This window comes from Pinus tabuliformis, chromosome X, assembly GCF_031772625.1.
Source record: "Pinus tabuliformis cultivar Carrire ecotype Pingquan chromosome X, CPIR1, whole genome shotgun sequence".
Classification (NCBI taxonomy): domain Eukaryota; kingdom Viridiplantae; phylum Streptophyta; class Pinopsida; order Pinales; family Pinaceae; genus Pinus; species Pinus tabuliformis.
In genome coordinates, this window is record NC_142308.1 from 984,565,737 (window position 1) to 984,637,825 (window position 72,089).

Sequence of the window (72,089 nt, forward strand, 5' to 3'; positions counted from 1 at the left end):
CCGTTGATACCTCATCCAAGAAATATCAAAGAACTTCAAGCTTTCTTAGGAAAGGTAATTTTTTTGAGAAGATTCATATCTAATTTAGCCGAACTAATTAGATTGCTTAATGATATGTTAAAAAAGGATTCAAGTATTAAATGGACAGTAGAAGCCAAACAAGCATTTAAAGAAATTAAAATGGCTTTAACTAGAACACCGGTTTTAACCACTCCACAATTTGATAGAGACTTCATAATATTTCATTCGCATCAAAACACACTATAGCAGCTATTTTATTACAAAAACATGATCAATGATGTGACAAACCCATAGCCTTTTTTAGTAAAGCACTTATGGATGCATCATTAAAATACAAAATCATGGAAAAACAAGCTTTTGCACTTGTAAAAGCCATTAAAGACTTCAGAGTCTATATATTATACTCTCATGTGATAGCTTATGTACCAAATGTTGTTGTCAGAGACATATTAACCTAGGATGGAATTGAGGGAAAAAGAGGTAAATGGATTGCTACCATATCAGATTATGATATTGAAATAAAACCTACAAAGCTAATAAAAGGACAGGGATTGGCCAAACTTATGACAGATACAAATTATCAAGCCCTGGACATAAATGAACTGGATAATGAACACAAGATGGCAGCTCCACAAATTAGCCAGGCCTTCTTAGATTCACCTTGGTATGTTGATGTAATTTATGTATTACTAAACCTACAGGCTCCACTAGGGTTATCTAGAACAAAGAAAATGTTTTTAAAGATGAAAGCCTCAAAGTTTTGTATTTTAGATAATCCTCTTTTTTGGAAAACTCGTGAAGGAATTTTATTGAATTGTTTACTAAAAGAAGAAGCTGACAAGGCTCTCCAAGAATTTCATGCAGGAGACTATGGTGGACACCTTTACTAGAAATCAACTGCAGACAAGATCCTAAGGGTTCGATTCTATTGGCCAACCTTGTTCGTTGATGTAAAGAAATTTGTTACTGCTTGCCATAAATGTCAAATTTTTGAAGGCAAGAGAAAACTGTTACCTTTACCCCTTAAACCAATTTCCACTGAAAAACCCTTCCAACAATGGGGCCTCGACTTCATTGGAGAAATCCATCCTCCCTCTTTTGGCCAATACAAATGGATCCTCACCACCACAGACTATTTCACCAAATGGATAGAGGCCATCCCCTCCAGACAAGCCAATAACATAGTTTTTGGGTGTGGAGCTTGATTATCTTCTATATTCAAAGGTATCGCCACATTAGACCCCAGTTCAAAACGTTGCCACCCGTAAAATATTCGCTGCAGCAGGGGTCTAGGGGGGAGCGGCTGCAACCTTTGGGAGCCACCCCTTGGCGGGGGGTTTCGGGGCTAGCGCCCCCGAAGCTAAAAACAGCTATAAAATTGCCTTGTAAAATTATAGTAATTTCTAGTCAATATGAGCCGTTCATTAGGCGGATGATCTGACGGTAGAACTTATTATTAGTTTAGGGTTTTTTGCCCTAGAAGGCAATCCCTCTCTTTGTATGAGGGCATTGTATTTGAGGCTGCGTGATAGATGTGTATTCTATGAGTGGGAAATAGAGAGGTGAGACTATGAGAGGAAACAGAGGATATTACAGCGGATCTGCTGTAGGTTGTGTCTCTTTCATTTTGCTGGATAATAGAAAGGAAGGACTAGCTGTTCGGGGTGGACGTAGCCCAAACTGGATGAACCATGTATATCTGTGTCTCTCTTATTTGATGCGTTTTCTGTGTTTATATTTCTGCAATATTTTATGTGTTCCATTGCTCCATAATATATAATTTCTAACAATAGTGATCACAGGATTCTTAGAAACCAACATATTGCCTAGATTTGGTTGTCCTGATAAAATCATAACTAATAGTGTTGTTGCCTTCAAATCCAAGAAGATGATAATTTTCTGTAACAAGTACCACATCACCTTAGGCCATTCCACAACCTATTACCCTCAAGGGAATGGACTGGCTGAGTCCTCCAATAAGAGCCTCATTAATATTATTAAAAAATTATTGGAGGACAATAAGAAAAATTGGCACAAGAAACTGACAAATGCACTATGGGTAGACAGACTCACCACCAAAAAATCCATTGGTACTAGTCCTTAAGAGTTAGTCTATGGCATAGAGGCTGTATTCCCTACATCGATATGAGTTCCTGTAATGAAATTACTTCAAGAAGCTCAGGTGGAACCTAATGATATTCAAAGGAGGATAAACCAAACCATCAATCTACAGTAGACCAGAGAGGAAGTGTATCAAAGATCCCAAGTGTTGCAGAAAAAGCTTAAGAAGATATTTGATAAAAGGACCAAGATAGATGACTTCTACCTTGGAGACAAAGTGTTAAGATGGGATTCCAGGAGAGGATAATGGGAAACATGGGAAGTTTGACTTCATATGGAAAGGACCTTATATTATATATGCCTTACAAGGAAACAATACATATTATCTAAAAAACTTGGATGGCACAGAAACAGAGGAAGGACTATTTAATGGTCAGATGTTGAAACATTACTACTTTGATCCTACTTATTAATGTATCTTCATTGTTAAGATGTACATACTATATCCTTCATATTGTTACAATTTTGATTGGATATTGACTTATTGGAGTTGAAGCCCGAAGAGAAGGCCCTAAGCTTCAGAAGTGTCACTATCATACATACAATAAAGCAATGAGCAAAAGAAGATTCCATATTTCAGTCAAAGTCATTCGGAGGCCATCTGACCTACTGTTCTTGACTTTCCACGAGGAAAAACCATCCCCAAGTGGAGCCAGTGTTATGCTCCTATACAAATAGGTGTCATATATCATGATTGACTTGATGAGCTATGTAATATGTTCATACCTTTCCTTGTAGCAAAAGTTTTCCATATTTTCAAAAAATCAAAAAATTTAAAAAATGTAAAGAGGGTATACCCTAAAATAAAAATCAAAGGGTGAAAAGAATAAAAGATGGTCAAAAAAGTGAAGGAAAATGAACCCCATCAAAAGAAATACCAAGGAAAGTGTGCAAGTCTAAACACCACTAATTTTTACTCTTATGCAATAAAGAATTGTGTGCAGCTTGTTAACTTATGCCACAATTGATGAACAGTCAAACAACTTAAGCTTGGCTAGTTCATATTTGAATTTCATGTTTTAGAAGTAGAGAATAAAATCTGACCAAACTGTTTAATCTTGGCAGATAAGTAGATAGGTAGAGTGAATAAAAGGAGCTCAACAGTTTAATCTAAGCCCTTGGATGTAATAAGGCTAGATTTAGATAGATATCTCCCTGTAAAAGAAAAGAAAAGTTTGATAAGGGTTTCCCAGTCTAAGTGTGCCCAAATAAAGAAGAAAAAATGTTAAGTGAAAGTAGGTAGGGTAGGTAGATGATGTTGCAGAATCACATGTGATGAATAATGACTCTAAAATGTGTTAATTTTTACTTTCATCACAAGCACAAGGCAGACATTACATTGAAAGCATTTCAAAGCAAAGCAAGGTCAAATACTTAATTTCCCCCCTCATTTTCCCCTAAATTCTCACTAATTTCCCCTAAGTACTAAGGCATTTGCTATCAGATCATTTCTCTGACTTCTAGAGGGACCAGACCCTCAGCCCAATAGTTTATAAAGCCTAAAGTACTTAAAATTATTCATAAAAATCATTCATTCACCTTCATAATTCTTTTCCTAAGTAAAATCCTATTTTACTTAGGAAAATTGCAAAATTTCTCATATAAACCCTTTTCTAAGCCTAAGTTTAACTACACATGTCAAATGTTTTTAGACTTAGCGCTTTCTTTTTATTGTCATATTAACTTTTAACTTAATTATATAAATCCCTTACAATATTTTCCCCTTCTCGTATTATTGAATAGATTAAATATTCCTGAAATATTACATATCCTGCCCCGGTTGAATACAACCATAAACCCGTGTTTAAAACAGGATTAATGAGTGAATCCATAACTCATTAAGAACCTTAAACCCCCGCTTCTCAAAACAGGATTAATTAGCCCTCACGGTTAATTAATAACCTCATTAGCCAATCCAACAACTCCTGATATGATTAAATTAAGTCTTAAATCTATCGAGCCTGCCTTTATTAAAACCCTGCATATCGCTTCTGCGTCAACCCTCTAATCAGGTCCTCAAGATCTTACGGCTAATATTAATATCATGCGACCCTTGTGACCATGCATTAGCACATGATCACAAAGCGGTTTTTTTCACAGTAAGTCGCCACGCATCGAAAAATCTGTGGAATCGCTGGCTCCCAGCTTATTACCACCCATCCCCAAAAGCAGTGCGATATGAAACCACTTACCGCCTTCCTACATACGACAAAACTGTCATGTCACTCCCCGCTGATGTCACCCGCCCCGAAACCAAAAAAAGCCCGCCAATCTTTGACTTTGCAAATAAAACAAACAATGTCATTTTCATTGCCTCGTACTGTAAACCTATGCTCCCATGCAAAAGAACGTCGAAGTCAACAGTTCGAAGTTTTCAGCTGCCAACCTGCTCGAAACTTGCAGCCGATGTAGCCCAGAGCCTGTTAGCCACAACCAGTACCTGAATTTCACTGTTCATCCCCCAAACACAGGTATTTATCCAAATTCCCAATAAAACCCTACAAGTTCTCATTTTCCACTGTAATTTGACAGAAAAGACCCAAATTCATTACAATTCAGTCTTTATTTTCATCATATAAGTTCCCAAATCCTATGTTTTACCCATTTTTTATAGAAGCTCATTGTTTTCGTCTGAATCCACAAGAACCAGACATGGAAACCCCTTTGGCTTTGAATGTTACACCCCTAAATGCCCCCCTCAAATATTTAGACTATCTGCCTTTAGCTGATAGGGACTTCAAGATAAAAGATCTCATCACTGACAAAAATCACCTGAGAGTCTTTTTCCAAAGCAGAGATAACTACCTGAATGGCTCTGATATCCTAGGACTATGGGAATCCAACCTTCCTATGTATTTTCTACCCACAGTTCATGTTTTCCCAGAAATAATTCATCACTGCCATGCCAATTATGACCCTAATCTCTGAGCAGTCACGTCCCCAAGCAAAATAGTCCTTTTTCCAATAACTGTCTAGTCATTTAATGAAATGTTACAATTTCATCCCATTCAAGCCCTAACTCCCCTTTCCATGGGAGATTTACTTGAGAAATCAACTAAATTATCCCAAGAGGAACTCAATCGCCTCTATAAAACTTTCATGTCACTGAAACATCAGCTTGATGGCCCACCTCCTTACATGCAAACCTTCTTTATAGATATGGGACAACTCATAATCGACATGATATCATCAATAATGGGTTTCAATACTAGTGAATTTGTTGATGAGTTATTCCTAGTATTGTTGTCAATTTTTACTCCTGCATAACCCCCTGCTGTCAAATATGACTTTGCCTCTTACATTGCTGACAAGATTCATGACCACTTCATGAGATTAGAAAATGATAGAGTTTTCAAGTATAACACCTTTATATACCATCTTATGCTCTTTTATTAGTCAGACAATTTCCCATTCCCTGTCCTAAAACTTGACACCAAAGGAAATCCAAGGTCTGTAATCGTCTGGTCTGTAGTCTTCCATGATTCCTTTGAAACCCCTTGCTGCTATAATGAATTCATTGACCTATTCATTCATCTAGAAACTACCTTGTTGATAGATATTTTCCCTCCTAGGATCAATGGTGATATTAGAAAGACCCTTCAACTTTCTAAACAGTACAAAGTAGGTGATTGGTATCTATATCATAACTTCACCGAATTCAGAATATATGGTTGTGAGCTTGCCCCCTTCAAATTACCGAAGTATGTTCCAATGCGACTGTTTGCATTCGAATACTATAGGCAGATGTGTAATGTAGATTTGATCCATTTTACCAAAGCCAAAAAGAAAGCACAGCTCAGGATCAAACATAAAATAGGCCCATTCATCTACAACAGTAGAGAAGCTGGGGAAGGAATAGAAATAATTCTAGAAAACTACCTTAGATTACAAAAGAGCTTTGGTTGGGCCCCTTATGACCCTCATGGCTTTATCTGTAATAAAAGAATGAAGAATATGTTGTCTCCCTATATGCATCATAGAATCCCATAAATTGAACAGTTTGCCAACATGGATGAATGGAGAGAGGGGACCTTAGTAGCTGCTCATAGCAAGAAAGTGAATATTGAAAATGTAATGAGAGATCTTGAAAAGACTCTTGACTTAGATTGTCTTGGGCAGGTACATTATGATAGTTCTCAAAGATTAGCATCAAGAATAAGTGCCTTAGCAGTTGGGACCTCTGAAAGGCACTCACAGCAAACCAATACCCCAGCCACAGGGACCTCGAAGGGAAAAGAAACATAGACCAGTACACAGGCTACTGAAAAATATATAATGTCTAAACAGCCTGAAGCACCCAAAGAGTAGGCAAACATCCAGATTCCTCCAACTCAAATCAATGTGATAGAACCACCCATCTTGCAGACTCTTTTGAATGAGGAGAGGACTAAAAAGAGAGACAGGGAATTAGCTAGCCCTGTGAATGGACCCTCTAAATAGCTCGGTTGTAAATGCAACAGGCTAAATCCTCTTTCATAAGAAGAATTCTATGAATAAAATATTGATAGCCAAAGAAAAGAAGGTGTTGATAGTCATCAGACTTTCTGGGTAGGAGAAACACCTTCTGGTTCATAAAGACATGAGTTGGAAAGACAACAGAGTCCAGAGGTGTCATCCTTCAGACCTCCAGGAAATGAAAATCTAGATATTAAGAAGAAGTTCAAAGAAATCAAAGCCAAAAATGAGCCATTAAGGATCCAAGTTTGCAATAAATATTTGAAAATGGCTCCCACAAACCAGAATAGGTTGATGTCAGCCTATGACATCAAAGAAGGGAAAATGATTATGATTTTTTTCAAGCCCAAGGTGCAACAACCTCAAACAGCTGCAGATTACTTCAAAACTAATTTTGAAGTTATGGCAAAAGACATCCATCCCCTAAACCAGATTGAATTGCACAAGCAGACATGGGAGATGGTCTACTCTACACTGAAAATTAAGGCCATGATGGCTCAAAGACTGGAAAATTCTCTAAACAATACAACTGCCCAACTACAACTGGAGAAAGCCTCTTCACAGGCTAAAGCCAATAGGATTAAAACATTATAAGAATTGATCATTGGGTTGGGTCATGATCCTAAAGATGTGAAGGCTACAGAAGCCTAAATTAAAAATATGGATGAAGACATCACTGCTTTGAGAAAGCAACTGAAATTTCCACCTTCATCGAACCCACAAACAACTGAGGTTATACAACAAAGAACTGAAGAAGAACTCATGGATTTAGTTTTGAAACTTAATGAGCAGCTAAAGGAGATTGAACAAGAATTAGAGAAATCACTGAAGGACAAGCAGGGATAGTTGACCTCTCAGCTTCCCAATGTGATTCCAGTAGTTTCCACTGCAGTCCCTTCCACCCTTCGAACAGATCTAGCACCTAATGTTCCAGTGGTCACAGCAGAGGCAATAACAACAACAACAACAATAGCAGGTATAGCACAAGCAGGAGCTTCAGGTCTTAGCCCAGTTGAATTAGTAAAATCAATGGAGGAATTAAAGCTCCAAGTTACAAAGCCGCAAAAGGTAAAAGAACAATTTGCTACCTTGGAGCAAAAGTATGATCTTTCAAAGATAAATGTTGTAGAAAAGACAAGGAAAATTAAAGGATTGGAAAACAGGGTAAAATCATTCGAAAAATATCTTAAATTTGACAAGCCCTTGACAGATATTAAAAAGATTCTTTGGGCCAACATCACTCAGTCAATAAATGATGTTTGGCCATCAATTCAAATAATTTTTGAACAAATTGATGTAGTAAAGGTAGCCCAAGAAGATATTCAAAGGACAAGAGCAGAGTTAGGAAAGATGCTTGAGGAAGCCACCAGGCTCATAAATTTTTTGAATACCAAGAATAAGTAGAAGCTTGAAGAACTCGGCATTGAAGACAGAACAGGGACAATTCTGGAAGTCAAAAGGGTTTTAACTAAAAGGACTCTGATGCAAAATTCAGAAAGAAGATTCCACGACATACAGGAAGAAATTAATGCTTTTATGAAGAAATTTGATATTTTGCAGAGTAAAGGGTTGCCTAGTCCTTTAGTTATTAATGACAAAATAATGAGACATATAGACTATGTGGAGAAATTGAATCAATATGCAGACAACCAGGCAGTTTCATCAACAAGTGCATCAACATCAAAAGCACTTCCTACAAGCAGAGTTCTCTATGATAGTCTAGAGAACCTATTCTATGTCGAACGTGAAGTAAATCACTTGTTTCCAATTCAGCCTACCTTTTTCAGATACACTGAAACTGATGAGACCCTGAGAAAACTTCAAAAAACCAGAATACCACAACCAAAATGGTGGGAAGAAATGTTAGAAATTTTGTAAATTATCCTTGATAAAAGGTAAATTTTGGTTATTTACTATAGTCAGTAATGGTAAAAAGGATAAATAGAAATCAAATAGGTCAAAGAGTATCAGAGCAGGTAAAGAGTATCAGTGAAAACAAGCTAGCCAAAATAGAATTACAAAGAATACAAGAGCATGCCAAATAATAGGGCCTACCTCCAGCACATTCATAAGAATAGGAACAACACAACATCCTTTTGCCTTTTCTTCTATCTACAATACCATCTCTCTCTATTTTTCTTGTAACTTATTGATAGTCATCCTAGAATATATCTCACTTTGTTATGAGATATTTTTATAAGTTTTTTGTATAAATATTCCATTAATTGGAGTATTGAGGGTCAGTTCTTAGACATTGCTGTAAAATTGATTATTTTGGAATAAAGTGTTGTTGGACAAATTTTTGTACGGTTGGCTGGATGAAGAATTAATACAAAGGACTTTTCACAGGATTCATGTGTCAGACACCGGATCAATAAGTATTCTATATCTCATGTTTTAAAGTTTTCTTGTTTATTATATCAACTGTGTTTCATATCTGAATAGTAAAAAGAAAAAGAATAATTCAGAAAGTGCTTGAGTGTAATCTGTTTTCAATCATTTTCATTATTAATGTTTTCCTCTAAACTAGCATAAGCAGCGAATTCTTAATTTTTCATGTTTCCTAGTTTACTCACTTTGATTATTTAGTAAAGAGTTCTTAATTGCTCTTTATTGGTAATCATCCAAGCTCCCTCTCTGAAAGTATGTTGAAGGATTCTTAATTGTCCTTCATCCCTTTTGAGTCCATTCCATCTTTTTAAGTCTCTATTTTCTCCCTGTTTAGCTATCTTGCCGTGTGAAACCATCCCTTGTTGAGAAACCAAATCCAGCTGAGCCATCTTCTTTGACTCCATTAGCCCAATGGCCTGAACTATTCAGTCCTACCCGTCTGCTATTGAATTCCACCACCAAACACAATCAAAACCCCTAAACTTTCATAACTAGCCTAATATCTTTCAAAAAAAAAGCTAAAACTTAAAGAGAGAGCCCTCTATGGGTATAGATTGACTAGATTTTGTACCTAAAAATTGGTTTGTGGCTACCTCGGACCCCTTTCCTCTTCCCGACAACTTCAAGGAAAATCTGAGTGATAACACATTCGAATGGGTGGTGTTGATGTTGTACTGGGAGTCCAATGGCTACAATCCTTGGGTACAATAGCTTTTAATTTTCAAGAACTTTTCATGAAATTTTCTTTGAAAGGAAAGGAAGTTGAATTAAGGGGTATCACAAGGAAAGCGGGAATGATGATCAGCTCTAATGGAATGACAAATCTTCTAAGGAAATTACAATGGGGTGTAATTACACAATTATGTTCGCTAGAGGTTCCCACATCAAAATAATCTATTTCTCCAGATCACCAAAAAGTCTTGGACAATCATTCCAAGGTATTTGAGACTCCCAAAGGTATCCCACCTATTCGTGATTAGGATCATGCTATTCATTTGATTCTAGGAAATGTTCCTTTCAACATCAGGCCTTACAGATATCCCTATGCCCAAGAAAGTGAAATTGAATGTATGGTTGCAGAAATGCTAGAGGTTGGTATAATTCAACCTAGTCAAAGTTCTTTCTCTGCTCGAGTAGTATTGGTGCCCAAGAAGGATGGATCATGGCGCATGTGTCTAAATTATAGGGAGCTCAAAAAACTCACTATTAAAGATAAATTTCCCATTCCTGTCATTGATGAACTATTGCATGAATTACATTGACCGATTTACTTCACCAAGTTGGATCTTCATTCAGGATATCATCAAATCAGAATGAAGACTGAAGACATTCTGAAAACAACATTTAGAACTCATGAGGGTCATTATGAATTTTTGGTCATGCCTTTTGGCCTTACCAATGCACCTTCTACATTTCAAGGTTTGATGAATTCCATTTTCAAACCCACCCTTAGAAAATTTGTGTTAGTATTTTTTGATGATAAACTAATCTATAGCAAGTCCTGGAAGGAACATGTTCAACACGTTGATAGGATGCTCAACCTATTGACGGAGAAACAATTATATGCGAAAAGTTCCAAATGTTTCTTTGGAGTACAAGAGGTGGAATATCTGGGTCATATTGTATCTCATGAAGGTGTTAAGGTAGAACCCAGCAAAATTAAAGCCATTAATGAATGGAAAATCCCCACATCCATAAAACATCTACGAGGATTTCTCGGGTTGACAGGGTATTACCGCAAGTTTGTTAAGAATTATGGGAGAATAGCAGCACCTCTAATAATATTATTGAAGAAAGATTCATTTTTATGGTCTCCAGAAGCAATGAAGGCCTTTGAACATCTTAAAGAGGCAATGTGCCAAGCACCAGTCTTAGCTATGTCAGCCTTCATAAAAACCTTTATTGTGGAATGTGATGCCTTTGGAAATGGAATTGGTGTTGTTTTAATGCAAGAAGAAAAACCCATTGCTTTCGAAAGTCATGAAATCAAACGAAAGTATTTACACAAAGCTATTTACGAGAAGGAAACGTTGGCAATACTACATGCACTTAAGAAATGGTGACCATACCTAATGGGAAGAAACTTCAAGGTAAAAACGGATCATGATAGTCTTAAATACTTTTTAGAGCAAAGATTATCTTCAGAAGAGCAGCAAAAATGGGTCACAAAGATGTTGGGTTGTGACTTTGAAATCATCTACATAAAAGGGAAGCAAAATGTTGTGGCTGATGCACTCTCAAGAAAGGATGAGGATGTGGAAGCATTGCTTTGTGCCATATCTATTATCCAACTAGATTGGATAAACGAGGCAGGGGATGATTGGAAGAATGAAGAAGAAGTGGTGGCACTCATTCAAAAGTTACAACAAGATCCTAGTGCATCTGATACATTTAGCTGGAAACATGATTCATTATGGTACAAATATCATTTATACCTATGTAAGAATTCACAACTCAAACAAAATATTCTTATGGAATTGCATGCCTCTCCCTTAGGAGGGAACTCAAGATTTTTAAAGACTTATCGCAGGGTTAAGAAGGAATTTTTTTGGGATGGCCTTAAATCTAATATTCAAAAGTTTGTGGTGAAATGTTTGGTTTGCCAACAAAATAAAGTTCAAACAATTAATACCCCATGTCTACTATAACCTTTATCCATTCCAAGTCAATGTTGGGAGGAGGTTTCAATTGATTTTATCACAAGTTTACCTAAATCCGAAGGGAAGAGTGTCATCATGGTGGTAGTTGACGGACTTATCAAGTATGCACACTTTTGTGCATTATCTCATCCATTTAAAGCTAGTACAGTCTCTACTGCATTTATGGAAACAATTTAAAAGCTACATAGAAACCCAAAGATTATTGTAAGTAATGGAGATCCCATCTTCACTGGAAATTTTTGGATAGAATTATTTTCTTGTCTTGGCACTCAGTTAGCGCATAGTTCATCTTATCATCCTCAATCTGATGGGAAAACTGAGATAGTAAACAAATGTTTGGAAGGATATCTTAGTTGCTTTGTATCTAATAAACACACACATTGGGTCAAATGGTTGCCTCTCACTGAATGGTGGTATAACACTTCCTTCCATACTTCAACAAAAATAACCCCATTTATGGCACTTTATGGATATCATCCAGCATTCGTCACATCATATTTAAGAGAAAATTCTAAGGTTCAAGTAGTGGAAGATCACATCGAGAATCAACAACAAGTTCGCCAAATCTTAAACGATAAGCTCACCTTGGCACAAAATAGAATGAAATAGCAGGCAGATCAACATCACAATGAAAGAAGTTTTGATGTAGGTGATCAGGTATTCCTACGGCCACAACCATATAAACAAATGTCCCTCAAGCAAGCTAAGAAGGATAATAAATTATAACCAAATTATTATGGTCCATACAAGGTGTTGCAAAATATAGGTATAATGGCATACAAATTGGAGCTTCCTACAACTTCCCGTGTGCACCCAGTTTTCCATGTTTCATGCTTAAAGAAGGTTATAGGTGACAAGCTCCCAGTTCAAACAATATTGCCAAAACTTGACGAGGAAGGAAAGATCATATTGGAACTTGAAGCAGTTAAAGAAAGAAGAAATCGACAGCTACGAAAACGATCAATTTCAGAGTATCTCATCAAGTGGAAGAACTTACCCGTTGAAGAATCCACATGGGATGATTAATTTTTTTTATAGAAGCATCCAAAAGTACTCAAGCGTTGAGGACAACACTTTTTTGAAGGAGAGGGGCATGTTAGGTCCCTATAATACTAGTGATCAACCCATTACTTTTGACATTGTATCCCCTATTCTCATTATTGTGACCCTATTGTCCCCATATTGTTATTATTGTGCACCCAAGAAGCCCACTATTGTTATTTATGTGGCCTTATATTATTATGGTTAGTTCGGCTTGGGTTATATTGTCACCCCTTAGACTCCTATATATGGAAAGGAGGTTTTGTCATTTGTATCATCGAAGAATTTTCCATTTGTGTAATGTAAAGGAGGTTGCCCCCTTGAAGAGGTTGAATTATAAGGCTTTGATCTATCTTTTCTATCTTTTTGCGAGTTGGTTTCATAACAAAAACTCATTCTTTGAATATCCTAAGCTTGTGAATTACATTAGCCTTCTCTTGAATCGAAACATTGCGATATGGTTGACCTTATGAATGTGTTCAAATGAGAAGGATATGAAGGATATTGTATCTATAATCGGGTTAGTGGGGCAATCCATAGTAATCTGCACAATGAATCAATAATTCCTGTGAAACTAGACCCTGTGCATAAAGCTATACCGGGGCAGAGAAGCTAAAGTTCTACTAGTGTGTCTCCAAGTGCTTTCCCTGCGAAAAACACTCTCTAAAATTTGGTTTGCACTTGAATCTTGGAGCCTGTTGTGGATCTTGTGATCATTCGTTCCATAGTCATTTTCTTACCAATTGATGCCTTGTTAATTGTTCTAGTATTCTTATTAGATTGTAAGTGTCGAAGTCACTTTCTCACACATTCTCAGCCCACAACAAGTTCATGAGTGCATTCTTTTATGCAATCATGAACATGCATATCATGAGTCTATCAGGGCGGTTCCTATCCAATGTTCGAGATACATCAATATTCAATGTACACTTTATTGACAGTCTCTTAATTTTGGTTGCATTTGTACTTCTATTTCAGTGGGTTTTTCAAACTATCACTTTTGTGCACCATTGCTTTCATGAGTGTCTCTTTTGTGTTTAAGACTATTTATTTTTCTTGTTTTCACTTTAATAAGTGTCATTTTCATCTTATCTACACACTCGCATGTATAATTTTCAATGTCATTCACATTTTCAAGTGTCATTTTCACTTTTCACTTGCTGTCCCAAGTATTGTCTTTTAGGCATGCAAAGCATCACATATCGCATAAGCAGATATATGGTTCATATCGAGGGGTAAAATTATTACGAATGAGTCATATTTATCATATATACATGTACTAGACCCATTCCCACAGTCTTATGCTCCATCGCACAAGGGTCGTCACCATCGTCGAAAAGTGTATCTTAAGTGTCGCACTTGGAGGACGTTGTTGTATTGTTGTCGTATTGAGGGGATGATGTTTATCTTATATACTAACTGATCAATAATGTGTTTTTTATTGTTCTGATTATGTGATCATGTTCAATTTTTACCCTTGTTCACTTTGACCTCACTCATCCCGTACTTAGTCAAATCCAAAAAGGTTCTTTGCTCGAGAAACTTGACCTCACTCAGCCCTATGGAACTGGGCACTATGTAGCCTCAACCCTCAAGATTAGATATTTCCAATTGGAACTATGCAATGCATAGTTCCTTCCTCCTATAAATACACACTACTCAGTCCTAGTGCTCATCCTCGACCCCTCGAGCTCCAAAATTGTGCATTTCTACCTCCCAGTTAGCTCCTTCTATTTACTGCATAGTGGAAAGCATCAAGCTCTTGGCCTACCTCCTTGAATTGCTCAACTACATAATCCCTAGGCCTCCCTCCCTTCACAACTACACACTAGGAAACTTCAAGTTTGAATATTTCCTCCTTCAGTTCCCCAACTACACGGTCAACTTTCCTAGGCCTCCCTGAACTGCACACTGTGTAGTCTGCAGCCTCAATACTTTCTCCTAGTCCTGGAAACTGTGAACTAAAAAATCCTTTAGCCTCTCCCTCAATAAATACCAAGTTCTAGCTTATTCATCTATTTTCATGAAGAATGTTAAACTTGGAATTATTGGATTGGTGTCATCTCATCATGAGTGGTTTTCATTTGCAAGTATTATATCTTGTCATGAAAATATGATGATGGAGGAGAATAAGAAGGAGACCATGCTAGAAGACACATGTGAAGCATAAAAGATAGGTTGATCATCGAGCGAGAAGATGAATTAACACCATCTTATGACAAAGGACGAAAGATAAAGACTACATGTAGATTCCATATGATTCAACCCTTTGGAGGGTGAATATGAAGAACAAATTAGATATTTCATGAAGATAAAATATTGAACATACCTCATGAATAGTGAAGACAAAGCAGAAAGAGTATCATCTTGGCATTGTCAATTTCATCATGGATCCCATGTCACTAGTAATGGGGGAATCACTAGTATTATAGGGACCTAACATGCCCCTCTCCAACAAAAAATGTTGTCCTAAATGCTTGAGTAGTTCTATATGCTTCTGTATAAAATTCGCATCCTCCCATGTGGAATCTTCAGTGGGTAAGTTATTCCACTTGATGAGATACTCTAAAATTGATCGATTTCATAGCTGTTGATCTCTTGTTTTTGTGACTTCTTCAGGTTTCAATATGATTTCTCCTTCCTTGTCAAGTTCTGGCAATATTGTTTGAACTGGGAGCTTGTCACCTATAACCTTCCTTAAACATGAAACATGGAAAACTGGGTGCACTCGGGAAGTTGTAGGAGTATCCAATTTGTATGCCATAGTACCAATCTTTTGCAACACCTTGTATGGACCATAATACTTTGGTGATAATTTATTATCATTATTAGCTTTCTTGAGGGACATTTGTTTATATGGTTGTATCTGTAGGAATATGAGTCACCTACATCAAAACTTCTTTCGCTGCGATGTTGATCTACCTTTTGTTTGATTGAATTCTGTGCCAAAGTGAGGTTATCCTTTAAGACATGGAGAACTTGATGCTCATGCTCGATGTGGTAGAATTTTCTCTTAAATATGATGTGATGGATGATGGATGATATCCATAAAGTGCCATAAATGGGGTCATTTTTGCTGCAATATGGAAGGAAGTGTTATACCACCATTTAGCTAGAGGTAACCATTTGACCCATTGTGTTTGTTTATTAAAGACAAAGCAACGAAGATATCCTTCCAGACATTTGCTTACTATCTCAGTTTTCCCATCATATTGAGGACGATAAGATGAGATATGAGCTAATTGAGTACCGAGGCAAGAAATTAGTTTTGTCTAAAAATTTCCAACGAAAATGAGATCTTTGTCACTTACAATAATATTTTGGTTTCCATGTAGTTTTTTAATTGTTTCCATAAATGTAAGAGAAACTGTATTGTCTTTACATGGATGAGATAATGCACAAAAGTTTTCATACTTGGTAATTCTATCAACTACCACCATGCTGACACTCTTTCCCTCGGACTTGGGTAAGTCTATGATAAAATCCATTGAAACCTCCTCCCAAACTTGGCTTGGAATGGATAAAGGTTGGAATAAGCCGGGGGTCTTAATTGTTTCAACTTTATTTTGTTGGAAAACAAAACATTCCTCCACAAGCCTTTGAATATCCTATTTAAGGCCATCCCAAAAAAATTCCTTCTTAACAGTGTGGTAAGTTTTTAAAAATCTTGAGTGCCCTCCTAAGGGAGGAGTGTGCAGTTCCATAAGAATCTTTTGTTTGAGTTGGGAATTCTTACATATGTATAAGTGATCTTTGTACCATAATGAATCATTTTTCCTGTTAAATGTATTAGATGTACTGGGATCTTGTTGTAAGTTTTCAACGAGTGCCCAAACTTCTTTTTCATTCTTCTATTCATCCCTTGCTTCGTTTATCCAATTTGGTTGGATAATAGAAATGACGCAAAGCAATTCTTCCACATCTTCATCCTTTCTTGAGAGTGCATCTACCACAACATTTTGCTTCCCTCTTTTGTAGACGATTTCAAAGTCATAATCCAACATCTTTGTGACCCATTTTTTTTCTCTTCTAAAGAAAATCTTTGTTGTAAAGAGTATTTAAGACTATCATGTTCTGTTTTTACCTTGAAGTCTCTTCCCATTAGGTAGGGTCACCATTTCTTAAGTGCATGTAGTATTACCAACATTTCCTTCTCATAAATAGCTTTGTGCGAATACTTTGCTTTGATTGGATCAGTTTCAAAAGTAATGGTTTTTTCTTCTTGCATTAAAACAACACCAATTCCATTTCGTGAGGCATCACATTCCAAAATAAAGGTTTTTGTGAAGTCCAACGTAGTTAAGACTGGTGCTTGCCACATTGCCTGTTTAATATGTTCAAAGGCCTTTGTTTCTTCTGGAATCCATGAAAATGCATCTTTGTTCAATAATGTTGTTAGAGGTGCTGCTATTCTCCCATAATTCTTAACAAACATGCAATAATACCCTGTCAACCTGATAAATCCTCACAGATGCTTTATGGATGTGGGGATTTTCCATTCCTTAATGGATTTAATTTTTCTAGGGTCTACCTTAACACCTTGATGAGATACAATATGACCCAGATATTCCACCTCTTATATGCCAAAGAAACATTTGGAGCTTTTTGCATATAATTTTTTCTCCTCCAATAGTCTGAGAACCCTGTGAACATGTTGAACATGATCCTTCCAAGACTTGATATAGATTAGTATATCATCAAAAAATACTAACACAAATTTTCTAAGGAATGGTTTGAAAATGGAATTCATCAAACCTTGAAATGTAGAAGGTGCATTGGCAAGGCCAAAATGCATGACCAAATATTCATAATGATCCTCATGAGTTCTAAATGTTGTTTTCAGAATGTCTTCAATCTTCATTCTAATTTGATGATATCCTGAACAAGATCCAACTTGGTGAAGTAAATTGATCCATGCAATTCATCCAATAATTCATCAATGGAAGGAATGGGAAATTTATATTTAATAGTGAGCTTGTTGAGCTCCCTATAAATAGGACACATGTGTCATGATCCATCCTTCTTATGCACCAATACTACTGGAGCAGAGAAAGGACTTTGACTAGGTCGAATTATACCAGCCTCCAGCATTTTTGCAACCATACGTTCAATTTCACTCTTTTGGGCATAGGGATATCTATAATGCCTCGTGTTTGGAGGAACACTTCCTTCAATAAAATGCATATCATGATCATGATCATGAATAGGTGGGAGGTTTTTGGTAATCTCAAATTCCTTGGAATGATTGTCCAAGTATTTTTGGAGATCTTGAGAAGTAGATGATTTTGATGTGTGAACCTCTCGCGAACATAATTGTGCAATTATGCCTTGTTGTTCTTTCTTTAGAAGCTTTGGCATTCTGTTAGAGTTGTTTATCTTTCCTAGTTTCCCTGCGATACCCCTCAATTCAATTTCCTTTCCTTCAGAACAAAATTTCATGAAATGTTCTAGAAAATTAAAAGCTATTGTACCTAAGGACTGTAGCCATTGGACTCCTATTACAACATCAGCACCACGCATTGGAATGGAAAGCATTGCGATATTCAATACATATTCTCCCATGGATAGCTTGATATTTTGGCACTTTCTAGAGAAATTTATGGTTCCTCTGCTTGCAACCATCACTTGACACTCTGGTGCAAGATATAGGAAGCAATTCAATTCCTTGGCTATCTTACAATGAATAAAATTATTGGTACTACCCAAATCAATCAACAATATTACCTTTTTATTCTTGATATGACCTTCTATCTTGATAGCTTGAGAGTGGTAATTCTAACCAATGCATTACAAGATATGGTCAGATTCATTTCTTCTTTCTCTAGAGTTTGTTCCTGGTGTATATTCTCTTATTTTGATGTTTGTTGTTCCTTTTCTTCCTCCTCTTCAGAATCTATGTAAAATAATTTCTTCTCAGCATACTTATGACCTTTAGTGTATTTTCTATCACAATTGTAACAAAGCCCTTTTTCTCTTTTTGCTTCCAATTGTTATGGCGTTAGCCTTGTAGGTTGTGGAAGGCTAGGGGAAACAACACTTCGGTCTGTATAGTTATAAGTGGTAGGCTTCCTCGTTGCCATAATTTTGCTTTCCATTTTTCTTGCCAACCTGAATGCCTTGTCTAATCAATGAGGTTCCCAAAGGTGAACATCATGTTGGATGTTATCCTTTAAAGTCCCTATTAACACATGAATCCTATGCTCCTCTGGAATATCTTTTCACCTTATATTCAATTCTTGGAAATCCTCAATGTGCTCCATCATCAAACCCTTCTATTTGAGATTTATCAATTGGCTAAAAAAAGTGTTTCTTTTTGTATCCTCATAATGTGATATCATTTCTTCCATAAAAATTCCCCAAGTGACAATTTTTTTACGAGAGTAAAGCCATTGATACTATACAAAATGATTTGGCTCCAAATATAAAGTTGCAATGTGTACCTTTTGTGTGTTTTGCACATTATGGAGATCGAAATATTGCTCCATCTGTAGTATCCATGTTACGAGATCCTTGACATCAAACTTCCTTATATTGATCTTTGGAACATGGTGGGTCTTCAATCCAATGTTAGAGTTTATGAAATCATTATTTTGTTCTCATCATGAGTTTCCTTTAGTACCCTTTCACCATTCGTAAACATTTCTTGTAGCAACTTTGTCAAATTTTTCTTCAAATGTTCCATTTTTCCTTCCATCTTAGCTTCCATGACATTCATCTTAGCTTCCAGGTGTTAGAAAATTATATATTACAGAGCAATGGAACACATAAAATATTGCAGAAATACAAACACAGAAAACACATAAAACAAGAGAGACACAGATATACATGGTTCACCCAATTTGGGCTACATCCATGGAGAAACAACCAGTCCTTCCTTTTATATTATCCAGCAAACAGAAAGAGATACAACCTACAACAGATCCGCTATAACACCCTCTTTACTATCAATCTCCTCTCTCTTCCTCACTCAGAATATAGATATGCATAGACGCAATACAATTCCCTCATATATAGTGAGGGGTTGCCTTCTAGGGCAAAAAAAACTAAATTAAACATAACTTCTACCATCAAATCATCTGCCTAATGAACAGCCCAGATTGACTAGAAATTACTAGACTTTTACAAGGCAATTTTACATCTATTTTTAGCTTCAGGGGCGCTGCACCCGAACCCACGCTGGCCCCCGGAACCCCGCAGGGGGGACAAGTTCCCCCCGCGTGGAGGGGCGTACAGTCTTCCTAGGGTATACATCTGGCTGAAACCTTTGAATACAGAAGATAATCAGGCTCCACACCCAACAATCTCCCACTTGGAGACTGATTATAGCAACTCCACTGCTACTTCATTTGCTAGACAATAACTCCACTTTGGACCTGGCTGTTTCGCATCTTCTTCATCATACTTGAAGACCAATTGAAACTACGCAGATTCTCAGTCTCTCTCTGGTTAAAACTTGTGTTAACATATCTGCAGGATTCTAGCTAGTGTGTATCTTTTCCAGCTTCAACTGTCCATCTTCCAATGTTGACCGTATGAAATGGTACTTGAGCTGTATATGTTTAGTCTTGGAATGAAATGCAGAGTTCTTTGAAAGATATATGGCACTCTGGCTGTCACTATATAACCTGCCCAACTCCTACTTCTTGCCCAATTCATCCAGAAACCTTTGTAACCAAATCATTTCTTTACTAGCCCCTGTAGCAGAAACATACTCAGCTTCTATTGTTGAAAGTGCAACAACACTTTGGATTTTTGAAACCCAACTGACAGCTGTTCCACCTACAGTAAACACATACCCTATTGTGCTCCTCCTGTTATCTCTATCACCTACCATATCTACATCAACATATCCCTATAGAGCAATGTTTGAACCACCAAAGCATAACGCTTGATTTGTGGTACCTCTCAAATACCTGAGAATCCACTTCACTGCCATCCAATGTTCTTTTCCTGGATTGTTCATGAACCTGCTTACAACTCCCACTGCATGTGCAATATCAGGCCTTGTGCATACCATTGCATACATTAAGCTTCCAACTGCTGAGGCATATGGAACTTTAGACATATGAGCCATTTCTTCTTGAGTCTTGGGACATGCCTCCTTACATAATTTGAAATGGCTAGCCAAAGGTATACTAACTAGTTTTGCATTCTGCATATTAAATCTTTTCAACACCTTTTCTATGTACTCACTTTGATACAATGTTAATTTGCGATTCTTCCCGTCTCTAGTTATTCTCATACCAAGGATTTGTTTTATAGTACCCAAATCCTTCATTGCAAATGAGTTTGCCAATTTCCTTTTGAGCACATTTATTTCCTACATGTTAGAACCTGCAACAAGCATGTCATCTATATACAATAATGATATAATATAGCTTCCATCATTTTGAATTTTGAGATAAAGACAATGATTAGAGTGACATCTAATATAACCTTGTCCAGACATAAACCTGTCAAATTTTAGATACCACTGCCTTGGAGCCTGTTTTAAGCCATACATGTTCTTCTTCAACTTGCACACTAGTTTCTCCTTCCCTTTTACCTCATATCCTTATGGCTACTGCATATATATCTCTTCCTCCAAATCCCCATGGAGGAAGGTTGTCTTTACATCTAACTGCTCAAGATGCATATCTTCAGCTGCTACTAGACTTAAAATAGTTCTGATTGAAGTCATTTTAACAACATGAGAAAATATTTCATCAAAATCAATACCTTTCTTATGTGCAAACCCCTTCACCACAAGTCTAGCTTTGTACCTCTGTTTTCCTCCATCTTCTTCCTTCAGCATATAAACCCTTTTATTCTGCAATGTTGTTTTACCTACAAGCAACCTGACTAAGTCCCAAGTCTAGTTATGTGCTAAGGAGTCCATCTCTTATTTCATGGATTGCCCCCACTTCTTCCTGGTTTCTACCTGCACTGCTTCTTCAAAACATTTTGGTTCACCAGAATCAGTCAAAAATACATAATATAATGAAGGAGAGTATTGTTCAGAGGGTCTACTTATCCTGGTACATCTTCTAACACCACTTTCAGGTGTTTGAAGTGCTTGATGTTGTTGTGGTTGTTGTTCTGGTTCTTGATCATTATGATTTTCAGGCACAATCACTTTCCTGTGATATCGCCAAGCACTGTGTATTCTCTATTTTCTTTTTCTTGTTTCTTTTCCTACAACTGATTCTTATACAAAACCTTTTCATTGAATATTACATCTCTGCTCCTAATGATTTTGTGATTTTCATAATCATATAAGCGATAACCAAAATAATTAACACCATATCCAATAAAGGTACATTTCTTTGATTTTGCCTCAAGCTTTGTTCTATTTTCTTTGTTAATGTAGGCAAAGGCTTCACAACCAAAAGTCTTTAAAAATGAATAGTTTACCTTTTTACTTGTCCATGCCTCCTCTAGAATACCACCATCCAAGGAACTTGAAGGCCCTCTGTTTATTAGATAAACAGCAGTATCTATAGCATCTACACAAAATTGTAAAGGCAATCATGCATGCAATCTCATGCACCTTGCACGCTCCATGATTTTCCTGTTCATCCTTTCTGACACACCATTTTCTTGTGGTGTTCCTAGAACTGTCTTCTCTCTGTGAATTACATTCTCTGAATAGTACCTATCAAACTCTTTACTGCAATATTCAACTCCGTTATCTGATTTGAGACACTTCAACCTTTTCCCTGTCTCATTTTCAACCAAAGCTTTCATTTCTTGAAAGTGTTAAATACATCATATTTATTTCAAATACAATAAATCCAGGTTTTTCTGGTTGCATCATCAATAAAAGTAACATAATAACGAGATCCACCAAGAGATGATACCTGAGCAGGTCCCCATACATCTATATGCACAAGCTCTAATTTTTCGCTTTTCTTTTCCTTCCCAACTCTAAGGAATCTGACTCTCTTCTGTTTTCCATAAACACAATTCTCATAGAATTTTAAATCAACATGCTTCAAACCTGGTAACAAATTTCTTGAATGAAGAATCTACATCCCCTTCTCACTCATGTGCTCGAGCCTATGATGCCATAATGTCGTATCTTATCCTGTAGAGGTTAAGGCATTAACATAATTAGAAATACCATTGCATAAATACATTGTACCAACCTTTTCTCCTTTCTCTATTACCAGGGATCCTTTAGTGACCTTCCAGGTTTTATCTGTGAAAGTAGTTACGCAACCTTCACCTCCCAACTGCCCTGTTGAAATTAGATTTTTCTTCAGATCTGGAACATGCCTTACCTTCTTCAATAGCCACTGATTTCCATTTTTCTATTTTATGAAAACTATACCCATTCCAACAATTTTACAGGGTTTATCATCACCCAATAGAACTTGTCCAAAGTCTCCTTGAACATAATCATGAAAATGTTTCTTATCAGGTGTGGCATGGAATCTATCACCCAGTCATCAATAATATTTTCTAATGAAAGAATCAAAGCATCTTGCAACACATCACCTGTTACATTCGCTTCATGATTAGTTTCTTGCTGCGCATCTCCTTCTTTTCCCTTCCGAGACTTGCAGTCTTTCTTTAGGTGTCCCTTCTTCCTGCATTTCTAGCACACTATCCCTGATCTAGACTTGGATCTACCTTCTTTTGACTTACTGCGATATCCTGGGCTCTTTTCTCTTTCCATTTTTCTTCCCCTAGTCTTTGCAGTCAAAGCATTACCTGATGTCTCACTGGAGCTTTTCCATCGCATTTCCTCGCTAAGGATTGCACTAACAACATCATCAAACTTTAAAGTACTAGATCCAGAGACAGAGTTACTAACAGCCATATCTAAACCATTCCAATTTTCTCGCAATGACCATAGAAATAACAAATCCCTAACTTCATCATCAAAATTTACCCCTACAGAACTTAATTGACTTGTAACTGTATTATAATCATTTAAATGATCTACAACCAATCCACCTTCTGACATCTTCATATTAAATAAATTCTTCATAAGAAATACCTTATTTGAGGCCAAGGGTTTTTCATACAGTTTGGCCAACGCTTACATTAAACGTTGTGTTGTCGTTTCCTTTGAAATATTAAACACTACCGATGCCGCTAGGCACAGCCGTATTGTTCCAAGTGCCTTTCTGTCTAGAATACCCCATTCTTTGTCTGTCATACTCGTCAGCTTCTTTGTCTTTCTGCTCAATGGTAGGTAAAGATCTCTCTGATACACATAATCTTCCATCTGCATCTTCCACAACTGGTAGTTTTGGCCATTGAATTTTTCAACCCTAAACCTACCATCTTCTACCATTGCTCCCACTCAAACTAGGAACCCTTCTCTCCTGCGCGTTTATCAGCCAAATAGACCTTTGGCTCTGATACCAATTGTTAGAAAATTATATATTACGGAGCAATGGAACACATAAAATATTGCAGAAATATAAACACAGAAAATGCATAAAACAAGAGAGACATAGATATACATGGTTCACCCAATTTGGGCTACATCCAAAGAGAAACAACCAGTCCTTCCTTTTATATTATCTAGCAAACTGAAAGAGATACAACCTACAGTAGATCCACTGTAATTCCATCTTTGCTCTCAATCTCCTCTCTCTTCCTTATTCAGAATACAGATATGCATAGACGCAATACAATTCCCTCATTTATAGTGAGGGGTTGCCTTCTAGGGAAAAAATCCCTAAATTAAACATAACTTCTACTGTGAGATCATCTGCCTAATGAACGGCCCAGATTGACTAGAAATTACTAGACTTTTACAAGGAAATTTTACATCTATTTTTAGCTTCAGGGGCGCTACCCCCGAACCCCCATCGGGGGACCGCTGGCCCCCAGACCCCCGTGGGGGGGACAAGTCCCCCCTGCACCGCCACCCCCCGCGTGGAGGGGTGTAAAGTCTTCCTCGGGTATACATCCAGTTGAAACCTTTGAATACAGAAGATAATCAAGCTCCACACCTAACACCAGGGCTTTATCTAAGCCATCCATATTAGCTTCCACACCTTTCATTAAACCATCCATCTTATCTGTTGTTACTTTTCGTGAGAGTGAAATTTGTTGCACTTGGTCTCATAATTTTGATATATTATGTTGCATTTCTTCCTCTTCTTCATAAGTCATGTTAATATTTTAGGTTCTTTCTAGGTGTTTCCATTTTCTTTCTTCGGGGCATCAATTAATGATAATTATTCTTCACTATGCCCTTATAATTCCTTCAAACTAATTTTTCAAACCAAACTTATGCAAAATTTAAAAAAGCTACACACCTTTTTTACTTTGTGGGAGCTCCATATTGAATCTGATGTATCTATGAAATTTCAAATTTCCAAAGTCCAAAACTATGGACTTTGGTATCCCTCTGAGCCATCCTTCCAATTCCACCATTTTGATTGAAATTGGATTCTCCAAGAAAGAGTTATGTCCAATCTCCCAAGATGACCTAATTATACACTTTTTCAAGAGAGCGAAGTGTACTGAGCATCACATGTCACTGTTCCAACCTTCAGACATAAAAACGATGCACAAAAAACTGAAGTCCATCCTCTTTCTATAACTTCGTATGAAATTTCAATTTGATACTCAGATAGAAAGTTATGGCAATTTTCCAAAGCTCACCTATTTGGGATGTAATTAGGGAGCCTGGAAAAACCCTAACTTCTTTAGATTATTCTTATGACCATATAGCGAGAGAGGGTATGAAATTCATACCTGAGGATCATTGCGACTCCCGCTCAAATGGGTTTTTTTGTAGCTTTTGAGACGTCACAGAAAAAAAATCTATTTCGAAAATTCCATGATGACCTTTTTGGAGGAGCGAAACCCTAGAATCTAAAGATCATACCAAATGTTATGAACCAGCTCACAAAAAGATAGAAAAGATAGATCAACGACTTCAAAATCAGCCTCTTCGAGGGGGAAACCTCCTTTACATTACACAAATGAATAATTCTTGGATGATACAAATGACTAAACCTCCTTTCTATATATAGGATTCTAAGGGGTGACAATATAATGAAAGCCGACATAACCTTAATAAGATAAGGGCACAACAATAACAATAGTGGGCTTCTATGGGGCACACTAATAACCATATGGGGACAATAGGGGCACAATAATAACAATAAGGGCCACAATTACAATAGTAATCAGGGAATCACTAGTATTATAGGGACCTAACAAGTAAGTTGATCATCGAGCAAGAAGATGAACTAACACCAGATTATGATGGAGGACCAAAGATCAAGACTACATGTAGATTCCATATGATTCAACCCCTTGGACGGTGAAAATGAAAAGAAAATCAGATCTTTCATGAATATCAAATAATGAACATACCTCATGAATAGTGAAGACAAAGTAGCAAGAGAAGCAGCTTGGCATTGTCATTTCATCATGGATCCCATGTCATCATTGTCAAGTTGTGAATTGCACCAATGCCATCACAATTTCATGTGTGTCCATGTATCTTGCCACCTTATTTGGGAATATAACGATGTAATTATCAAAATGAAAATATAAAATGTAATGTGTGGAAGTCCAATAGTAATTTGTGAAATATGAAAGGTCACATAGTCATGTATGAACAAAAGAGTCTTTAGTAAAATCCCAAAGTCATATAGAGGTTCAAAGGTCACATTAGAAGTCTAAGAGCCATGAGAGAAGCTCTAGAGTTACAAGGAAATGAAAGGTCATTCCTCCTGTTATAAATACACCCTCATAACTCAAGAAAAGGGATTTTGGAGGCTTATTCTTTAGAGATCTAGCCTTGGCTTCTCTATCTAGTCATAGGAGAGAAGATATTTCTTGGAGAAGGAAGAAGTGACTTAATGTTCCACTATTAGAGCTAATGGCTCATGAATGTAACTGTGTACTTGGATCTTTCACTCATAATTAGAATCTCAATGAGCCAACACATTTTCATGCATGTATCATGAATGTAGTAAGGTTATTCTTTATATCTTTTGATTATATTTTTTTTCACATGTACTAAGCAAATTAAAAAAAATTGTGGCTTTGGTACTTATGTTATTTAATGTGTGTTGTATTTCCTTTACTTTTTGTTGTGTCTTTGTTAACTACTTTTCTATATAACTAATGAACCTTTCCCTAGTCTCGTGTGTCTCTCTTAGGATTGTACTATTACTTACCTTATAGAAGCTCATTCTTATTTATCTCTTGTGAGAGTCTCCATTTACACATTGCAATTGGTGTTTCACAATGTCAACTTACTTGTTTATTCCAAAGGTTATGTGCATACTCTCTTATGTGATTCATTGCACCCAAAAAAACCTTAGATTTATGGCACTTGGGATGATACTCTAGATAGAAATCCTACTCCAAACTATGTGAAGTCTAATTGGGACTTAAAATTAAGGAGACCCCCATTTTTTATGGATTTACACCATCGTCAAGACATAAACATAACTTTTCTTCCTGTGAGTATTTGTAGCCCTAGTATTGGTTTCTACATTTCCCTATTACATTAGCAACATCTTGTTAGCATATTAATTTTTAAGAACGAACAAATGATATTTATTAGCAAAGATGGGTTAGACTTTTCTTAGTAAATATATTCATCCCCAAATCCTTGACTCTAACAACATAGTAACATTATTATACTCATATTATGTTAATTTTGGAAGTGATAGTTCAAGTAAATGAAATAACCAATTCAAGATTTAGAATTCAAGCTATCTTTTAGAATATCATTACCGGAGGAAACCTCCTTTCAAATTAATAATGAGAAAACTATCTTCTTTTATAACTCTATTCTCCATATTCATTGCACACAAAACAAAGTCATCAATCGTTTTCAACATTCTCACTAAGACCTCTTAATTTAACGGGGGATATATAAGTGATACAAAAATGTAAAAAGGACATGAATCATCCAATGTAACCAATACATTAGTAAGGAAAATCGATTGCTGCGAATGAGTAAATGATTCCTTATTTAACATGCTTCTATAATTTGTCTTTTAATGATAATGTGATGCTATGCTTTCAAAAAAATTCATCGAGTCCTCCGTAAAGTTATACTTAGGGTTACTTGAACCAGAATTTTATATACATCTTGTAAATCCTCAAGAATAATTTGCGTTTTCTTGTCAATCTCTACATGGCCATCTATTTTCTCTTCTTCAATGTCTCTTCAATGTCTTTGCAAGCATCATGAATGGTAGGCCCAAAACTGGCCCCAATTTGCCAAAAAAGATCTACATATATATTGTATTGGGTAACCAATAGAACTTCAATTTCCATCATATAATTTTTAGATGCATGTTCTTTAATAACATCCATAAGTGTTCAGGAAATTTTCACGAATGTACTTCTACGAACGATGTTTGACAAGCGCTGACATGTGTTGTAAAGTATAATATTTACACTCGACATAAGAGTCCTGATATATACCGCTAGCAACACCCAAAATATTAGTAGATTTATCATTGTAAATCCTTGTTACTTCGGCACCAATTGAAACTTTATAGCTTATTTGAAACTCTTGACTACTTATTTGGCTACTTATATATTGATATTATTTTGTCATAGATTCATTAAATAGTAAAACATTAAGAATATTTTCAGTTACCGGTGGATTTTCTTGCATACTTGCATCATAACTATCTTGACATGGGTCGTCTTCGTCATCACTATTCAATTATTCTTCATCTTCTTCTACAGTCACTATTATAATTACAATCATTAAAAGCCGATTCTTCGCCATCATCAGAGCTATCTTGGGTTTTTATTATAAAATGAACAATACAACCTGTTTCTAACATATAGTGAGTTGGATAAATCCTTTTCCAATGATCATCAAACTTCGAATGAAAATATTTCAATGATAAAGTACCAGGAGGAAATATAGTAAACTATTTTCTAAAATATTTGTCCAAATAAAAGAAGAAAAATGTCATTAATACATATTTAGTATAAAAATTAAGGTGATGGATACAAAAATGGAATCCTTTTAAATGTTGGGCAGGGTTATTGTCTTTTTATTCCCAAAATTTAGGAAGATAGTCTTCCAGTTTTCATTGTTAGGTGGAGGGTGGGGAAATATATATGAGAGATTGGATGGAGAAAATATAGCAACAATCAGTGAAGTGAATGAACTCTCCAAGTTTTAGGGGGTAAGTTGGCTCTTGGGCCAGCAGGTGTAATCCCCTAAATTACCAAACTAATAGTTGTTACAAGCATTCTAATTAACTATTCTAAATATCATGGGAAAATAAAACATACATGTATATAGGAAGAAATTAATTTTAGACATTTTTAAGAGCTATAAATAAATTATCACTAAGAAATATGAATGGCTAGTAAAGAAACCGCAACAAACAATAAATTCCTTGTTGAATAATTACCAAGATAACAATTTATTTAGTAATACTAAAAAGACATCAAGCCTGCAATTTTATTATTACTCAAATAAAGAAGTACATATTATTATAGACACAAGAAAGAAAATGCCAAGGAAGAAAAGAGAGAAAGGAAGAAAAAAGAAAAAATATTTTATGTGAAGAGTGGTAGATCCATCAACGAGGACACTACACTATTGGGTTGCAACATCTTGACCCTAAGCACTGTCTTTTTATTCTTATTCCAAGATATAGCTTTTAGTTTAGGTTATATTATTATTTTTTTCAATTAATCTTCATGATAAATATAAATAATTCGTCCCCCTATGTTACGAATATTTCATACTCTTCATTGCTCTAGTAGTCTCAAATTCATAGCTTCCATTTTATTCATTTTCATCATCTACAAATTTATTGTTCATTTTCTTTTAATCCCATGGGCGATCCACCTTGTTAGCCTCCTACATTAAATATTTGGAATAAATCCTTTGACCATATCCTATAACTTCAAATAGGTGAAACAAATCCCTTTACAAAGTTTTCTGGTGGGTTTTTTTAATGAATGGATTTGTCTAAGTCCCGCGCTAAATACTATGACATTGCTGGTTTCACGTTTCTGAATTTGATCATATTTTGGAGGTGGCTTAATCTCTTCGGAACTTTTCGAGTTAACTTAAGGCAACTATAGGACTCTTGGATGTGAAAAGTATGAATGGGACCACTTTTGTTCCCCTCCATTATATAATTGTTTCCCTAAATAACATGTTTTTTTTAACTTAAAGAATCATATTTTAATTATTTTCGCTCCCTGAAAGTTCACGGCATGTCACAAACCATGTAGTTATTATAGAGATATTTTGTGCTTAAACTCACGGAAAATTGAAAATAATCACATGTCAAAACTAGTGCAGGTTTAAATAGAACGCTCTCAACAAAACAATGCTTCAAAATGTTATTGGATCTCCATCATTTATGAATCCACCATTGTTAATTGTAGAAGTAACCTATCACTAACACCTTATTTGTATCATCCCTTACTACACAAATATACACATATTTTCACCTTCAGTACATAAGCTGGACAGGTCAGAGGCTTTGTAAGAAACCAATGGTTGTCATGGAATGCTAAGATAATGTGTTGTATACTCCATGTCTCCATAAAATTTTATCTGAGTAAATTCCATACGACTACCAATATGTTCCATATAAGCGAAAAATTTAAACTTAACATCTAATTCCTCAGTTAATTGTTTTTCTAAGATAATGGGTTGTATACTCCATGTCTCCATAAAATTTTATTTGAGTAAATTCCATATGACTACTAATATGTTCTATTGGAGCGAACAATTTAAACTTAACATCTAATTCCTCATTTAATTGTTTTCTTTAGCCTCTATCCATGCAAATGAACTAGAGCATAAATCAAAACCATGACTAATGCATGAGATGGTGCTAAAGGTAGAAAATGTACCATATAGCAAATATGAAATCTCAAATTTAATAAGAGGTTTCAATATTATCGCCAATGCAAAGTGTAAATCATAGGACAAGATGGGACTCTATGTTTTGTCCAAAAATTGTAACAATTGACAGAGAGTGATTATATGACAACACAATTTATAATGGATATGTTGTCACTCACTGCCAAATGTGTTTTCAGTTGTCCAAAGTGAAAAAGAGCAGTGAAGTTTGAAGCCATCTTCCAAGCTACAAAAGCTCTCAAAGCTAAAACTATCCCTCTCCATTGGATCGTGCCTGGAATAATATTTCCAATGGTGTATGGAACTCCCCAAATGGACTCCAATATGAAAAGGTAGAGCAAGTTGAAAGTTACCCTTGAAAGCAAGAAAGCAAAGGAAAACTTTTAATTTTAATCTTGAATCCCGCAAATCGAGGTTTTCTAAAGAAGAAACAAGGGAGCACATTGGAAATTAGAAATCAACGATCACAGATATTGGCTTATCAGAGATTGTAGGTCTGAGAGCATATTGCAAATCAACGGATCATCCTATAAGGCAATCGATGCTTTGTGTTGCTGAGCTCTGATAGTGAATATCGACATATCAATGATCCAGGGTCCATGGCACATGTCATATCACTGCATTGCAAGTCAAATGTCTGATATATCAGAGGTCCTGTATTGGTGGGTCAAGCAGCCTAGTAAATCATAGGTTCCACCAATCCCGCATATCGACGATCGCAAATATCTAAGGCTCTAGCAACATGACACGTCAGCGATTACAACAGTACAAGATCAGCGCATCACAATCGGTGATAAAACAAATGATACCCTTCCAAAGTTTCAATTGCAATTAAAAGCGTCGAGATTTAAGTCCATAGCACAAATCACCAAGAAAGGGCTGAAAACACCTGACAAAGGAAATGAACACAAAACCAGCGACAGGTAGGCCATTTTATCTTTCCTCGAGGAGGCCACGTGGCAGAGTATTATTGGATCTGGTTAAGACACTCGCACTAACATCAACATGATGTGGCAGTATGGAGGACACGTGGAATGAAAATCTCACATTTTCAAGGGTCCAAAAAGGGCATATCAGGGTGACACATGTCACCACTCAGGAAGTTCCACATGGAAAAGGATGAAGTCACATCGGAGATTGTAAATAAAAATTTACATGTTGAGGCATGTTATTACATTAGGGTTAAAACCCTGAGTACGATCCACTGAGAAAGAACCTTCGATAAGGGGGCTAATGAGTGGTCACACGGGGAGAGAAGAACCAAGAGCTAAGTAGGACAAACGATCCCGCATATCGACAATCATAAGTATCAAAGGATGCAAACAAATGTGATGCTATAAAATCACTAATTGTGATATCCCGGGTGGGCCCAATCAGCGTTCGGTGATTGCAAGCTATAGAGGGTGCAGAATCTCCATTATCCTTTATTTAAATGGTCTTGATCACATCGCGCATTAGAGATCGCAATAATGGGGAGGAGGTGCTGAAGGCGAGCATTAGAGACCACTGATATGTAGGATTTTATGTAACAAAGGAAAAAGATCCCAGAGGAGAGTCCAAAGGCCATAACGCCCAAGGACCAGGCGCCTGCTCATAGCCCCTGATCACATGAAGCAAAAGGGGCTAAAGTTGATCAGAATACCTCATCCCATAAAGAATTTTAATGGGAAATATCGATGTGATAACTCAACGATGAGGAAATTCATAACCTTAAAGGCATGGTGGGTTGGCCGTTGAGGCATTTAAGAGAGGAGATGGGACATTAAAAAATTGGCATGGACTGACCTTGTAAGGCCCCTTGCAACATGAAATTAGGGTTGATACTCACAGAGTAAATGAAGACAGGAAGCTCAGGAGGACTTGATGATTCGGGATGGTGCTCCATGAATAGGGAAGACGAAGTGCTACCTTAGGTGACCTCTGCTTCTGTACTATAGCATGAAACTAATAGATGACCACTCCCATCTTTGAAGAACAAATGGTTCAAGAAGTAAAGGTAGAAGTGACAAGAATCGACTGAGTGACACTGGAGGCGAGACAATGGGCAAGAAATAACCTAAAGTAAATTCAATCACAGGGATAGGCATGGAGGTATTTTTTTGGTGTTTTCATCTGGTTGTTGACTTGTTTTCTTATCCTATAATGTGTCTGTTGGGTCCCTATAATACTAGTGATTACCCCATTACTATTGTAGTTATACCCCTTATTTATATTTGTGTGCCCTTATTACCCCCATATTGTTATTTCTGTGCCCCATGGAATCCCTCTATTGTTATTTTTGTGGCTTTATATTATTATTGTTAGGTCGGCTGGATTATATTGTGACTCCTTAGAATCCTATATATAGAAAGGAGGTTTTGTCATTTGTATCATCAAAGAATTATTCATTTATGTAATGTAAAGGACGTTTCCCCCTCGAAGAGGCTGAATTCTAAGGCGTTGATCTATCTTTTCTATCTTTTCTTGAGCTCGTTTCATAACATTTGGTATCAGAGCCTTGGATTCTAGGGTTTCGCTATAACGTTTTTTCTATGACGTTTCAGAAGTCGCAAAAAAACCCCATTTGAGAAGAAATCACGTTGAACCTTGGGTCCGAATTTCAGAGCTTTTCGCGTGATATTTGCGGAGATATGATCTGAGGAAGTTGGTCTTTTTGCAGACTCCTGAATTACATTCAAAACAGGTGACCTGGGGAAAATCGTCATAACTTTCTCTCTGGGGATCGGATTGAAATTTCGTAAGAAGGTACAGAAAGAGGACGGATTGTAGTTTCCTTTATGTGTGTTTCAGATTCAAAGGTTAAAACAGTGACTCGTGGCACGTCGTACAAGTTCACTCTACTGAACTAGTCTAAAAGCAAGTCACTGTGGGAGATTTCACATAACTCTTCCTTGGAGAATCCAATTTGGGTCAGACTTGTGGCATTGGAAAGAGGACGCAGAAGGCTACTACAGGTTGCAATTTCAGAACTGGATGATTAGAAATTACAGAGATACATCAGATTCAATATCAGGCTTCTATAAAGTGAAAAAGGTGTGTAGTTTTTTTTAAATTTTTGTGTAAGCTTGGTTTAACAGAATTCAAAGGGCATAGTAAAGCATTATTATCGGTAACTGATGCCCCGAGGAAAGAAAATGCAAACACCTAGTAAGGAACCTGAAAGCTCTAGCATGACTCATGAAGAAGAGGAAGAAATGCTACATGATATATCAAAATTACAAGAACAAGTGCAACAAATGTCACGCTCACAAAAGCTAACAGAAGCTAAGATAAGTGGCGTGGAAGCTAAGATAAATGGCATGGAAGCTAAGATAGATTATTCAAAGACAGATTTGAAGAGAGACATGGCAGATTTGAAGACATATTTGAAGACAGACATGGCAGATTTGAAGACAGATTTGACAAATTTTCTACAAGAAATACTTACTAATGGTGAAAAGGTAGTAAAGGAAACTCATGATGAGAACAAAAGAAATGTTAATCATGATTCCATAGACGCTAATGTTGGATCGAAGACCCACCATATTCCAAAAATCGATATGAGGAAGTTTGATGGCAAGGATCCCGCCACATGGATATTACAGATGGAGCAATTCTTCGATCTCAATAATGTGCAAAACACACAAAAGGTACGTATGGCAACTGTATATTTGGAACCAAATCAGTTTGTATGGTATCAATGGCTTTGCTCTCGTAAAAAATTTATCACTTGGGCAATTTTTACGGAAGAATTGATAGCACATTATGAAGATACAAAAAGCAACACTTTTTTTAGCCAATTGATAAGTCTCAAACAAAAGGGTTCAGTAATGGAGCACATTGAGGAGTTCCAAAAATTGAACATAAGGGTAAAAGATATTCCAGAGGAGCATAGGATTGATGTGTTCATAGGGTCTTTAAAGGATAATATCCAACATGATGTTCGCCTTTGGGAACCTGATTCATTAGAGAAGGCATTCAGGTTAGCAAGAAAAATGGAAAGCAAAATTATGGCAACTAGGAAGCATACCATTCACAACTATAAAGACGGAAGTGTTGTTGCCCATAGTCTTCCACAACCTACAAGGTTGACACCACAACAATTGGAAGAAAAAAGAGCAAAAGGGCTTTGTTACAATTGTGATAGCAAATACACAAAAGGTCATAAGTGTGCTGAGAAGAAATTATTCTACATAGATTGTGAAGAGGAAGAAGAAAAGGAGCAAGAAAGGTCAAAAGAAGAGGATATACTCCAGGAACAAAGCCTAGATGAAGAAAAAATAAATCCGACCATATCTTGTAATGCATTGGCGGGAATTACCACTCCTCAAACCATCAAGATAGAAGGACAAATCAAGAAGAAAAAGGTAATAGTGTTGATTGATTCAGGAAGCACCCACAATTTTATTCATTGTAGGGTAGCAAAAGAATTGAATTGCTTCCTATATCCAGCACCAGAGTGTCAAGTGATGATTGCAAATGGAGTAACAATAAATTGCTCTGGAAAGTGTCAAGCTATCCATGGGAGAATATGTATTGACTAGCCCAATGCTTTCCATTCCAATGGGAGGTGCTGATGTTGTACTAGGAGTCCAATGGCTACAATCCTTGGGTACAATAGCTTTTAATTTTCAAGAACTTTTCATGAAATTTTCTGTGGAAGGAAAGGAAGTTGAATTAAGGGGTATTGCAGGGAAACCAGGAAAGATAATCAGCTCTAATGGCATGACAAAGCTTCTAAAAAAGGAGCAAAGAGGTGTAATTGCACAATTATGTTCGCTAGATGTTTCCACATTGGAATCATCTATTTCTCCAGATCTCCAAAAAGTCCTGGACAATCATTCCAAGGTATTTGAGACTCCCAAAGGTCTCCCACCTATGCGTGATCATGATCATGCTATTCATCTGATTCCAGGAAGTGTTCCTCCAAACATCAGGCCGTACAGATATCCCTATGTCCAAAAAAGTGAAATTGAACGTATGGTTGCAGAAATGCTAGAGGCTGGTATAATTCAACCGAGTCAAAGTTCTTTCTCAGCTCCAGTAGTATTGGTGCACAAGAAGGATGGATCATGGCGCATGTGTCCAGATTATAGGGAGCTCAACAAGCTCACTATTAAAGATAAGTTCCCCATTCCTGTCATTGATGAATTACTGGATGAATTGCATGGATCAATTTACTTCACCAAGTTGGATCTTCGTTCGGGATATCATCAAATCAGAATGAAGATTGAAGACATTCCGAAAACGGCATTTAGAACTCATGAGGGTCATTATGAATTTTTGGTCATGCCTTTTGGCCTTACCAATGCACCTTCAACATTTCAAGGTTTGATGAATTCAATTTTCAAACCATTCCTTAGAAAATTTGTGTTAGTATTTTTTGATGATATACTAATCTACAGCAAGTCTTGGAAGGATCATGTTGAACATGTTGACAGGGTGCTACAACTATTGGAGGAGAAACAATTATATGCAAAAAGATCCAAATGTTTCTTTGGAGTCCAGGAGGTGGAATATTTGGGTCATATTGTATCTCATGAAGGAGTTAAGGTAGACCCTAGCAAAATTAAAGCCATTAAGGAATGGAAAATCCCCACATCCATAAAGCATCTGCGAGGATTTCTTGGGTTGACAGGGTATTATCGCAAGTTTGTTAAGAATTATGGGAGAATAGCAGCACCTCTAACAACATTATTGAAGAAAGATTCATTTTCATGGACTCCGGAAGCAACAAAGGCCTTTGAACATCTTAAAGAGGCAATGTGCCAAGCACCGGTCTTAGCTACACCGGACTTCACAAAAACCTTTATTGTGGAATGTGATGCTTCAGGAAATGGAATTGGTGCTGTTCTAATGCAAGATGAAAGACCCATTGCTTTTGAAAGTCGTCCAATCAAGGGAAAGTTTTTAAGCAAAGCTATTTATGAGAAGGAAATGTTGGCAATACTCCATGCACTTAAGAAATGGCGACCCTACCTAATGGGAAGACACTTCAAGGTAAAAACGGATCATGATAGCCTTAAATACTTTTTAGAACAAAGATTATCCTCTGAAGAGCAACAAAAGTGGGTCACAAAGATGTTGGGTTATGACTTTGAAATCATCTACAAAAAAGGGAAGCAAAATGTGGTGGCAGATGCACTCTCAAGAAAGGATGAGGATGTGGAAGCATTGTTGTGTGCCATTTCTATTATCCAACCAGATTGGATAAACGAAGCAAGGGAGGAATGGAAGAATGACGAAGAAGTGTGGGCACTTATTCGAAAGCTACAACAAGATTCCAGTACTTCTGATACATTTAGCTGGCAAAATGATTCGTTATGGTACAAAGATCGCTTATACCTCTGTAAGAATTCCCAGCTAAAACAAAAGATTCTTATGGAATTGCACACTTCTCCCTTAGGAGGGCACTCAGGATTTTTAAAAACTTACCACAGGGTTAAGAAGGAATTTTTTTGGGATGGCCTTAAATCAGATATTCAAAAGTTTGTGGCGGAATGTTTGGTTTGCCAACAAAATAAAGTTGAAACAATTAAGACACCGGGTCTATTACAACCTTTATCCATTCCAAGCCAACGTTGGGAGGAGGTTTCAATGGATTTTATCACAGGTTTACCCAAGTCTGAGGGAAAGAGTGTCATCATGGTGGTAGTTGACAGACTTACCAAGTATGCACACTTTTGTGCATTATCACATCCATTTAAAGCCAGTACAGTTTCTACTGCATTTATGGAAACAGTTCAAAAGCTACATGGAAACCCAAAGATTATTGTAAGTGACAGAGATCCCATTTTCACTGGAAATTTTTGGACAGAATTATTTTCTTGTCTTGGTACTCAGTTAGCTCATAGCTCATCTTATCATCCTCAATCTGATGGGCAAACTGAGATAGTAAACAAATGTTTGGAAGGATATCTTCGTTGCTTTGTATCTGATAAACAGACACAATGGGTCAAATGGTTGCCTCTGGCTGAATGGTGGTATAACACTTCCTTCCATACAGCAACAAAAATGACCCCATTTATGGCACTTTATGGGTATCAACCACCATCCATCACATCATATTTAAGAGAAAATTCTAAGGTTCAGGCAGTGGAACATCACATCGAACATCAACAACAAGTCCTCCAACTCTTAAAGGATAACCTCGTGTTGGCACAAAATAGAATGAAACAACAGGCAGATCAACATCAGTGAAAGAAGTTTTGATGTAGGTGATTGGGTATTCCTACGGCTACAACCATATAAGCAAATGTCCCTAAAGCAAGCTAAGAAGGATAATAAATTATCACCAAAGTATTATGGTCCGTACAAGGTGTTGCAAAAGATTGGTACTATGGCATACAAATTGGAGCTTCCTGCAGCTTCTCGATTGCACCCAGTTTTCCATGTTTCATGTTTAAAGAAGGTTATAGGCGACAAGCTCCCAGTTCAAACAATATTGCCAGAACTTGACGAGGAAGGAAAAATTATATTGGAACCGGAAGCAGTCACAGAAACAAGAACTCGACAGCTACGAAATCGATCAATTTCAGAGTATCTTATCAAGTGGAAGAACTTATCCGCTGAAGATTCCACATGGGAGGATGAGAATTTTATGCAGAAGTATCCAGAACTACTCAAGCGTTGAGGACAACACTTTTTTGAAGGAGAGGGGCATGTTGGGTCCCTATAATACTAGTGATTACCCCATTACTATTGTAGTTATACCCCTTATTTATATTGTTGTGCCCCTATTACCCCCATATTGTTATTTCTGTGCCCCATAGAATCCCTCTATTGTTATTTTTGTGGCTTTATATTTTTATTGTTAGGTCGGCTGGATTATATTGTGACTCCTTAGACTCCTATATATAGAAAGGAGGTTTTGTCATTTGTATCATCAAAGAATTGTTCATTTATGTAATGTAAAGGAGGTTGCCCCCTCGAAGAGGCTGAATTCTAAGGCGTTGATCTATCTTTTCTATCTTTTCTTGAGCTGGTTTCATAACAGTGTCGCCATTTAATGAAGCAATTAATATTTTGTAGTCATTTTTGGGCCACAGAGCCATCGCAGGCCGAGACAACTAGTCAATCCAATAACTAAGACTTGGCTGAGATATTTTGTTGTAATTATTTTTCAATGCTCCCCTCTCTAGATAAATAGTGGGAAGCAACACTTCACAAAGGTTCAGAATCCTAACAAAAAAGTACATGTTATTTTCAAGATTGTATGACTTTATGATACGCGTCTCTCAGAATATGTACTACAGTATGTTATCCCCCAGTTTAAATTCCTTTATGTTAATTTTTCCTCTCTAATTTGAGGTTATCGTAGCTGCTAGAAAAGTTTCATACATTCTTACACATTCATTTCTATTGACTTGTGAATACATGTGCCTGTATGGATCTTTGAGATTATATCTTTAAAATTGCAGTCAATGAATCATCACACCCAATCCTCTTTCATCCATTATGTCTACCTATAACTCAGATAAGTGTATAATTCTTGACGTTTCAAGCTCTATGTGATGAGTTATTCTATCTCCTCATGTTCTCTCATTTCTCTGCCAAATCTTATAAAACTGTAGGTCCTTGAACTACTTGGCATCCACTAGTTTATACATATATTTTTATGGGTTGTATATTTGAAGAAGTACCTGAAACACATGGCTTATGACTTTAGATGAATGATCCAACCCATGTTGTTTATTATATATACATATAGATATATTTACAAAAATATATGCAATGTTTGCAGCTTCCTAAGAATCATATGAGACACACAAAATCTAGATGTTCCACGCACTCGTCTTGTGAGAAATCTGAGGTTGTCTCTAGAAGTGACAAAATCTTTTGGCGTCGTTGTTGGGGAACTATTTAAGGATTTTTCCCTTTGGATACGACAAATTAAGTACTCTTTCTTTAGGTGAGAAAATATGTTCTAATTACATCCTCATCAACCTTGGAGACTCAACAAATCCCATTATCATTTATCATCATGGCTCTTAGAAAGTGTGACACTCACTCAGATACCTCTCAACAGAAAACCCTATCTGTATCTGACCCAGATAAATTAATTTCAGGAGAGTCTCGAAGGAGAAAGCCCCTACTACCTATGATACTATCTCATCATTCTTTGGAGCTTCCTTATCCAGCTCCCAACCCACTATTATTCACTCCTCATAATTTACTCCTAAGATCCTTACATACCCTGCTCTCAGTCTAGTCACTCCAACCACTATGGTATTGGCCCAAGTTCCTCCGGTAAATTTAAATCCCCCTCCATTAAGTAAAATGGTTGTTCTGGGTTTCTTACTAATAACTATGCCATGTTGAATTACCTCAACCCCTAAGTTATGTCCCTCAGGACTACTTAAAGCTTTTGCCTAGGTTCAATGACGAGAATGAAAACACTGCACAGAGACACATTGAAACCATCTATGCTTTTGCTAAGAATTTAAATGTAGAACAATTGGATGTGGTCCTGAGACTCTTTCTACAATCCCTTGATGGAGAAGTCAGAAAATGGTTTAAATCCATAATTAATGCCTCCATCACTACTTGGGAGGAACGCAAAAAATATTTCACACAAAAGTGGGGTGAAAAGAGAAATCATGAGTATGTCCTCAAATAGTTTAATGCTATAAAGAAGAATCCAGAAAATGATATTTTAGAATTCATAAAAAGGTGCAATATACAGTATAATAACCTGCCTGGTGAGATAAAACCTCCTCAAGATGTTGCTCGCATAGTATTTGTGGGAACCTTTGAATCCTACTTTGGGTTAACGCTAAGAGAAACGAAGTCTTGTACTTTGGATCAGCTCCAAGTTGATGCTCTTGAGGTAGAAGAAAATTTCACCTTAGCAGGGAAGTCAAGTGAGAAGGATCAACCTACTGAGAAAAAAAGGCGGAAAGAAGAACATGCTCCCGTGGTCAAGCTAAAGAATCGCCAAATCTAAAGTTGGAAGAAATGGATAAAATCATCACGATTTTATTGCATAAGGTGGTGAGACTTGTGCTGGAGAACAAGAATATCCTGAAACAGAAGATGAAGTTAAGAACGGAAGATATAACCCACAGTACAGAAGGCCACCATTGCATATACTTGAAAGGGAAAGTAAAGATCAACTCGATTATATCCCTCATCCTCTATATTTAGAAGATGAGCCCAATGAACAATCATCGGATACACATGAGATGCAGGGAAACTTGTATTCCTCTTTCTCTAAAGAAGAACAAGAAAATATGGCTCACCAAGAGACAAGTCATGATAGAGAAGTAGCAACAAATGAGGAGGACATAGATGATTACTGTAAATATTTTGCAGATCTCATGCAAGCACACATACACTGAAGGTATGATCTAATATCTTCAAGAAAGAGGTCGAGGGAACTAGAACAACAAGAGGGAACTCCTCCCCAAGATATTCCCCCAATGTCAGATAAAGGGAAAGGTAAGCTGAATCCTAACTCATCCAAGGTAAAAGTATCCTCAAATAAGGAATGTGATAGCTCTAGGTACACATAAAAGAGAAGGAACCTATTATGATAAAAAATACCAGTGATAAGGAAAGAGAAGTAGAGCTGGGAGGTGTAGAAAAATTCCAACCTACATCCATTCTTCAGAAGGAACTCGAAAAGGTAATGATTCATGTTCCTCTAATTGAACTTCTAAAGCATCCAACTTATAAAACCCAAGTCTCTCAGTTAACGTTTCCATCTACCTCAGTACCAACACATGACTGTTTAAACCTTCAAGAAGAAAGAGCAATGGTTGTTTTGCGGCTTCATGTTGAAGAAATTGATCCTTCCACTACACCCTTCTATGTGGCCTTGGTAATGCATGACCTCTTATTGCATAACTTCATGTTGGAATCCAAAGCCTCACCTAACCTCATGCCCTTAGCCATTATGGAACAACTTGGCTTGCAGATCACGAGGCCCTACAAGGACCTATACTTCTTTGAATCTAAGAGGTTCAAATACTTGGGAATGATAGAATATCTGGTGGTAAACCTGGCTCAGATCCCTGTGAATAGTGTAGTGATGGACATAGTAGTGGTAGATATTCCCACTTGATTTGACATGCTCCTATCCAGGCCTTGGGGTTCCATGACAGGGGGTTCTATTAAATTATATCTAACTTATGCCATTATTCCCACTTTTGGAGGTGAAGAAAGGAGGTTTTACACATAATCCAGATTTGTAAAAACTGTGACCCAAGCTGGAGGTTCTAAAAAATTCCCCAATGTATGGAAAAGAAAGAGAACTCTCCTACCTATTTCTAGAATAAGATGAGACCATCTTAGAAGAAACACCAGAACACCTAACGATGTAGTTAGAACACCACCAGACAGATGAAAACTAAGTGTGGAAATTATACTTTGACAAAGAGAATTCCATAGAGGGAAATGGAGCAGAAGTATTGTTGGTATCTCCACAGGACAACCTGATACCCTTGTCATTCAGGCTGGAGTATGAGGCAACCAACAACGTGGAAAAGTATGAAGCATTTCTTCTTCGGCTACAAATGACAAGGAATATGAATATTTAATGCTTAGTTGTGCATGGAGACTCTGAGTTGATTGTAAAGCAGAATAAAAATCAATTCCAGGCTAAACACCCTAGATGGAAGACTTACCTGAATGAAGTATGGGATTTAATTGATAACTTTTTTCTTACCTTTAATATCCAATTCCTGCCCAAAGAAGGAAAGATATTTTTTTATTCCCTTACTATAGCAGCAAGAAATTTCAAACCTTGTCAAAATCCACTTCTCAAGTATGAGGTGGAGGTCATATACAAGTCCTATATACCTCATAATGTCAAGCATTAGCAGGTATTCAAAGACGATGAATAGATCAAAAGATTTATAGAAGTTGTTGGGGAGTTTGCGAACTCAACCATTGATCAAGGAGAGCAAAAAGGGGGACATAAAGAACCAACTTCATGCGAATACATAGTCGCTCGACATAAAATTCTACAAATAAAAAGGAATACCATTCCTCGTGGGTTAGTCCCACTAGAATTATTATTTATCAAGGATGATGTAGCCTCCAAAGCAATGGCTCCAGAGATGGATGAACAAGTAGACGATTGCAATATCAGCTCATAGGATTAACCCTAGATGGTCAGACTATCAAAAGGAATCCCCTCACAAAATAAACAAAGGTATTTAAATCTCTTCAAAATCTATAAGGATGTTTTCACTTGGTCTTATCAGGACTTAAAAGCATTTGATACTAACATCATACATCATAAGATTCCTTTAAAGAGTGGAATATAGTCATGCAAGTATAAGCTCAGGTAGATCAATCCACTCTTAATCCCCTCCATTGAAAACGAAGTGAGGAAACTTCTACAAGCCAACATCATAGTTCCTTTAAGGTACTCGGAGTGGGTGGCCAACTTAGTCCCAGTCCAAAAAAAGAATGGTGAAATAAGGCTATGTGTAGATTTTCAGAACCTTAATAGGGAAAAGTTGAAAGACAACTATCCACTGCCTAAGATGGATTACATATTATAGAAGGTGGCTCGTTCAGTCAGAATTTCCATGATGGATAGGTTCTCTGGTTATAACCAAGTGGTAATCCACCTTGATGATAAGAAGAAGACTACTTTCACCACACCTTGGGGAACTTTCATGTATGCTCACATGCCTTTCAGTCTTATTAATGCAAGGGACACGTTTAAGAGAGCTATGGATACAGATTTTTTAGGTGAGCAAGACAAGTTCGTAGTAGTATATTTCGACGATATCACAGTATTATCTAAGGTCGATGAATATCACCTCCTCCACTTGAAGCTCACCTTCAAGAAACACAGGAGGTATGGGCTATCTTTGAATCCCAAGAAATCTCATTTTTCCCTGAGTGAGGGGAAGCTACTAGGACAAATAGTAGTGCAAGAAGGAGTGAAAATTGATCCTAAGTGATTCAAAGCTATCATTATTATTCCTCTATCCACGAATAAGAAATAGGTCCAAGCCTTTTTGCGGAGAATCAATTTCTTGAGGAGGTTCATACCAAACTATGCAGGAATAGTGAAGGGTATTACAAATATGCTAAAAAGGGAAAATGAACTCAATTGGAGCCCTACCCCCCAATATTTTTTTACTGGAATTAAAGAAGCCTTGACTATAGCACTGGTACTAGTCAGCCCTGACTACTCAACGAATTTCTATATTTTTTCTTTTGCTTCTTCACATAGTATTGCCACAGTTCTGCTACAAAAAAATAAATATGGTTATGAACTTCCCATCACCTTCTTCACCCATGTCCTGAGGGATGCTGAGCTGAAATATAACATCTTGGAGAAACAAGCCTATGCACTAGTCAAGGCTTTGAAGGCATTTCAAGGGTATGTCATCCAATCATAAATCATAGCATTTGTGCCAATGACAGCAGTTAAGGACATCCTTATGCAAGGAGATAGTGAAGGTAAAAGGGGTAGGTGGATAGAAAAGTTACAAGAATATGAGTTAGACATAAATCCTACTAAGCTCATAAAAGGCTAGGTGTTGGCCAAGATTTTATCATAATCTAATTGCTAAGCTTTTGGGATAAACCTGATAACCGAGGAAGGAAAAACAAAATTTCAACAGAATGGGATTAAAAAATCAGAGAAAAAGATTTATGTTAAATATGAGGGATCACCCTGGTATAAGAATATCATCCACTATCTCTTATTCCTGAGGTGCCCACTATGGCTGGATAAATCTAGGCACAATACCTTGAGACTGCAAGCTCAAAAGTATATCATATCCAATGGTAAACTCTACTAGAAGGACCCGATGGGAGTTTTGTAAAACTCATGAAGTGAATGAGGAATTTTGTGGAGGAGTTTGTGGAGGTCATTACAACTATAAGACCATAGCTCACGAAATCCTCAAGGTAGGATTCTACTGGCCTACACTATTTGGAAATGTTCATTCCCAGGTCAGGTCATGTCAGAAGTGCTAAGTCTTTGTTGCGAGACACAACGTTTCTCCTCTCCCCCTGATTCTAGTGCATGTGGAAGAACCATTCCAATGGTGGGGACTAGACTTCATAGGAGAAATAAACCCACCTTCTAGTGGGAAACACAAGTGGATATTAATAGCCACGGATTATTTCACCAAGTGGGTAGAGGTTATCCCAGCCAAAAATTCTACTAACTCAGTGGTAGTGAGCTTTATGGAGGAAAACATATTATCACGTTTTGGTTTCCCTGTCAAAATTATCACTAATAATGCTCAAGTCTTCAAATTTGAAAAATTCATCGTCTTCTGTCATAAATTCAATATCATCATTGAGCACTCCACTACCTACTATCCTCAAGGTAATGGCTTGGTTGAGTCCTCAAACAAAATTGTGGTGAGAGTGTTGAAGAAGACCATCACCGAGAATCAGAGGAACTGGGACTCCCAATTGAAGTTTACCCTCTGGGTTAACCCAGTAACTCCTAAACGATCCACTGGAAAATCACCTTTCAAGCTAATGTATGGAAAGGATGCAATATTCCCAATCTAATTGGAAGAGCCAATTTCCTTGACACGAAGGATAAACCAATTGGTCAAACTTCATGAAAACAGAGAACAGGTGGGTGCTAAATCGGAAAATTACCAACAAAAGATGAAATCCCTGTTTCACATGAGGGCTAAGGATTGAACTCTTCATCCAAGAGATTTAGTTCCCTGATGGGACATCTGACATGAAGAAAAAAGTCAAACATGGAAATTTTGATCCACTTTGGTTAAACTCTCTTAATATTTTAGAAGAGAAAGGAAATAATGTGTACCTCCTCAAAAATCTGGATGGTGAATCATTGTAACTTCTAGTAAATGGTCAGTTGCTCAAACTCTATTTTCATAATTAAAGGTACGTGTCTTGCACCTATTGTAAATACCAGTGTGTGTATTGTAATTATTATATGAAATTTCCAGTTTTTTCTGAAAATTCCACTTTCACAAGATAATCGTTTATTTAGAAAAGACTGCATTCCCAAAATAGATGTTCACAGTCTACAGGTTCTTGACGCATTTCAATCCAATGCCCTGTCCCCAGGTGGATCCAATGATGTCACTCACTGCGAAATGTGTTTTTAGTTGTCCAAAGTGAAAAAGAGTAGTGAAGCTTGAAGACATCTTCCAAGGTACAAAAGCTCTCAAAGCTACTCAGTCCCTCTCCATTGGATAGTGCTTGAAAGAATATTTCCAACAGTATATGGAATTTCCGAAATGGACTCTGGAATCAAAAGTTAGAGCAAGTTGAAAGTTACCCTTGAAAACCAAAAAGCAAATGAAAATTTTTAATATCAACCCCGAATCCTGAAAATCGTTGTTTTATAATGTAGAAACAGGGGAGTGCATCGACAATTAGAAATCAACAATCATCAAGATGGGCTTATCACAAATCGGAGCTCCAAGAGCATATCGCAAAACGATAGGTCATGCTATGAGGCAATTGACACTTCCTGTAGCTGAGCTCCAATGGCACACATCGGCACATCAACGATCGGGGGTCCATCACACATGTCATATCGAAACATCGCAGGTCAAATGTCTGATATATTGGAGGTCCTGTATCAATGGGTCAGGCATCGTGGAAAATTGTAGGTTACAAAAATCCCACATATCGGTGATCACAAATATCTGAGCCTCCAAAGACATGATATGCTAGCGATCACAATAGTGCAAGATCGGCCCATCGCAATCGATGGTAAAACAAATGACATGCTTCCAAAGTTTCAATTGTGATTAAAAGCGTCAAGATTTAAGCAGATAGTAAAAATAACCAGGAAAAGGCCAAAAACATATAACAAAGGAAATCAACAGAAAACTAGGGACAGGCAGGCCCTTTTCTCTTTCCTCTAGGACAACACATGGGAGACTATTATTGGATCCAGTAAAGACATGGTAGCATCGATGTTAGCAAGAAGTGGTAGTACGGAGGACATGTGGCATGAAAATTTCTCATTTTTAGGGGTGCAAAGAGGTCATATTCGAGTGACACATGTCACCACTCAGGAGTGCCATGTGGTAGAGGATGATGTCACATTGGAGATCACAAATCGACATTTACAGGTTGAGGCATGTTATTACCTCAGGGTTAAAACCCCGATTGTGTTTCACTGAGAAAGGACCTCCGATAAGGGAGCTAGCCAGTGGTCATAGGGAGAGTGAAGAACCAAGACCTATGTAGGACAGATGATCCAACATATCAACGATCACAAGTATCAAAGGGTGCAACCAAAGGCGATGTTATGAAATCGCTGATTGCGATATCCCGAGTGGGCCTAATCGACTTTCAGCGGTCGCAAGCTATAGAGGGTGCCGACTATCCCTTATCCTTTTTTCAAATGGGAAAGATCACGTCACGCATTAAAGATGGAAATAATGGGGAGAAGGCACTGAAGGGGATCATTAGAGACTATCGATATGTGGGATTCTATGTAGCAAAGGAAAAAGACCACCAAAAGGGATTCCAAAGGGCGTAGTGCCTACGGACCAAGCACCTAGTCATAGCCCCTAGTCACATGAAGCAAAAGGGGCTAAAGTGGATTAGAAATCCCCTTCCCATAAATAATTTTAATGGGAAATCCCGATGCAATAACCCTGCGATGAGGAAATGTAGAACCTTAAAGGTGTGGTGGGTTGGCAACTGAAGGATTTGAGAGAGTATCTGACATTCAAAAATCGGCATAGGCTGACCTTGCAAATACCCTTCTGACATGAAATCGGGGTTGATATTGACATAGTAAATGAATACATGGAAGCTTTGGAGGACTTAATGATCGAGCATGGTGATCCATGAAGAGGGAAGACGAAGTACCACCTCAGGTGACCTCTACTTCTGTACTACGACATGAAACTGAGATATGACCACTCCCAACTTTGAAAAATGAATGCTTCGAGCACTAAAGGTAGAAGCGACAGGAAGCGACTAAGTGACACGGGAGGCCAGACTATGGGAAAGCAACAACATGAGGTAAAGGTGATCATAGGGATGGGCATGGAGATATTTTGTTGGATTTTTCATCTGATTGTTGAGTTGTTTTGTTATCTTGTAATGTGTCGCTATTTAATGAAGCAATTAATCTTTTGTAGTCATTTTTATACCATAGTGGCATCCCATGCTGAGACAAGTAGTCGATCTAACAGCTGAGGCTCGACTGCAATATTTTGTTGTAATTACTATTCAATGCTCCCTTCTCTAGATAAATAGTGGGAAGAAACACTTCACAAAGGCTCAGAATCCTAAGGAAAAAACTAGTTGTCATTTTGAAGATTGTATGACTTTATGATATGCATATTTCAGAATATTAAGAAAATGGGGGTGATTCCTCCTTCGAGTACTATAGTACATTATCCCCCTGTTTAAATTCCATTATGTTCGTGTTTCCTCTATGTTTCCTCTCTGATTTTAGGTCATAACTGCTATAAATGTTTCATACATTCTTACGGAATCATTTGTATTGTCTTGTTAATCCATGTGCCTATATGGATCTTTGAGATTATATATTTAAAATTGTGCTTCGTGAATCATCACACCCAATCCTCTTTCATCCATTATGTCTATATGTAACTCAGATAAGTGTAGAATTCTTAACATTTCAATTTCAATGTGATGAGTTATTCTATCTCCTTATGTTCTCTCATTGCTCTAGAAATGCTTATTAAACTATAGGCCCTTGAACTACTTGACCTCCACTAGTTTATACATATATTTCTATGAGTTGCATATGTGAAGAAGTACCAGAAATACATCTCTTGTGAAATATTTCTATGATGTCTCTAGCTTCCTGAGAATCATGCGAGACACACAAAATCTAGATGTTCCAGGCACTGGTCTTGTAAGCAATTCGAGGTTGTCTCTGGAAGCGACAATAGATAATAGAAACCTCTTTTTACAGCATACAATATGGCTTGTTGAAAGGAGTTAATACCTTTTTACCTTCCCATAGGTCATGGTATTATTTGTCCACTTTCAATATAAATTAAGGGAGCATTGGAACTTGTGATGGTTTCAAAAGATTTAACTATGTTGTTATTGACACAAACAATATTTTTCTGAACAAACCTTCTTTTGAATGTGGAATTGTCATAGAGGTTGTAGTAATGTACATTAAATATAGTGCTTGTTAAGCCATTGTTCATAAACAACTCCTTACCATGTGCAAGATCAATCCTCTTGCACATTATCACTAATGTAGAGGAAAAAATCTTTCTAACAGTGTCATAACCTCCTTTATAATATTTTTTCAATGTGTCTTGGGCTACAATGCTACATAGGGTGCTCAAGGTTCATTTGACAACTCAATTCCCATGAGGGATGAGTTTGGAGCATACTAACCAGTAGGAAATTTGATTACTGACATAATTTTATCAATGCTATCTTGTGAATCATGCTACTCAAGATATTCATAACTTGTGCTGCTATGTGAATCTCCATTTTGGGAACCTCAAACAGAATGGATATCCAAACTTACACATATGTTATGATTCTCACATTAGTAATTATTGAATGTAACAATTTCTTGTTAGAGACTAGCTTTTCTTTCTATTTCTCTTGTCAATCAACTAATTAGAATCGCTTTTCCTCTTTAGGACATGTGAATATGCTACCTAGAGCTGTCAGAGATCCTCCTACAAATGGGGTAGGAGGATTTCTGTAAAGTGGAAATCCAACATCCAACTAGAATTATCATATAATTTATGCCCTTAATATGAATGTGAAGTCACTCTCCGTAATGAGGTTATTCCAATGATCATTCATGACTTGAGGAGCTTTGTCAGGATAAGGCCATTTGTCTGTTGGTACCATATGATAATGAGAGTTTCCACTATTTCAAATCCTTAGTTTGTCATATCCTTTTGTATATGTAATTTTTATAACCCTGTAAGGCTATGAAGATGAGCATACAAGATATTGTTTTGGGCTATAATTTGTGTGATATTTAATGTATAAAATGAAGGAAAATAGTGAATACCACCTTCCATGTTCGAGGGCGAATCTATGTTTCTTCGCCCTGGCTAGATGAAGAATGAAAGCTTTATTAGTTCATGGGGAAAATATTGTTGCATGAATCTAGCTACAACAATCTTGTTTAATAATAAATATCCTAGAAATAATTAAACATGGAAATTAAAGAATTATCATTGGTATACATAATTGAATTATCACTTGCACTCATATTAACACATTCAACATGATGCTAGGATTAATAAAAATTAATACTTTAGATTTATTTTATTAAAGGATTAATAACATATTTAATCTTATCTCTATTATCATATTATAAAACCAATAATGCCAAAAATATAATATATGTAGTTTTCATAATATTTTTGAAGTTAATCATTTCCCTAAGAGGGCCTTGTAGGCTAGTATAGGGGATATGTGTAGGATGTTAGATGTAAATGTTTTTTAAATGTCAGCTTTATAGAGGAAATATGTAAGTATAATGTAAGGTGAAAAAATTAATATAGAGGAGGTTTCTTATTTGCGGTGACACACTTTTAAGCATTATCTCAACAAGCAGATCGACATATAATTCATTCTAAATTTCTCACCCGATCTTATTCATTCCAAACTCCTCGCTTGATTTATGTAGACGAGAACACATAAGTAGGAGATTCAAATAAAACATGCCCATAAAATATTCGTTTCTCTCATTCCTTACATCCACACGGAAGCATCCTCTGGAGTGACAAGGCATTGGCCAGATTGAGCATGAACCCTAATAAGATGATGAAATTATTGAACTTTGTAATGTTGAAACCTCAGTGAGTCATAGGTATTTTGTAATTAGGAGCTCGCCTAAAGGGATTGATATCGTCCTCTTAATTCCACACATTTTCATTAGAGGGAGGTTGCTTCCAATGGAAAACCACAGACGAAGTAAACATACAATGGGGCCTCAAATGTAAAGAAAGAAACCAGGGTTGTTTACAACGTGAGATAATTGGTTACTCATACTTTCACGCATTCTTTGTGGTGAAACTACCCTTTCTGAAGTGTGAGATTGTTGATTTATGTTATATTCTTTCCACGACTAGCCTACATAGTGAACCAGGGGGTTAGAGGGCGAGGGTGGAGCCCCCCTTCGTTCCACCAATTGTGCAGCGGGGGGGTCACAGTGGGTTTGAGGGGGGCAGGTAGCCCCCCTCTACGGGGTCTGGGGTAGTGCCATGAGAATTTTTTTTGGACCCTATATTAGGTTGGGTTGACCTACATATGGTTTTGTGCATGGTTTTCACACATGGTTTTGGACACGATGGTTTTTGGTCCATGGTATTGGATGCTTCAGCATGTATAAATATGTATTGTAACATTGAAAGGAACATAATGAGAAATCAAGCTAGTAGTCCTGGTTTTGGGATCTAGGGGAAAATCTTTGTGTATATGTTTTTTATGTGTTATGCTCTCGCATTGTTTATTTTCTGTTCTTAAAATTCATATGCAGGTAATTTTTGTACGGGGTTAAAACCTATATTTGGTATCATAGTTGTTTTGGCTTCAAAGGGACGCCTTTGTTGCTGAGGGGTTTCGCTCGGGCCTGTGGTAGACCCTGTTCAGTGGGAGATTTGTGGGATCGATTCTGGTGGTGAAAGAAGATGGCGAGCAGTGGAAAGATAGAGATCGAGAAATTTAATGGTTAGAGTTTTGAGTTGTGGAAACTCAAGGTGGAGGATATATTAGTGGATCGCGGTAGATCTAGGTACTAAACCAATGGAAGTGTCTAATGAAGAATGGAAGAAGTTGGATCAGAAGGCAAAGAGAAAAAAATGATTGTGTGTCTTAGATTCAATATTGCTAAATATATCAGGTGAAGCTACGACTAAGGCTTTGTGGGACAAGTTAGGGACTTTATACCAATCTAAGTCTCTGGTGATTAAACTATTCCTACGGATAAAGCTGTATAACTTGAGGATGAAAGATCTAGACTTGGTGATAGAGCATCTGAATGCATTTAGTATTGTGGTAAGTCAGTAATTATCTGTTGATATTAAAATTTTAGATGAAAATAAGTGCATCAGTTTTTTGTGTTCTCTACCAAATTCGTGGGATAGTCTGGTTATTACAATAGGTAGCAATGTAACTACCTTGTAGTTTGATGAAAGAGTCTCATCCTTGATGATGGAGTAGATGAGATGGAAAAATATGAAGAGCCAGAATGGTGATGCCCTGTATGTACAAGAACGGTCCCAGAACAGAAGCAAAAATAAGTCATCGAGTGTGAGATCTAAATCTAGAGGGAGATCTAAATCTCTATGAAAACTTGTAAAGGTAGTTTGCTAGAAATGCGGAAAGAAAGGGCACTACAAAAGGGACTATAAATCTAAAGCTCCTGACAAAGGAAAGGGATCTGACGATGCTCCTTATGTAGAGGCAGAAACCACCTCAGATGAAGGTGGGGATGTGTATTTGGTTTCTTCAAGTACACATGTAGATCATGAGGCATGGTTCATTGACTTAGGTGCATCCTTTCACTTCACTCCCCATAGACAATGGTTCTGCGAGTATGAGAAATATGATGGTGGTGATGTCTTCTTAGGGGATGATAGGAAGGCTATAATCATTGGTTGTGGAAAAGTAAAGTTGAAGTTGTAAGGTGGAAGGGTTAGAACACTTCCGAGTGTTCAGCGTATTCATGCATTGGCTAGAAATCTGATTTATGTAAGCAAGCTAGATGATGCAGGTGTAAAACTAGTGTTTGAGAAAGATACCTGCAAGATGGTTCAGGGAGAACTGGTATTGATGCGAGGAGTTCGTATTAGAACTCTGTACAAGCTACAAGGTAGCACTATTGTTGATGGGTGCAACAATTCTGTGGTTCCTGAAAGTGGAGCAGAAAATCTAATAGTCTCCGGAGAGAAGACCATCCTGTGGCATCAAAGGCTTGGACAGATTGGAGAGAAGGGCCTTCAAATACTTCATGGTAAAGGCATGGTAGAAAGTATGAATAATAGCTCTCTGTATTTTTGATTTCTGTGAAAATTATGCATATGCGAAGCAGAATCGAGTGAGTTTCCCCTCTAGTGGTAAGAGGGTGAAACAGATATTAGAGCTTGTGCACGGTGATATTTTTGGACCTGTAAAGGTTCCATCACTGGGTAAGTCTATGTACTATGTATCATTTATAGATGACTTCTCAAGGAATACATGGATATATTTCCTTGAAAATAAATCTGAGGTTTTTGACAGGTTTAAATAATTTAAGGCTTTGGTAGAAAACAAGACAGAGAAGAAGATAAAGGTGTTGACGTCAGATAATGGTGGAGAGTTTTACAACAAGGAATTTGAAGAATTCTATAAGAAGTGTGGTATAGCATGGTAGAAGACTACTCCATACACTTGAGAAAAATGGAGTTGCAGAAAGAATGAACAAGACGTTCCTGGAAAGGGCAAGAAGCATACTCAGTGGTGTCGGGTTATGACATGAATTCTGGGTAGAGGCGGTGGAGACAACATGTTACTTGGTCAACATATCACCTTCATTCGCATTGGAGGATAAGACTCCACAAGAGGTATGGACTGGTAAGAAACCCTCTCTTTCACATCTGAGGGTATTTGGATGTGATGCATATGTACATGTTTCAAAGGAGAAAAGAACTAATTTGGATAATAAATCTAAAAACTGCATCTTTATTGGGTATAAGGATGGTTTAAAGGGTTATAAGCTTTGGAAACCAGTAACAAGGAAGGTTTTGTACAGACAAGATGTGGTGTTCAGAGAGGTGAAAGATGTTATTAAACATGAATTCCAACCAAAGGAACCTGAGAAGATTGAGTTTGAACTCAAGGAGGAAGAATCAGACTCTACAGTAGAGGAGGAATTAGAAGATGAAGAGTCACAAACTCTGGGTGTGAGAAGATCAGTTCGAGAAAGAAGGCAGCCAGAAAGGTATAGTTCATCAGGTTTCTGTTCAAATTTTTCTTTATGTGTTACTGATGATGATCCCAGAACTATGAAGGAAGCAGTAGATTCAGAGGATGGAAAACTCTCAAAAGAGGCCATTGTTGATGAAATGGCATATTTGCACAAAAATGAAGCTTGGGATCTGGTGGAGTTTCCGACTGGAAGGAAACCCATTGGCAGCAAATGGGTGTTCAAGAAGAAGACAAATGCAGAAGGAAAGGTGGAGAAATACAAAGCTCGATTGGTAGCAAAAGGTTATTCCCAGGTGTCGGGAATTGATTTTGGTGATATTTTTTCTCCTGTTGCCAAGGTAGCTTCTATTAGATTACTTTTATCTGTTGTTGCTACTTTTGATTTTGAGGTAGAATAAATGGATGTGAAGAAAACATTCCCTCACGGTGATCTGGAACAGGAGATCTACCTGAAGAAACCTGAAGGCTTTGCTGTGAAGGGTAAGAAAGAACTGGTATGCAAGTTAAAGAAGTCTTTGTATGGGTTAAAACAGTCACCAAGGATGTGGTATCAGAAATTTGATACATTTATACGGGGACTCGGCTTCACTAGAAGCAAAGTAGATCACTTTGTGTATTTTAAATTAATTGGCAACCGTGTTATTTATTTGGTCTTGTATGTGGATGATATGCTGCTGGTTGGAAATGACAAAGAAATTATCCAAGATTTGAGGACCCAATTGTCCTCCAAATTCGACATGAAAGATCTTAGTGTTGCTAACTATATTTCAGGCATGGAAATTAAAAGAGATCAGGCAAATAGGAAGCTATGGTTAAACTAGGGGAAGTATGCCGAGACAATATTGCAGAGGTTTAATATGCACGATAGTAAACTGGTGAAGGTTCCTATTCTTGTAGGTGTAAATTTATCTATTGAACAGTGTCCTAAGACACAAGAAGAGGACGAGGACATGTCCTGTGTTCCATATGCAAGTGCAATCAGTAGCCTAATGTATAAGATGGTATTTACTAGACTAGACATTTCACATGCAGTGGGAGTATTGATCAGGTTTATGTCAAAACCAGGGAAGGAGCACTGGACAATAGTGAAGCAGGTTTTCAGGTATTTGCATGGAACTAGTGATTATGGCTTGTGCTACCAAGGAAGACCAGGATTGGACAGAGTGTTGGATATTCGTGGCTTTGTTGATGTGGAGTGGGCTAGAGATCTGGATTAGAGAATATCTACAAGTGGGTATGTGTTTAACCTATTTTGAGGTGCAGTCAGTTTGATGAGTAAGAAAATATCTAGTGGCATTATCAACTACAGAGGTAGAATACATGGCTGCCACTCATGCAAGCAAGGAAGTAGCTTGGTTGGAGAGATTGTGTTCAAGTATGGGATTAGGACAGGGAGCTATAAGGATAGATTGTGACAACCAAAGTGCAATTTTCTTGGTAAGGAACTCTGCTTACCATTCAAAGATAAAGCACATTGATGTTCAGTATCACTTTGTGAGGGATATGATAGAAGACAAAAAGTTGTTGCTGGTAAAGGTGGACACTTTGAAGAATACTACAGATGCATTCACAAAATCTGTGAGCTCTGAGAAGTTATCTTGGTGTAGAGAAACAATGGGCATTGTAGGGCTGGATAAATGGTTAAGCTCTCCTATGACCCCATGTGGAAAGAAAACAAGAAGTGGGAGAATGTTGGGTTGTGTTATATTCTTTCCATGACTAGCTGACATAGTGAACTGGGGGGTTAGAGGGGGGGTGAACCCCCCCCTTGGTTGCACTGATTGTGCACTAGGGGCAGTGCCCCGGGAAATTTCTTTTGGACCCTATATTAGGTTGGGCAGACCTACCTATGGTTTTGTGCATGGTTTTCGCACATGGTTTTAGATGCGATGGTTTTCGGTCCATGGTATTGGATGCTTCAACATGTATAAATATGTATTATAACATTGAAAGGAAAATAATGAAAAATCAAGCTCGTAGTCCCGGTTTTGGGATCCAGGGGAAATCCCTATGTATATGTGTTTCATGTGTTATGTTCTTGCATTGTTTATTTTCTGTTCTTAGAATTCATATGTAGGTAATTTCTGTAAGGGGTTAAAACCTATAGAGATAATTTGAGATTGTTGAACTTTGCAAATATGCAACCTCAAAAAGACATATCCAATTTCAAAACTAGACTTTCGTCTTAATAGCTTTCATATCATCCTCCTAAAACCTTTTATTTTCATTATGGGGAGGTGGCTTCTTGTGGAAAAACATGAACAAAGTAGATAGAAGACTAGGGATCCCATGACAAGAAAGAATCTAGGGTTATTTGCAATGTGAGATAATCTGTTACTCACACGTTCATCCATTCTTTGTGGTGAAATTAGGGATATTTACAGTGTTAGATAATTGCATATTCTTGAAGTTTGCAAGACTTTCAGCAAGGCATAGCTAATTTCAAAATTTGGCTTTCATCTTAGGAGCCTAGATATTTCCCTCCTAATTCCCCACATTTCCATTAGGAGGAGGTCACTTCCTATTTAAAACCACAAATGGAGTAGGCAAACAATGAAGGATAAAATTGTGAGACAAAACCTAGGGTTATTTGTAAACGTGAGATAATTGGTTACTCATGCTTTCATGCATTATTTGTGGTGAATTTAGGGTTGCTTCTATGTGAGATAATTGCATTGCTTTTATTATTTATCTAGGTTTTCTCAATAGTGAAACATGATGGGTGATAATATAAATATGTGTGAACCTTTGTGACGAAAAAGATGATTCTATATGCACCTCTATAGCAAACCATATGATTCAGTGTGAACAAAATGTGTACTCACTCATGAACAATAAATCAAATGAGAGTTTCAAACTGAAGAATATTTTGATACAAGATTACCCTATCACGAATCATATGACTGCACCTAAATATGCATATGCATATGTAATGAACTCAACAAATTGGACAATTAACAAGAATATTTATCGGTGAGCTTGTTCCCCCTCTTTAATTAATACATTAAATTTAATATATATTAATAATTTAAGGTGAAAAAATTAAATATATATTAAGTTTAATATATATTATAATGAGTATATTAGAGAGAAAAATCTTCAGTACTCTATGGGGTTTAATATTGTTACAAAATATAATATTAATATTAACAATTTAATTATAATATATAATAATATTAATCTTATTAAGGTCCATATAATATTAAATATAATAATTTTGGATTAATATAATATAAGATTTGATATATTATAATATATAATAATATCATAATATCGTAATATCATAAAATTAATATTAATATTCATATATTTTACATATTAATATATTAGGCTAAATATCTTTAAGATAATATTATTTATTATAATATAATATAATATAACATAATATATATGAGTAATGAAGATATTGATAAGAGTTGAGGAGAGGGAGGGAGATAGCGACAAAGTTGGAGGAGAGAGAGAGAGAGAGAGAGAGAGAGACTTTAGGGGATGGGATGAGATAGCGATATAAAGGAGAGTTTTAGCGAGATATAGATATATATGGTAGGTGGAGAGAGGGGAAATGAGAGAGAAATAGATAGATGGAGAAAGGGGTGAAGAGAGAGAGGGAGATGGGGGAGAGAGGGAGGGGGAGAAAAATAAGGAGAAGAGAGGGAGGTAAACAAAAATATGGATGGGGGAGAGATGGAAGAATAAAGAGACACATAGAGACAAATACAAATATTATGTAGTATTATATAATATTTAACATTATTAACCATAAAGGAACAGGAAGTGAGACTTTTGCAAAAGGTAAAAGAATTTGGACTTAGAAAGCCATGAATATTTTGGTTTTTCACTAAAATAGATGCAATGATTTTAGTGTAGATGTTGATTCCTAATTGGATTTGATTGATTTCCCTCGATGGGTAGATTTCAATGTAGTTTATTTCTAATCTGATTTGCTTGCTTACACTAGATGCATTGATTTTAATGTCGATGTTGGTTGTAATCCTATTTGATTGCTTGTACTAATTGCATTAATTTTAGCAATAATGTTGATTTATAAACCTATTTGGTTGCTTGCACTAGATAAATTGATTTTAGTGTAAATGTTAATTCCTAATCCTATTTGATTGCTTGTACTAGGTGCACTATTTTTAATGTAGATGTTGATTTCTAGTTCTAACTGATTTGTTGCGCTATATGCATTGACTTAAGTGTAGATGTTGATTTCTAATTTGATGTAACTAGATATATGATTTATATTAATTTGAAAGTAATTAGATTAACTGTGTAATGATTTCAGTTTAAGAATTTTTTTTTATTGATGAGGTGCATTGATTTTTGTGTTACAGTAATTCAACCATAAATAGATACTTGAATTTTCATTTTAAATAAAATCCTCACTTCAGACGTTTCCTTCTTGAAATTGTAAACTATTTGTAATTGACTACATTCTTATTATTTCCATTTTCCATCATTGAAAATTAATTTTCACATTACATTCGAAGGAGGTAATATAAAACAACTACCATTGAAACTTACTTGGGGTTTAACACTACAAAATTCACAATGATTGACATTGGAGAACTCTACAACTAATATTGGAGAGAAAGAGAGACAAGGTATGACATTTACTACAATAGCTCAAGTTAAATATTTGAATGTTTTACAATCTCAACCACCCATTTCATATGATCAATATGAAAAGATGGAAAAACTAAAGTTGTGACAATAGGAACAATAGAAGAAAATACTTTGAGATTGATCACAATGAAGACTATTTGTAGTTGACTACATTCATATTATTCATATTTTTTATCATTGAACACTGTTACATTACCACTTTTCATTCCAATTTTTATTTCATTACTTTTCATCATTCAAGTTATTAACAGTCTATACAATCTCAACAAAGTGAGGCATTGAGGAAATTCAAAATTAAAATTATGAGATGAATCTTGGACATATTTAACATATTTAAAATGATTAGAATAATTATATGTGCAACAAACATTATATGGCTATGCATGACTGAAACCAACCTAGATCCATCTTAACCATGGACCTATCAAGCATCAATAGGGATCAATCTCTTTAGGTACAAACGTTTCCTCTATTTTTGCACTCAAAAAAGATGTTTTCCCCTCTAGATATTTGATCCCTCTTAGCACTTTAGAGATTATGGGTTAATACATATTTAGGTTGGTTTATCATTTCAACATAATAGTACGTAATTACTATTTTAAATATATATTTTCTTGGGATTAAAGTTTTATGTCTAAGCCTTGTAGTTATAGTTTTTCTTCTTTAAGATCTCCCCACTTTCCATCATGGATTTAATAATGATTATAGGTATGGATAATATAAAAATATATGGAAACGTTAGAGTTGGGCAAGTGATTGCAAGGATCACAAATGTAGAGTTACAAGATAATAAAAATTTGCGAGAATTGGAGAGAAATTGAAGGGATCAATTTTAGTTACATGAAGTGACTAAGGAATTTTTTTTTGTGTGGAACTTCTTGTCACTGTATTGTCTTATTAATCACACTGAAAACAATTTAATAATTGTGTGAGCCATTTTGGTATGCTATGTTTCCATTGTGGAGAAGTTACTGTAGTAATTATGTCCTCTGTAAACGAATATTAATCTGAATAAGAATGATCCATCTCAAATTTTCATACTAGGGGCTAAGTCTTTCTCAATTAAATTTTATTTTCTTTGAGGCATTGATTTGACTTGTTTCTTTCCCAAGTGACTAAGGTGATTATGGATTTATTGAAATCTTTGACTTTATGTTTCATCAAAGACAACATCACAACTAATAATAAACATCCCATTATATGACAAGATAGATATACTTTCTTTTCATATGAATAGCCAAGAAGAATGCATTCGATGTTGTGATTTTCTAGCTTAATCTTTTCTCCTTAGCAAATGAGCCATAACGTGTGGAGCCCAAAACATGAAGATGATTCATTGAAGGCTTAGTACCATACCAACCTTCAAATGTGGTGAATTAATCTAAGGCTGATGTGGGGGATTCATTCCTTGGATTAATTTTTTTATGAACTGCTTCTACCAAATACTTTGTGACTAATCCCTTATGTGAATCACAGATCCAACCATTCCCATTAGTGTGTGATTCACTTTTTCAGTAACTCCGTTATGCTATGCATTATAAGAATTAGTCAATTGTCTTCTTATTGCATTCCTTTAGAAAAGATCATTGAATTCATTCAACGTGAATTTTCCCTCATTATTTATTCTCGAAGAAGCAATCTTATCCTTGGTGGCATTTCAACTAAGTGTTGAATTGTGTGAGTTTTTCAAATGCCTTTGATTTCTCCATGATAATATACACCTAAGTTGTAATGCCCTCCTCCCACATTTACCCAAGTTAACTATTCCACTAGGGCAAACATGTGACGAGAGGCTACTATGATGTTATTCAACTCCTTGTGTACAGTTAAGGAAGTGGAACCCACAAAACAAAACCAATATGGCCTTCCACATATGTTACAGAACCTTAGGGAGCCAACCAACCTTTCTAGGAGACTGAAGCCTAAAAAATCTTGACATTTCACTGATATGGACCCTTAGTCACTCCCATGACAATCCATGAATGTCACCGAGGCATTCCAGTTATTCCCACAACAAGGAATGCTAGTGACTGCGGACTTTTCAGCTAATTTTGAGCCAATGACCCCATATTTTTTCCCATGTTTTCAAGGGCAGGACTTAAGCCACTACCCGTAACTTCATGCAACTTTCATAAATGATAAATAATAGTGGAATACAGTTACTAATACAATAATTGGTACAATTACTTGATCTGACCCCGAATATCCATGAGCGGAATTTCATCAAACATGTCACAAATTAATATGTAATCTATAGGTGATAACAACAAATCTTGTCATAGGGATTTCTTACTTATTTGAGATTTGTAAAGAAGCATTGTTTCCTTATCACAATAGTTTCATTATCATGTATTAGGTAATATATCCATTGTACATTCATTTACAAATAAAAGCATGATAAGAGCCATAGATAAAGTTTGTCATTAAACATAATCATAATTAGCATAAAACTAACAGAAATAAAAAGAAACATATAAGCTACATATAAGCCAGTACGTTTACACATGAAATATCAAGGAGAGGAAGATATTATTAACAAATGATAAATCCAACTAGTTATGGGACTTCAATGAACCATCGAACCATATATTGTTTGAACCAAACCTTTATCTCAGCCAATCACCCTTGTGCCATATTCAAAGCATGAATGTGGGACTCAAAACCAAACCAAACCCGGTTTCCTTAGTATTTACCACAATCCCCACCGGATCACCAGGTCCTACACAAGCATGGATGCCATCAAATGTCTCCACCTACATCGTGAGGAATTTTCTCATCTCCTACAGTCTAAGGTTTACCATATATCTCATCATGCAATGATCGAGGATACAGAGGCCTAATGAAGACTCCACCCTCCATGTTTTACCATGTATCCCATCGTTCACCAGTTAAGGGTTCCTAGTCCTAATTGAGGGCACACACCTCTAGAATTTACTGTATATCCCATCACTCATAGGTTGAGGATTCGTAGGTCCACTGAGGCACACAAAATATGGCTTTACCACAATCCCACCTTTTCTCGTCTAGCGATTCCTAGGTCGTGTTCTTTCTTTCAGAGATCACCTCACTTAGTTTTGAAACCATTTGAAAATCCAACTCAAACATATATAAGAGAACCCATCACACCATGGATATCTAGAAATGGGAAGGAAAGGCTGAAGAACAGTATCACACCTACTAAAACCCACGCCAATGAAAACAATAGAACCAAATACGCACATGCATGTACCATGCATGCCAAATATAACATGGAAATAACATATGAAAATTGATACCTACAAATAATCCCACTGTATTTGCTAGATCCTTCACTTCCTTGATTTATGTTTTCTTTCCTTTGTCTTTTTGGTCCTTCCTTTTCTTTCATTGATCCAATGCTATAATTCTCCAAGAAAAATTTTAGTGTACAAGAGTGAGAGAGAGAGAGAGATAATAGAGAGAGCACTCCAAAACTTAACTGAAAAAAGGTACCAACTGATCCTCATAAGCCTTTTTATTAATGAGGCCTCTATTTTCTTTATTTTCTATTATTTTCCTTCATTTTCCACCTCACATGCAACCTGTGACCTTTCACCTTCCTTCACTCCTAATTTCCATTTTTTTCATAAATAAATTGCCAAAAATGCCATTTTTCCTTTCTAAAGCCTTTGTCATTTCCTTTGCCAATTTCCTTATCTATAATAAACCAAATGAACACCCATAATAGGATTTTTTTTTAATACTCAGCATGGAATAGGTGTCCCATGACCTTGGTTATTTATTTTTCCTTTATTAAATTTACTACATGGAACTTTGACTAGGGATGTTACAGGTCCCCCTTGGGGTAGCACCATCCTCGGTGTTCAAGGACACCTACAACCAATAATATTGTTGAAATAAAAACATACAGTACATGGAGCTTTATGACTTAGCTCAATGCATTATTGAAAATGATCAACCTGCTGAGAAAAAAACCAACATGAAAAACATAAAAACATGACAATAATGATGACATAACACCCATACCCCTTATTGGAGCTTTATATCACAATTCATGGTGGTATTTACATCCATATATGTATGTACATATACCAAAAACATCAAACCAACACCTATACCCAAAATCATTCACTCAACCAACGTATAGAGAAGGATCAACCACGTAGATTCATCAGACCCAAATTTCTTCCATTGTACTTTAACCTGATCGATTGCTCGGCTCGAGAGCATGAGTATATTTGTCTGCAATATACATTGAGGTTCCAGTTGGAATTATCCATCTAGCTCCACCTGTAATACAGATGAGTCAATCACATGATCACCACCTTTAAAATAATTCTTAAGCAATGACGCATGGAAAAAATCATCGACTTTCACTGTCAGAGGCAATGCATGTCAATAGGTTATTGGACCAATCCTTCCAAGAATCTCAAAAGGTCCATAAAACCAAGGTGCCAACTTGACACATGATCCAATCCTTAAGGAGCTCTTCTTGGTCTTCATGCACGAATACACTTGCTCGCCAACCAAAAACTAGTTAAACATCTTGTTTCAATCTATATAAAATTTTTTTCTTTTTGTGCTGCTTTCAAATTCTTCTTGATAGCTTGTATTTCATGTTTCATCTCTACCAACATGTCCAGTCCTATCAATACCTTGTTCACTAGACCACTTGTTAGGTCCGTATAATACTAGTATATTCCCTCATTGGTATTGTTAGTGTAGCCCCCTTATTGTTATTTTCGTGCCCATGTAGTCCCCATATTGTTATTATTGTCCCCCATGGAAGCCCACTATTGTTATTTTTGTACCCTTACATTATTATTGTTATGTCAGCTCTGATTATATTGTGACCCCTTAGACTCTTATATATAGAAAGGAGATTTTTTCATTTGAATCATTCAAGAATTGTTGATTTTTTAATGTAAAGGAGGTTTTGCCCTAGAACAGGATAATTTTGAAGTCATTTATCTATATCTTTTTCTATTGTGTGAGCTAGTTGCATAAGATTTGATATCAGAGCTTGGGATTCTAGGGTTTCGCTTATTAAAACAGGCCATATTGGAATTTTCTCTATGACTTTTTTTCTACGAGGATTCAGAAGCTGAAATATTTATGGGGATGAAATATTGGTGAATGTTGTGTAAATATTTCAGATCTTGATCCATTATATTTATGGAGATATGATTTGGGGAAGTTAGGGTTTTGCATGCTCTAAAATTACGTCTCAAATGGGTGAGCTAGGGAAAACTGTCATAACTTTCATTTCAGGCATCAGATTTGAATTTTGTAAACATTGGATGAAATTTAATGGATTGTAGCTTGCCATGTAGCGATTTCAAGGATTAGGGATGAAAAAGTGACATGTGGCACTCCGTACAAGTTCGATCTACTGAACTAGCCTATAATCAGGTTATCATGGGAGATCGGGCATAACTCTTTCATGAAGACTCCAATATTGGTATGAATTGTTGGGTTGGAAATAAGGCTGAGAAGCCTACGATAGGACAAAATTTCAAACATTGGAGATCCGAAATAAAGATACAACAAATTCAATATTGAGCTCCTACAAAGCGAAAAAAATGTGTGTAGTTTTTAAATTTTGCATAAGTCACTAGTGTTGGGTTGTGTTATATTCTTTCCACGTAGTTAACAGGGGGTTTGAGGGGCACCAGTAACCCCACTTTATGGTGTCCAGGGTAGCGCCCCGGAAAATTTTGGTTTTGGACCCTATGTTAGGTTGGGCGGACCCACCTATGGTTTTGTGCATGATTTTTACACATGTTTTTTAGAGGCGATGGTTTTCAGTCCATGGTATTGGACGCGATGGTTTTCGGTCCATGGTATTGGACATGATGGTTTTTGGTCCATGGTATTGGATGCTTCGGCATGTATAAATATATATTATAACATTGAAAGGAACATAATGAAAAATCAATCTGGTAGTCTCGGTTTTGGGATCCAGGGGAAAATCTCTGTGTATATGTGTTTTACGTGTTATGCTCTTGCATTGTTTCTTTTCTGTGTTTTAGAATTCATATGCAGGTAATTTCTATATGGGGTTAAGACCTACATTTGGTATCAGAGTAGATTTGTCTTCAAGGGGATGCCTTTATTTCTAAGGGGTTTCGCTCGGGCCTGTGGTAGACCCTGTTTAGTGGGAGATCTGCGAGATCGATTATGGTGGTGAAAGAAGATGGCGAACAGTGGAAAGATAGAGATCGAGAAATTTAATGGTCATAGTTTTGAGTTGTGGAAACTCAAGATGGAGAATCTGTTGGCCGATAAAGATCAGTGGATCGTGGTAGATTCGGGTACTGATGATGATGATGATGATGGTTAACGTCCGCTGAGACCAAATAATGGTCTATCGGACCTAAAGAAACAAATTATCTATTTTGATTTAAGATTTTATTCCTATGCTCAAAAAGCTTGGAGAGAAGCCTCCCGAGCTCACTATAATTTTGACATTGTAAAAGGCTAGGAAGGTCAGTATTGTAACAAAGATTGTAAAACTGAGATCTAATGTGGTTATACGCGGGGCACTCTAAGAGGAAGTGGTTTTCATCCTCGATGTTCCTATTCTCACATATATGGCAGATCCTTTCCGTCCATGGCGTTTTAGGAACTGCCCAACGACCTGTTTCACTATGGAGCTCATGAGAATTCGTTCTAATCTTTGCTATATTAATTTTCTTCTTTGAGCTAGTTAAAATAGAGAGATACTTTTGATCTTCTAGGGTGGGGTTGATGACCTTCTTATAATAACTTAATTTTCTTTTAGTCGCTAAGTCTTTCTCACACCACATTTTTTCTTTGAACTTAGAAGTAACAATATCTTTAATGTTATTTATGTTTTGCAATGCATCATTTCCGCCGATCTCCCAATAGTTTAACCAGGCCCTTGTGTCTTTATGCCACCCTCAATTGAGCCTTAGGTGGTTTTGGCTAGAATTTAAAGCTAGCTTAGGAAGTCTATGGGAGTGTCTGATGAAGAATGGAAGAAGTTGGATCAGAAGGTAAAGAGCACAATACGACTGTGTGTCTCAGATTCAATATTGCTGAATGTATCAAGGGAAGCTACGGCGAAGGCTTTGTGGGACAAGTTAAGGACTTTGTACCAATCTAAGTCTCTGGTGAATAAACTGTTCATGCGGAAAACGTTGTATGACTTGAGGATGAAACATGGAGACTTGGTGATAGAGCATCTGAACGTTTTTAATACTGTGGTAAGTCAGTTAGCATCTGTTGATATTAAAATTTCAGATGAAGATAAGTGCATCAGTTTGTTGTGTTCTCTACCAGATTCGTGGGACAGTCTGGTTATTGCAATAGGTAGCAATGCAACTGCTTTACAGTTTGATGAAATAGTCTCAGCCTTGCTGACGGAGGAGATGAGACTGAAAAATATGGAGAGCCAAAATGGTGATGCCTTGTCTATACGAGGACGGTCCCAGAACAGAAACAAAAATAATTCATCGAGTGGGAGATCTAAATCTAGAGGGAGATCTAAATCTCCAGGAAAACCTGTAAAGGTGGTGTGCTGGAAATGCAGAAATGAAGGCCACTTCAAAAGGGACTGTAAATCTAAAGCTCTTGACAAAGGAAAGGGATCTGATGAGGCTCATTCTACAGAGGCGAAAACCACCTCAGATGAAGGTGGGGATGTGTACATGGCTTCTTCAAGTATACATGTAGATCATGAGACATGGTTGATTGACTGAGGTGCATCCTTTCACATCACTCCACATAGATAGTGGTTCTACGAGTATGAGAAATATGATAGTGGTGATGTGTTCTTGGGGGATGATAGGAAGGCTAGAATCATTGGTCGTGAAAAATTAAAGTTGAAGTTGCAAGGTGGAAGGGTTAGAACACTTCCATGTGTTCTACATATTCCTGCATTAGCCAGAAATATGATTTCTGTAAGTAAGTTGGATGATGCAGGTGTAATAATAATGTTCAAGAAGGATACCTGCAAAATGGTTCGGGGAGCACTGGTATTGATGCGGGGAGTTCGGATTGGAACTCTATACAAGCTGCAAGGTAGCACTGTTATTGATGGGTGTAATAGTTCTATGGTTCCTGAAAGTGGAGCAGAAAATCTAGTGGTCTCTGGAGAGAAGACCATGTTGTGGCATCAAAGGCTTGGACATATTGGAGAGAAGTGCCTTCAAATACTTCATGGTAAAGGTGTGGTACAAGGTATGAGTAATAGCACTCTGGATTTTGATTTTTGTGAAAATTGTGTATATGGGAAGCAGAATCGGGTGAGTTTCCCCTCTGGTGGTAAGAGGGTGAAACATATATTAGAGCTTGTGCACAGTGATGTGTTTCGACCTATGAAGGTTCCATCACTAGGTAATTATGTGTACTATGTATCATTTATAGATGACTTCTCAAGGAATACATGGATATATTTCCTTAAGAAGAAATCTGAAGTTTTTGAAAGGTTTAAAGATTTTAAGGCTCTAGTGGAAAACCAGACAAAGAAGAAGATAAAGGTGTTGAGGATAGATAATGGTGGAGAGTTTTATAGTAAGGAATATGAAGAATTTTGCAAGAAGTGTGGTAAAGCACGGCAGAAGACTACTCCATATACACATTAGAAAAATGGAGTTGTAGAAAGAATGAACAAGACGTTGATGGAAAGGGCAAGAAGCATGCTCAGTGGTGCCGGGTTAGGACAAGAATTCTGGGCAAAGGCGGTTGATACTTCATGTTACCTGGTCAACAGGTCACCTTCATCAGCATTGGAGAATAAGACTCCACAAGAGGTATGGACTGGTAAGAAACCCTCTCTTTCACATCTGAGGGTATTTGGATGTGATGCATATGTACATTTTCCAAAGGAGAAATGAACCAGGTTGGATAGTAAATCTGAAAAGTGCATCTTTATTGGGTATAAGGATGGTTTAAAGGGTTATAATATTTGGAACCCAGTCACACAGAATATTGTGTACAGTCGAGATGTGGTGTTTAGAGAGGTAAAACATGTTATTACACATGAAGTACAACCAAAGGAACCTGAGAAGATAGAGTTTGAGCTAAAGGAGGAAGAATTACACTCTACAGCAGAGGAGGAATCAGAAGATGAAGAGCCACAAACTCTGGCTATGAGAAGATCAATTCAAGAAAAAAGGTAACCAGAAAGGTATAGTCCATCTGCTTTCTGTTTAAATTTTTCTTTGTCTGTTACTGATGATGATCCCAGAACTGTGAAGGAAGCAGTGGATTCAGAGGATGGAAAACTCTGGAAAGAGGCCATGGTTGATGAAATGACATGTTTGAACAAAAATGAGGCTTGGGATCTGGTGGAGTTGCCGGCTGGAAGGAAACCCATTGGCAGCAAATGGGTGTTCAAAAAGAAGACAAATGCAGAAGGAAAAGTGGAGAAATACAAAGCTCGGTTGGTAGAAAAAGTTTATTCCTAGGTTCCGGGAATTGATTTTGGTGATATTTTTTCTCCTGTTGCCAAGGTAACTTGTATTAGATTACTTTTATCTATTGCTGCTACTTTTGATTTTGAGGTATAACAGATGGATGTGAAGACAACATCTCTTCATGGGCATCTGGAAGAGGAGATCTATATGAAGCAACCTGAAGGCTTTGCGGTGAAGGGTAAGAAAGAACTGGTATGTAAGTTAAAGAAGTCTCTATATGGGTTAAAACAGTTACCAACGATGCGGTATTAGAAATTTGATACATTTATACGGGGACTTGGCTTTACCAGAAGCAAAGCGGATCACTGTCTGTATTTTAAATTAATTGGTGACCGTGTTATTTATCTGGTCTTGTATATCGATGATATGTTGTTGGTTGGGAATGACAAAGAACTTATCGAGGATTTGACGACCTAATTGTCCTCCAAATTCGACATGAAAGATCTTGGTGCTGAAAGCTATATTTTGGGCATGGAAATTAAAAGAGATCGGGTAAAGAGGAAGCTCTGGTTAAGCTAGAGGAAGTATGTCGAGACAATATTGCAGAGGTTTAATATGCACGATAGTAAACCGGTGAAGGTTCCTATTCCTATAGGTGTGAGGTTATCTGCTGAACAGTGTCCCAAGACACAAGAAGAGGAAGAGGACATGTCCCGTGTTCCATATGCAAGTGCAGTTGGTAGCCTGATGTATGCAATGGTCTATACTAGACCAGACTTTGCACATGCAGTGGGAGTATTGACCAGGTTTATGTCAAAACCAGGGAAGGAGCACTAGAAAACAGTGAAGCGAGTTTTTAGGTATTTACGTGGCACTAGTGATTATGCTTTGTGCTACCAAGGAAGACCAGGATTGGACAGAGTGTTGGATACTCATGGCTTTGTTGATGTAGACTGGGCTAGAGATCTAGATCAGAGAAGATCTACAAGTGGGTATGTGCTTGACCTATTTTGAGGTGCAGTCAGTTGGATGAGTAAGAAATAATCGATAGTGGCACTATCAACTATGGAGGCAAAATACATGGAAGCCACTCATGCAAGAAAGGAAGCAGTTTCATTGCAGAGATTGTGTTCAAGTATGGGGTTAGTACAGGAAGCTATAAGGATAGACTATGACCACCAAAGTGCAATTTTCTTGGCAAAGAACCCTGCATATCATTCAGAAACAAAGCACATTGATGTTCAGTATCACTTTGTGAGGGATATGATAGAAGACAAAAAGGTGTTGCTGGTAAAGGTGGACACTTTGAAGAATACTGCAGATGTATTGAGAATTTCTCTTGGTGTAGAGAGACAATGGGCATTTCAGGGCTGGAAAAATGACTAAGCTCTCTTGTGGCCCCCTGTGGAAAGAAAACAACAAGTGGGAGAATGTTGGGTTGTGTTATACTCTTTCCACATAGTTAACAGGGGGTTTGAGGGGCACCTGTAACCCCACTTTATGGGGTCTGGGGTAGTGCCCTAGAAAATTTTGGTTTTGGACCCTATGTTAGGTTGGGCAGACCCACCTATGGTTTTGTGCATGAATTTCACACATGTTTCTTGGACGTGATGGTTTTCAGTCCATGGTATTGGATGCTTTGGCATGTATAAATATGTATTATAAGATTGAAAGGAACATAATGTAAAATCAATCTGGTAGTCCTGGTTTTGGGAGCCAGGGGAAAGTCTTTGTGTATATGTGTTTTATGTGTTATGCTCTCGCATTGTTTATTTTCTGTGTTTTAGAATTCGTATGTAGGTAATTTCTGTACGGGGTTAAAACCTACAATTAGGGGAATTTTGAGGTCTAAAATGGTCGTCGTAAGAAAATTATAAAATAATAGTTGAAATAATAAAATAATATTTGTATACCTCACTAAATTTTAGAGGGAAGAAAGAAAAAACTATTTTTTCACTCGTATTCTCAACTTATCTCCATAAAGGTTTACTCAAATTTCGAGTAGAAGCACTCATTGGATGTATAATTTGATTCATCATCCAAGGAGTACCCATGTTGGATATTTTTTATGGACCCTGCTACATGAAAAATGAGAAATACATGAAAAAATGTGATTGCAATCATGTTTTTCATGTATTTCTGATTTTTCGTGTAGTAGAGTCCATCAAAAGTATGGAACATGGGTACTCCTTGGATGAAGATTTAAATGTTCCATCCAATGAGTACTCCTGCTCAAAATTTGAGTAAAACCTTAGGGAGATTAGTTGAAAATAAGAGTTTAAAAAGTAGTTTATTATTTTATTATTTTTTAATCTTTTTACTTTTTTACTCCAAAAATAGTGAATCATCCCCCATGGTTGACATCATCATCTTGAATCATATTGGTTCTTTTAAAGTTTATTTTGGTTGTACATTTTTCTTAGGAGGCCCATTTTAGACCTCAAAATTCCCCTAATATTTGTTTGAAAAATTAGTTTGAAGTGATTCAAATGGAATAGTGAAGAAAATTATCATTTATTGATGCCCCAAAGAAAGAAAATGGAAACACCTAGTAAGCAACTTGAAATTTTTACTATGAAACATGAAAAAGAGTGTTGGGCCGTTAATATTTCATTATTATTATCACTTTTGAATGCTTGTTCCACCCATTTCTACTCTTCTTTATCATGTCATTTCTCATGGTTTATCATATAATTCCATCTTAAAATGATGCTCTTATAGATAAATATTATTTCTTCTCCTTTATTTTTAAATAAATTGATAATTATGCATGTTTTTACCAATGATGGTTTACTAATAAATTTGCTTACCATTTTAGCCTCCAAGATATTTTCCATTTGATCTTCAGCTCATCACTAAATGTGCCAACTCGTAAATTCACTGGAATAAGAAGTGACAATTTTGTATTGAATGGTTCGGGCAAATGGAGAAGAATCTGGAAAATACGAAATGTGGGTTTTGTTCATAATGGACCAAATTAGTTTTGTGATGAGAAATTTTCCCAAATTTGGTTGGTACTAAGAGCAACGGAAGGTTCTCTGAAGATGTTTTTCTCAGATTCACTTTTGTCATTGTTTTCCAAATTACCTCAGTTGCAATACCAAATTCAACCTGTTTCTGTTGAATGTTGATGGAAAGATATTTTAAATATGATCTTGTTTATCAATTTGTTGTGAGAAATCCAATTTTGAAATGAGAATCATATTGTAATCATCTCTGTTGTAACTGCTCTCTGCTCTCTTTGTATTTAAATGAAAACAAAGATCAGAGAAGAGGATTGATGATGGATGATTAGAGAGAGAATTAGATAGATTAGAGATGGATAGGATAGGATAGGAGGAAAGGGAATGGATCTCTATTATTTCGAATTGTAATTCTGATTTACAAACTTGTGGTGCCAAGAGAATGCGATCATACTGTAATGTCACTCAAGTTCAATGATTAATATATATTTTGGAGGTTGTTGTTCGTCCGCCTTATCTAAAGTGTCCTAGCAGCGTTCACTGGCGACTAAGGGCCCAGCCTCTGGTGGATTAAGTTGTTGCTCTATATTATATCTTTTTTATTTCTGCAAGTGTGGTTTGTTTAATGATTACCTTCTGTAATTGAATCACGTTGCCATTTTCTTCCATCATAACAAAGATTGTTATTCATTACAACTTAAATTATTATGCTGTTCATTTTGGTTATAAAGCTTCATTGTTCACTTCAGATTCTACCGCACATTATAGGTTGCTGCTTATTTAGTATTGTTACTCATTTCTATTAATTTCATAGTGCTATTCATTTCCTTTTAGTATTGTTGTTCATTTAGCTTTGTGGTTCATTTCCATTTAGCATTGCTGTTCATCTTCAATAATTTAGTATTACTGTTCATTTCCATGAATATTTCATTTCTATAAGATGAGCTTTGTTGTTCAATTCATTTCCACTTAATTAGCTTTACTATTTCATTATATTTCAAATTATTTTTCATTTCCATTAATTTAACTTTGTTGTTCATTTCCATTAATTTAGTGTTGTTTTTCAAATAGGCTTTGTTGTTATCTCTTTCACGCAAGGATTTGATTTCATGTTTTAATTAATATTGCAGCAAGTGTGTTTTAGTGATCATTTCCATTTGAATTGCCATTTCTAGTTATTTTCTTTAGTGTGGATTGAAAGATCAACAACTGTAAAGAACACTGACTACCACTGTCTAAGTTCTTAGATTGGAGATTTTTCCTATGATTGATTTCCATTTGCATCAGTTCACAGGGGAGGGAGTTATCATTACTGAGTCTTCGACTGATGTATGTTTGAGTGAATGATTTAATTCAAAACATTTCAGTTTCTTGTTGTTCTGCTTAGATTTGTTTCCAACATTCATTTATCTTTGCATTTTAAAGCACTATATTGGAAAAAATTACTCTTGAGTAAATGACCGCCTCAAGCTGAGCACACTCTTGAAATAAAAAATCATCCCTGGGTTGACAATTAATGTCAAGATAATTAGGAGTTAAAAAGACACCTTTTATCACTCAACATTTTGGCGCCGTTGCCGGGGAGAGTGTAGCCATTTCTAAGAAGTAGTGTGCATCTGATGAGTTCTTGTTAGGAGAGAATTGGGTATTAAAACGGAAGGTAAGAACCTACGTACGGAGCATGTAAAAGCCTTGCTCCCTCGCCCGCTTTCTAACAAAATTGTTAAAGAACCTAGGGTAGAAATAAATGTTTGAATTTTTGTGTGAATGACTA